The sequence below is a fragment of the Vipera ursinii genome, assembly GCF_947247035.1.
Source record: "Vipera ursinii genome assembly, chromosome: 3".
Classification (NCBI taxonomy): domain Eukaryota; kingdom Metazoa; phylum Chordata; class Lepidosauria; order Squamata; family Viperidae; genus Vipera; species Vipera ursinii.
In genome coordinates this window covers 117,135,171-117,191,217 of record NC_139516.1, presented here as the reverse complement: position 1 = coordinate 117,191,217, position 56,047 = coordinate 117,135,171, and the positions used below count along the sequence as shown (strand labels likewise).

General features: G+C 40.9%; 2 protein-coding genes across 2 annotated transcripts; both read right to left on the bottom strand.

The window, feature by feature from the left end:
• Positions 1–3,378: 3,378 nt before the first annotated feature.
• On the bottom strand, positions 3,379–24,791 carry ALDH9A1 (aldehyde dehydrogenase 9 family member A1). The gene is made up of 12 exons (XM_083357552.1): positions 24,635–24,791; positions 22,101–22,299; positions 19,640–19,785; positions 16,489–16,618; positions 14,947–15,081; positions 14,001–14,197; positions 12,963–13,103; positions 11,391–11,579; positions 7,298–7,385; positions 4,725–4,866; positions 4,302–4,414; positions 3,379–3,622 (listed from the first exon to the last, which is right to left on the bottom strand). The coding sequence occupies exons 2-12, from the start codon at positions 22,279–22,281 to the stop codon at positions 3,528–3,530; spliced, it is 1,557 nt and encodes a 518-aa protein (XP_083213678.1). The 5' UTR covers positions 22,282–22,299; positions 24,635–24,791; the 3' UTR covers positions 3,379–3,527.
• Positions 24,792–32,138: 7,347 nt separating this feature from the next.
• TMCO1 (transmembrane and coiled-coil domains 1) lies at positions 32,139–51,726 on the bottom strand. The gene is made up of 7 exons (XM_083357569.1): positions 51,571–51,726; positions 47,853–47,930; positions 45,214–45,273; positions 41,952–41,998; positions 38,581–38,648; positions 35,333–35,477; positions 32,139–32,332 (listed from the first exon to the last, which is right to left on the bottom strand). The coding sequence occupies exons 1-7, from the start codon at positions 51,638–51,640 to the stop codon at positions 32,234–32,236; spliced, it is 567 nt and encodes a 188-aa protein (XP_083213695.1). The 5' UTR covers positions 51,641–51,726; the 3' UTR covers positions 32,139–32,233.
• Between the last annotated feature and the right edge of the window lie 4,321 nt (positions 51,727–56,047).

Genomic DNA, 56,047 nt, shown 5'->3' with positions numbered 1-56,047 from the left:
CAATTCAAATATGCAGGGTAGGTGCATATCTCGCCTTGGCTCCACTCTTCAGTCAAACCCTGTTCTGCGCATGCGTGCATATACACATATTTTTTGCGGCTCCCAGTTTTTCCTTTTGTGAGGGAACCGGTTCCGAGTGGCTCTTTCACTGTTTCAGGTTGCTGACCCCTGGCCTAGGGAGACCTGGAGCAGGGGTGGGGAGGGAGGGAATAACCACGATGAATGTTGCAATGTCTGTGGTCATTCATAAGGGTGAACGACTGCTGTGGTGCAGCAACATTCATAATTTTGGGACTTGCTCATAAGCACTAGGGGAAGCTTATTGTGTAACTTCGGACGTTTGCAACTCAGGGATTACCTGTAATAATGATGATAATAAATGGAAGGGACCTTGGAGCACATCTAATCCAATCCCCTGCTCAGGCAGGAAACCCTATACCCGTGGTGGCGAACCTATGGCACACGTGCCACAGGTGGCACGCAGAGCCCTCTCTGTGGGTACATGTGCCGTTGCCCCAGTCCTAGGCCTTCAGCTAGGTTTTGTAAAACCTTTTTGCTTTAGGCCTCCGCTGCCGTGTGCAAAAAAAAAAGGTTCAATCAATTTCAACTTCTTGTGGAAAAAAAAGATCTCGTAAAGTTGGGATTGATTGAAATTTTTGGTCCCACCCAGTCTGCCGTTACCACTGCAGCCACGCCCACCCAATGGGCCACACCCACCCAATGAGCCACATCCACCCAATGGGCCACACCCACCTGGCACCCGACAATACATAAGTGGGTTTTGGGTTGCTGTTTGGGCACTCAGTCTCTGAAAGGTTTGCCATCACTGCCCTATACCATTTCAGACAAATGGCTGTCCAGTCTCTTCTTTAAAACTTCCAGTGTTGGAGCATTCACAGCTTCTAGAGGCAGGTTGTTCCACTGATTAATTGTTCTAACTGTCAGGAAATTTCTCCTTAGTTCTAGGTTGCTTCTCTCTTTGGTTAGTTTCCATCCGTTGCTTCTTGTCCTGCCTTCAGGTGCTTTGGAGAATAGCTTGACTCCCTCTTCGTGGCAGCCCCTGAGATATTGGAACTCTGCTATCATGTCACCCCTCGTCCTTTTCTTCATTAGACTAGATATTCCCAATTCCAGCAACTGTTCCTTATGTGTGTTAACCTTCAGTCCCCTGATCATCTTTGTTGCTCTTCTCTGTACTCTTTCTAAAGTCTCAACATCTTTTTTACATCTTGTTGACCAAAACTGGATGCGATATTCCAAATGTAGCCTTATCAAGGCATTGTAAAGTGGTATTAACACTTCACATGATTTTGATTCTATCCCTCTATTAATGCAGCCTAGCACTGTGTTGGCTTTTTTGGCAGCTGCAGCACACTGCTGGCTCATATTTAAGTGATTGTTCACTAAGACTCCAAGATCCGTCTCACAGTTGCTACTATTAAGCAAGGTACTATACCTGTGCATTTGGTTTTTCTTGCCTAAATGTAGAACCTTAATTTTTTCACCATTGAATTTCATTTTGTTAGATAGAGCCCAATGTTCAAGTCTGTCAAGATCCTTCTGCATCTTAAGCCTATCTTAAGCAAATGTGTTCTCAGAACCATTGAACCACATCTTTCAAAGATCCTGAAGCCCTGGAGAACTACCAGAGGACTGAAAAAGAACTGATGTGGTTCCCATCTTAAAAAAAAGGGGGGGGAAATAGATCCAGGAAACAATAGACCAATCAGTCTGCCATCAGAATCTGTGACGATTCTGGAAAAAAAATCAAACAATAGATCTGCGAACACCTAGAAGCAAGCAAACTTGTAACCAGAAGCTAACATGGGTTTGTCAAAAACAAATCATCCCAAACAAATCTTATTTCATTCTTTCACAACGTGACTAAATTAATGGACCAGCCAAATGCAGTGAATATAGTATACTTGGATTTCAGTAAGGCATTTGAGAAAGTTACTTCCACCAGAATCAAAAAGTAACTGGATTTTGACAAGAAACAGCCTGATCTTGGTCTGACTTCCTGATTCTTCTGAGTATGATGTCAAGGAAATGAATTCTCCAACTCTCCTTATGGTCCATGTAGCTGTTTGAAGCAAGAGATAACAGCACACAATGAAGCCAGGCGGTTGGAGATATATTTTTGACAGGTGGAGATATATATTTGACAAGTGGAAGTGAAGCATTCGTAATTATGAATATCTTTGGACTACCTAAATTTAAAAAATAGCTCTCTTCCCTATAGATAAGTTTAGTGCTATTCTTCCTCTCTTGCCATAGGGAAGTTAGCTCATGCATTATAATATAATGCTTCCTGTGTTGTGACTTTTTTAAGGCAGGCTGCCAAATTCAAGTGTGCAAAAAACATGCTTTCATTAGTTTCTATTTCCTACCGATTTTTTTTTTAAATGTTCAAAGTACATTTTTCTGAAAGCTACCCAGTTAATTTTACTGAGTTGAGTAGCAGCATTCAGGATAGATTACCAACCATTTACTGTTGTGATTTTGTATGTACTTATGGCAAAAAAAAGGAAAACGATTTTCATTTTGTTTTATGTGAACACTGCAAAATATTTTGACAAAATATTTCCAAAAGGGGCTACTCCATTTTAAATTTTGATTTTTTCCCCCCAGTTTGTGGCCTGCTCTCAACCGTTTGAGAATTAACATTTCACCCTAAATCCTGACCATCTCTTCCAATAGTTTTTTGTTGTTTTTTACAGCTTCACTCTGGATTGACACCATGTTTGGAATTGTGCCTTGCAGACTCTGAACTCTTCTTGCCCCCTGAGCAATTCTCTTCTTTGTGAATTTAAGTTTTGCTTGGTGGATTTAAGTTTGTCTAGTGGAGTTATTTTGTTTGAGCAACTTTCAAGTGCTTTGTGGACTATTGGGCCACTGCTTTGTCTAATCTTGGTCTGCTTGTGGCTAGACCTGATTGGGACAGTTCTGGGATTTTGGTGAGGGGAATTGCTGGGGAACATTAATAAACTTATTAAACCACAGTTACATATGTGTGTGAGCGGGGAACACAGTCTCATGTAATTTTATGCATTTAGTGCTCAGTACCACCAGCACCTTTATTTGCTCAAACTGCATTGTATAAAACACGTCTGCCTAGGAAAGGCAATAGGAATACAATCAACCTCCTTAAGTTATGGTTTCTGGATAACGACAACCAAGATCAATTGACTGGGAAATGTAAGTTATCTCAAGGTGTAGAGTCAGACAGTCTTATGCTCCTGAGATTTGGTGCTACAATGCTTAGCTCAGAAAAATTGGCAAGAGGTGTTAAGGAATTATTTGGGACTGGTTGCAAAAAAAATCTTATGGCCAGTGACTATTCTGTTTTCTCCATTATGTACTTTCAAGAGAAGAAAGGAAAAAGAAACAATGTAATTCAAAATAGTTGTAGGAAAAAAAACCAACGTAATCAAATGCATTGTATAAAACAGTCTGCCTAGGAAAGGCATTAGGATCACTGCCAGCTTCTGTACGTTAACCAGAAGAAATCAACTAGACTAGGGCCATTAGAACACTGATTCTACATTTCCCATTTCCACATAGACTGTCTTCAGCTGGGAATAGTACTCAATTGCTGCTTTGCCATTCTCTCGTCCAAATCCTGAAAAGAGAGATAAATTTATGATAAAATTGTAACCATATGCTCTAAAAATCTGCAAACGATGCATCAGAGAATGAGGAATCTGTCAAAACAAACTTAATAGTCTCATTCCAGAAGTTGGATTCCTAATGATAAAATGTAAATGACAACTTCTTCATGTATAAATCAAGTGTTTTCCCCCCCACCCACTCAGTGAGCAGTTATGAGTCAAACATACAGCTTACAAATCTAACATTGATTTAATACCAGTTTTTCTTCTTATCTCCATTTTAATTTAAAATGCAATGGATACATTTTTGTACTTAAGAAAAGTTTCTTTACAGCACGTATGTTTTATGTAGAAGTCATCCTTACTAAATGGAGCTTACTCATAAAACAGGTTTGTGTAAGTATGTAGGTCCTCTGTCTTATTTTAAATAAATCCAACTTCTTTTTGAAATAAGAGAGATTTCAGAAAGAAGAAGAAATTATCATGAGAGAGGAACAAATCTGGCTAATCTGGCTATCGCTGCTACTGTAAACTGGGTAATAAAGTTCTGCTGCTTTAACTCTGTATGTTGAAATTGTGAAATTTAGTTCATGATCCAATTTAGAATGATTTTTTCATGTTTTGTCAAGTATCATGTAAGCAGCTGCCAACAGCCAAAATATTATTACAGCAAGTTACTGAATGGAATACCTGACATCTTGTATCCTCCGAAGGGAAGCTCCACAGGACTGGCGTTGTAATTGTTGATGAAACACACACCAGCCTGGAGACCAGCTGCTACTCTGTGGGCACGCTGGATATCTCTGTAAAGCAGAAGGATAATTTAAATTCACTCTCATTTCCCTAGTATAAAGCCCATTATTTATTAACTCTTTCCTTGGGATACTGCTAGGGATGTCTGACATTTTAGTGAGGAATCGGAAAGTAAGGATAACATTCATTTTTTTTAATCAAATCAGAACCATGGAGCAAACAGCTTTTTGCCATGCTCCAAGTTGACTGCTTCCAGCCTCACAGCTGTCATAAATGCCTTATTCCTACATACGCAGCTCCACTTGCCACAGCCGTCTCCCCACTCAACCTCCTGAAATATGTTCTCTTTCTTGATTGTACCTGGTGAAGACACCTCCTGCCAGGCCAAAATGTGTATTGTTGGCTCTCTCTAAGACCTCTTCTTCTGTGTCAAAAGGTAGAATAGACATGACTGGTCCAAAAATCTCCTCTTTTACACATGTCATGGTGTCCTTACAGTTTCCTGGAAGCAACACAGGAATGATCATACAGTATTAAGAAAACAGTCAATCTGAATTTATATGAAATGAGAAGGGCTACTTCAGCCTCTAAGAACTAAGTAGAATTTCAGAACTACTTTCTAAAGATCTTTTTTGTAAGATTTAAGATAAACTTTTAAATTAAATAAATGGCCAGAGCACATCCTTAAATACTTAATTTTTAAGTCCCACTTTAGAGAGTTTCAGTTTTAATCATCCGATCATGAAGTTTTTAATGTCTACAACATATCGGGCACTACGTTCTTCAATGCAGTTGGCTTAACTAACCTCAGATCAATCCATAAGGCAATTTTTTCCAGTGTAACTGACACTGCCCCCAGGTCTACATCTATATAACCATGAAAATAGAATCAAAGGATGGAAGGAACCTTGGAGAATTTCTAATCCAAACCCCTGTTTAAGGCAAAACACCTTAGACTATCCCAGTCAAACGGTTGTCCATTTTTTTTCTTGAAGGCCTCCAACAACGGAGTACCCACAACTTCAGGAAATAAGCTGTTCCATTAACTGTTTCTCTTTAGTTCCAAATTGGATCTCTCTTTAACAAGCTTCACCCTTTGCTTCTTGTCCTGCCCTCAGGTGCTTTGGAGAATAATTTGACCCCCTTCTCCCTTTGACTGCCCCTCAAATACCAGAAGACAGCTAACAGGTCACTCCTAATCTTCCTCTTCCTTAGGCTAGATCAGAGGTAAGGAACCTTGGCTCTTTTATGACTTGTGGACTTCAATATCCAGATTTCCTGAACTAGTCAAGCTGACTCAGGAATTCTGGAAGTCCACAAGTCATAAAAGAGCCAAGGTTCCCTACCCCGGGGTAGTCATACCTAGTTCCCTTAATCATTTCTCATGCAGTTTAGCCTCCAGACCCCTTAATATCTTTGTTGCTCTTCTCTGCAATCTTTCTAGGGATTCAGCATCTTTTTTTGTAATGTGGTGACCAGAATTGGATTCAGCATTCCAAGTATGGACTCATTAATGCAGTATACAGCAGTATTATCACTTCTCGTGATCTTGATGCTATCCCTCTGTTAATGCAGCCCAAGACCTCATAGGCTTTTGGGGCAGCTGCAGCACACTGCTGGATCGTACTTAAGTGATGGTCCACTAAGACATCAAGATCCCTCTCACAGTTACTATTGTTGATACAGGTACCACCTATTCTATAGCTGTACATTTAGTTTTTCCTGCCCAAATGCAGGACCTTACTTTTCTCTCCACTGAACTGCGTCCTGTTGGCTAAGGCCCTATGCTCAGTTCTATTAAGATCCTTCTGAATCAAGAGTCTATCTTCCAAGATGTTGGTAATCCCCTCCCCCCCGCGCATTTGATGTTGTCTGGAAATTTGATCAGTTCTCCTTCTATCTCATCTAGATCATTTATGAAGAAATTGAAGAGCATTGGGCCCAAGACAGAACCTTGAGGTATGCCAATGCATACTTCACTCCATGTAGATGTAGTTTCATTGACTACACATTGAGTGTGGTTGGTCAGCCAGTTGTGAATCCATCTGGTGGATATAGGTTGTAGTCTACTTTGTCAAATGCCTTACTGAAGTCTAAGTTAACTATATCCACAGCATTTCCTCGATCCTCTAATTTAATCACTTTGTCAAAGTAGGCAATAAGAGTTCTCTGTCATGATCTGTTTTTAACAAACCAATGTTGATTTCTAGTAATATCAGTGCTCATTCCTCATTCTATTATCTTTCCCAGGATTTTCCTGGGTATTGATATCAGGCTAATTAGTCTGTTGTTTCCTGATCCATTCCCCCCCCTTTTTAAAAAAGATTGGAATCACATCAGCATTTTTCGACTCCAGCAGTAGTTCCCTGATGTTCCAGGAGCTTTAAAAAATTTGTTCAGTGGTTCCAAGATCATGTCTGCCAGCTCCTTCAGACCCATGGGGTGTAAACCATCTGGTTCTGGTAATCTGCACTTATCTAGACTCGATAGGTATTCTCTTACCATTTTCTTGCCTATTTTGATTTGTATTCCTATTCTGTCTTTTACAGCTTCTGATAGGTTGGACTATTTTTTTCCCTTTGCATAAAGGTGATAGCACTGTCTATCGCACAATGTTCAATCTTACCAAGAAGTACCAAGAGGAATTACCCTGTGGTAAATTGGGTGGCCAATAGATTTAATACGTAAGTAAATAAATAAATAAAGTAGGCTGTGGAATTTGTCAAATGCCTTACTGAAAACCAAGTAAACTATATCCACAGCATTTCCCTGATCCACTCATTTTGTCACTTTATCATTTTAATTTAATCACTTTTTAGCACCATGTTATTACCTTGTCTTCACCCTACCCCTTTAGTCTAGTTTAGTAAGAGCAAAGCTTTGACTATGGTTAAAAAGTAGTGCCAATTGCATTAATAATATAGTATCCATACCTAAGACACAAGGAGACATATAAAAGCCATTTTTCAGACTGGGATCATCTGGCACAAATGCATCCCCTCCACACAGGACTTTTACACCCTAAAAAAGTGTAACAGAAGACAATGGTAGAAAAAACCACAATACATTTTAGGTATAATTAGCAAAACGTTGCCAACCTGTACAGGAAGGTACCAAAGCTTAAGTGGATATAATAAAACACTAGACTGGACAGAAGGTTCTTTCTCTTGGTGCAATATCACTGTTGCCAATAGAAATGAATCTTCTCCAATCACATAATGTCATGTAAGTGTTTGAAACCCAAATGGTATGACATTTCACCATAACTGGACTTCAACTCCCAGAATTCCCTAGCCAGCATGCTGATTTGTACTGTGCCCAGAGCCTGCTGGCTGGGGAATTTTGGGAGTCCATCCATCTTAACGTTGCTAAACCTGAGAAGCACTGACTTGAAGTCTTAGTTAGCTCTTCCCTATAAATTCATTTTTAAAAGCAGCATATATGCTAAAGAGGTAGAAATAGACAAGGAACAAAGCAGGGGTTTCAAACTCAATTTCATTGAGGGCCGCATCAGCATTACGGTTGCCTTCAGGGGGCCGGGTGGGTATGGCCAGGGTAGGCGTGGCCTACTGGGTGGACGTGGCTAGAGTGCATATGGCCTACTGGGTGGGCATGGCCAGCTCTACACCATTCTCATCAAGGGTGCCTATGGGGGCCTGGGCAGGAGTGGGACAGATCTGAGGGTCTCTGGGCCAGGGCCAAGGCAGTGTGGGCCATTCCCTCACTGTTTCCAGGATGGCTTCGCAGGCCACATGAAACCACTTCGCGGGCTGGATCTGGCCCCCGGGCCTTGTGTTTGACATGTCTGGAACAAAGTATGTTTTTTCTGATTAAACTAACTCTTGTCTTTATGGATTTTTTTGTTGCAAACTATAGAATTAATTGTAGGGACTTAACACCATAAAACCTTGAAACTCTTAACTTAGCTCAGGTAAATATAGTACAATATAACATAATCAAGATACAAGGTCATTAAGTATAGATTGGTAAGCAATTTCCTTATATAATATCCTGATTAAATTATTCTTTTCTGTATTGTCCCATGGAAGAAACAAACAGTAAGAGATTGTTTTTAATCAGAAGTTTGTATTATTGCACATAACCAGCAGACTGTAAAAATTGCCACCAGTTAATTCAAGAATTTGCTCATTACCTCAGCTTTGTATTACATTAGAAGTGAAAAATGCACTCCCTTTTACTGCCAATGTTGTTTTTACTCGCTATACATTCCAGTTAATTTCATAAAGTGTCTGGCAAGGGGTGGTTATTACTAATGGAGTGTACCCTCCTGTCAGCTGGGAGCTGACAAGATAATTGCAATTGTTGCTTGCTCTTGTTTTCCTTATTGGCTATTGATAAGAGTGAACAGCACATGGACTCTGAAGGGAAGCAATGGCTGATAGGTGCAGTCATGGCCGAAATTGTTGGCACCCCAGAAATTTTTCCAGAAAATCAATTATTTCTCACAGAAAAGTATTGCAGGAACACATGTTTTGCTAGACACAGGTTTATTCCCTTTGTGTGTATTGGAACACAACAAAAAAAGGGAGGAAAAAAAGCAAATTGGACATAATGTCAAACAAAACTCCAAAAATGGGCCGGACAAAATTATTGGCACCCTTTCAAAATTGTGGGTAAACAAGATTGTTTCAAGCATGTGATGCTCCTTTAAACTCACCTGGGGCAAGTAACAGGTGTGGGCAATATAAAAATCACACCAGAAAGCAGATAAAAAGGAGAGAAGTTCACTTAGTCCTTGCATTGTGTGTCTGTGTGTGCCACACTAAGCATGGACAACAGAAAGAGGAGAAGAGAACTGTCTGAGGACTTGAGAACCAAAACTGTGGACAAATATCAACAATCTCAAGGTTACAAGTCCATCTCCAGAGATCTAGATTTGCCTTGTCCACAGTGCGCAACATTATCAAGAAGTTTGCAACCCATGGCACTGTAGCGAATCTCCCTGGTCGTGGACAGAAGAGAAAAATTGATGAAAGGTTGCAACGCAGGATAGTCCGGATGGTGGATAAGCAGCCCCAAACAAGTTCCAAAGGAATGCAAGCTGTCCTGCAGGCTCAGGGAGCATCAGTGTCAGCGCAAACTATCCATCGAAATTTAAATGAAATGAAACGCTATGGCAGGAGACCCAGGAGGACCCCACTGCTGACACAGAGACATAAAAAAGCAAGATTACAGTTTGCCAAAATGTACTTGAGTAAGCCAAAATCCTTCTGGGAAAACATCTTGTGGACAGATGTGACCAAGATAGCTTTTTGGTAAAGCACATCATTCTACTGTTTACCAAAAATGAAATGAGGCCTACAAAGAAAAGAACACAGTACCTACAGTGAAATATGGTGGAGGTTCAATGATGTTTTGGGGTTGTTTTGCTGCCTCTGGCACTGGGTGCCTTGAATGTGTGCAAGGCATCATGAAATCTGAGGATTACCAAAGGATTTTGGGTCGCACTGTAGAGCCCAGTGTCAGAAAGCTGGGTTTGCATCCGAGATCTTGGGTCTTCCAGCAGGACAATGACCCCAAACATACGTCAAAAAGCACCCATAAATGGATGGCAAGAAAGCACTGGAGAGTTCTGAAGTGGCCAGCAATGAGTCCAGATCTGAATCCCATTGAACACCTGTGGAGAGATCTTAAAATTGCTGTTGGGAAAAGGTGCCCTTCCAATAAGAGAGACCTGGAGCAGTTTGCAAAGGAAGAGTGGTCCAAAATTCCGGGTGAGAGGTGTAAGAAGCTTGTTGATGGTTATAGGAAGCGACTGATTTCAGTTATTTTTTCCAAAGGGTGTGCAACCAAATATTAAGTTAAGGGTGCCAATAATTTTGTCCGGCCCATTTTTGGAGTTTTGTTTGACATTATGTCCAATTTGCTTTTTTTCCTCCCTTTTTTTTGTTGTGTTCCAATACACACAAAGGGAATAAACCTGTGTCTAGCAAAACATGTGTTCCTGCAATACTTTTCTCTGAGAAATACTTGATTTTCTGAAAAAATTTCTGGGGTGCCAACAATTTCGGCCATGACTGTAAGTTGCATTCCTTACAGACTTAGAAAGGGAAATAGCAATAGAAATTGGGTTATATATGAAGATGGAATGGGAATGAACATTAAAATGAAAACAGGACTAATAAATGTTCCCTTGCATATTTATTAGCACAGAAGTAAGATCCCTAGCTAGTCTTGGTCATTTGTATCTCTCTGAGGACCCAATAAATGAGTACAAACTTCCTAGGGTTTTTTATGATTGTAAACTGCCCAGAGTTACCCTGAGGTAAGATGGGCAGCCAATAAATTTTATAAACAAATAAAGAAGCAAAACTAATAGACCAGACCCCTTTCCCCATTGAGTTTAGGTACACACACACATTCACATATTATACCTATTTATTTCTTTTCTATTTATTTATACTATAGAGATGAGGCATTTATTTATTTTGCATTAGTGAATGGGCATAAAAAGCGTTGAGGCATATTTTCCCCTTTAAAATCATCCAAAAAGGGCTCCACTGCTCACTAAGATGATACCATAACTTTACCAGCCACATGAGTTGCAGCCCTTACAGTCAAAACAGGTTAAACAAACCTGCATGTTTATTTAACATTACTGTCTTAAATTAGCTGAATATAGGTCGATGGGAGCCACACCACGTGACCATAAAAAGAATTCTCTATGGTAAACACAGCTCAAATCTGAGTTCTCCCACAATAAGAGGTAGACACTAATATAAAATCTACCACCAAGCATGCCAAATTTTATTCCAGATGTGGTTTGTACTCATTGTTTTTAGTAACCCAATTATAGTTGGTTAAACAGATGTGCCTAGATCAGATAGCTTTTCCCTGGATGGCCATAAACTGTACAGACACAGAAAAGCACTTTTATTCTATCTTCAATACTCAGTTTTGCACATAATATATAATACAATGTTCTAGCACCTCCTGTGGCAGAAGAGTGAAGTGTTTTCAGTAGCCCAATCCCTCAGGATAAACCTCAGTAAAGATAATGCTCACCTGCTCCTTTGCTTGTTTAACAAAACTCAAGACCTTCTCCAGGTGTGCCTTGTTGATAAGTGCCCCCATCCTTGTAGTTTGCAGCAGGGGGTCACCAATTTTGATGTTCTGAGTCTGTTTCACAACTTCTCTGGTGAAGGCATCCAGGATTGCTCGTTGTACAAACACACGAGTACCATTGCAGCACACCTGAAGCACAGGAACAGGCTTAAAAAAGGACCCATTTCCTGAATTGACAGGCTTAGAACTAACCAACCTGTAACTATCAACTCAAAGGTAGATCTCCACTTACGACTACCCTTGGGCCCAGAATTTCAGTCAGTGAGTAAAGTAGTTGTTAAGTCAGAAGCCATGTAATCACTTTGCTCAAGGACCCCAAGTCTGGCTCTCCAAGTTGCAGCTGTTAAGTGACCCACACAGGTTGTTAAGTGGAGTGGCAGGGAGAAGGCCTGGGCCTCTCGGGTGTAGCAGAGTAGGGAGCGGGCACAGGTCTTCCACCATACACATTTGCTGGCGTTTTCACTAGATTTGAGGTCTGTTTCTCCAGTGGGCTGAGAGATTTCACCTCTGGAGGGGAAATCCTTCAGCATGTTAGATCTCAAATCTGGTGAAAACCCTAGCAAATACCATTGTTCTGAAAGGCACAGAATGCTGATGTTCACTAGTGTTTTCACCTTTGAAGTGTGTGGGGGGGGGGAAATGCTGGCATTCACTAGCATTTCCATCAGATTTGAGATCTGGTGGGTTTCCTCTCACTGCACAGAGGGGAGGAGAAGTCCTTTAGCATGCTGGAGGAACAGATCTCAAATTCTACATTCCCTCCATTTGCAATCTTCCCTGACAGCTTCCTCCAGTGATTTTCTGGGGAAGCTGCCAGAGAAGATTTCAAATGGTGATCATAGGACTCTTGGCAACTGGTCATAAATGTGAACAAATTGCCAAGCACTTGAAATATGGTCATTTGATGGCAGTGGGTGTGATGCAAAATTTATAATGGTCAAAAGTGGTTTATGGGCAGTAAAGCACCCATTCAAACTCTGTCATGCCTGCAAAGAGTCATTAAATAAGTTGAGGACTACCTGTACTGACATTTCTGCACTGATTTAATATCTCTTTGGAATTGCAATCAGTAACAAATATCAGTAAGTCAAATCAAATCTAATAATTACACATAAGGTCTATGAGGAGTGAATAGAGGAACAGAGCTGCTTCTTGAACAACAAACATTACAAGTTAATACGAGTCCTAAAAAGCAATGAACATTGGAAAAAAAATGGATCTTACAACACAGTGCCAATGATAAAGCACAATTTTTTTCTTAGAGATTCTGATAACCATTTCTGTATTGCCATATTTTACGAGATACAGCAAATTTCTTCTCCAGCTATGGAATTTAAATAGACTTTTTAAATGATTTATTTATTTATTTATTATTTGGATTTATATATCGCCCCTCTCCCGAAGGACTCGGGGCGGTGTACAGGGCAATTAAAACACTATATACAACACATAATATACAAAAAATTAGTCATATCCACAGCTTCCTCTCTGTTAGATAAAAACATTACATACCTCACCCTGGGTAAGAAAATTAGCCATGAGGGCTCCTTTCACAGCATTATCCAAAACACAGTCAGAGAAGATAATGAGGGGCGACTTTCCTCCTAACTCTAAAGTAACAGGTTTGATCCCTTTGGCTGCCGCTTCCATAATCTATTGGGGGGGGGGGAGAAACAGAACAAGATGTAGCAGCTAACACAGGCAATTATAATTCTATTTTCTTGGTAAATGCAAAGAGTCTCCGCTAGAATTTGTTGAATAAGAATCCATCTCACATACAAAATTATTGCTCTCTTTTAGTGAATTAGTCAGGACACAGCTGAACATTTCCAAGCAGATATCTCACATAAATGTGCTAATTTTTGATATAAACATCTAACACCCAAAGTTATACTATTAAAGTAGCAATGGGCCTTTATTCAGTCATTTTTGATATGAATATTAAGAAAGTTTTTTCTTCTTCTATTCTTAAGGAACATGTTTTATTTGAACTGTTGTTAATTATGTATGTTACTGTTATTTTCACTATGAAATGTCAGTTACTTCAGCATATAAAAAATAACTTATAAATACACTGAGTAAGGATTACTGGATAATTTTTTACCAACATGCAATTCAGAAGTAGAATCTGGATTAAGAAGTGATCTCCACATTTTCAAAGAAGGGCCATCCAAGCATTGAATACAAGAGCAATGACGACACCCGCATAGGCCTGGTCTTTGTGCATCGTATTCAAATGCACATCTTTAAAAAACCTGCAGACCTTGAGATTGCAATGGAATATCTGTAGATTTGGCAACTGGCAAATATGTAAATTGGACAACAAACAGGTCTACCAGCCTCTCAAACTGGCAGTTCTGATAAGTAGCAAAACAACTCTTCTAACTGATGTTAGCGTAGTTGCATGTGTGTGAATAAATTGTCAAGTCATTGGAGAAGGGACAAATTGCATTAGGACTGCTTCAGAAATCAAACCTTTTTAAACTTTATCATTCAATAGCGACAGTACTGAATACACACACACGCATGCACACACACACGTATATATACCTTAACACCTGTGGGAACACTCCCAGTGAATGAGACTTTGGCCACATCTGGGTGCTGGCACAGGAATTGGCCTGTGGCAGCTCCACCTTGCACCACATTGAAAAGTCCCTTAGGAACACCAGCCTTATTGTAGATTTCTGCCAGCAGCACAACAGAGATGGGGGTGAAGGGAGAAGGCTTGAAGACCATGGCATTACCTAGGTAGCCCAATTCACAAGAATAAAAAGAATGGATACTCACTTTCTGTCTAGAAATAGCTTCAATTGCAATCAAATGAAAGAGTGATATTGAAGAAGAAAAAATGTTTCAGTCCAACTAAGACAAATTAATATAGACATCCAGATTATTGTATCCACCCCACTTAATTTTTGAAGCTAAATCAATGCCAGTGTCCATAAAGTGGTCTCTTCTACTATTAAGGTAAAGGTAAAGGTTCCCCCGCACATGCGTGCTAGTCGTTTCCGACTCTAGGGGCCGGTGCTCATCTCCGTTTCAAAACCGAAAAGCCAGCGCTTGTCCGAGGACGTCTCCGTGGTCATGTGGCCAGCATGACTAGACGCCAAAGGCGCACAGAACGCTGTTACCTTCCCACCGTAGTGGTCCCTAATTTTCTACTTGCATTTTTTTATGTGCTTTCGAACTGCTAGGTTGGCAGAAGCTGGGACGAGTAACAGGCGCTCACTCTGTTACGCGGCACTCGGGATTCGACCCGCCAAACTGCCCACCTTCTGATCGACAGGCTCAGCATCCTAACCCACTGAGCCACCGCGTCCCTCTTCTACTATTACTGTAGTGTTATTATTCAGTTCTAACAACTCCACTGGCTCTTTCTTCCCCGTTTTCACATCTCAAATGGTAATGACGAACACCAAGAAAGGCAATCCTCGACTACTAGTTTCTGTGAATGAAATTCATTCATTTGCGTCAAAAAGTTAATTTATTTTACCACAGGCCAAAGCAGGGGCTGATTTCGAGCAGGCAATCTGAAAAGGGTAGTTCCAAGCCCCTATCCCGACACAGACTCCAAGAGGTTCTCTTCTGGTATAAGCGAAGGATCCCTCAGGAAGCTGGACATGTTCACCTAAGTAGAAAAGACAAGAGAGATCCAGTCGTAAGAAATACAAACCAATTCTCAAAAATGAGAAGCAGAGTAATTAATTAAAAAGGTTTTATGTTCTGTTCTGTTCTACATATTACCTTCCTCAATGACTATGGAAGCCTACTGATCTTCTATTCTAATTGTTGAAGAACAGACTTTTCCCCTCATACGGTTAATACAAAAACTGGATGCTCCAGAAAAAAATGTGGATAGTCCAATCGGGCCCTTCTTTCTAATTCACTAACCTGCGTGGAATCCCAGCAAATCATCAAATTAAATAATCAAAGTGGACAGAAGCAGAGTTATTTTTACTTCTTTCAACAAAACAGTCATTTCTTGCAGGTTCTCCTGCTTGAGCTGGGGACTGGACTAGAAGACCTCCAAGGTCCCTTCCGGCTCTGTTCTGTTCTGTTCTGTTCTACATATTACCTTCCTCAATGACTATGGAACAGCAAAAATCTGGATTCTGCCCAGCACGGACAAGGATAGTAATTTCCAAATTTTATTCACTGTCATCACATATACCTTCCATCAGAATTCTACCAAACACCTTCCCAATATTGCACAGTTTTTCTAAAAGCTCTTGAAAAACATTTGACCTATCATTCATAAGCAATTACTCCTACTGTTCTTTCATATGTATTGACAATTACCTGGATGATACAATCTCATACCTCTATTATGTATGTTAGCCCTTTTAGCCTTTCATTCATAAACTACATCTTCACTTTCATGCCTGTATGCATCAACTTCACTGCATAAGATCACATTTTCAACTCTATTAATCATGGTCTTCTGTTAAATCATAATCATCTCTTTATATTAGTTCACAAGCAATACATTTCTTCATTTCATTCATTAATTCATGCTTTTTACCATATACCCCTCCTACATTTAAGAACATAGTTTTTCCATATTGCAGAAGTCAAGAGATAGGATTGAGGTTTTCATATAATAAAAAAGAAACTATTTCACCAACTTTAATCATACCCATGGCACTTGCAGCATTGCCTGCTAATGATTAGGACATAACATTCCACAACTTTTGTCAAATTTTGGAAAGTGTAACACAAGATTCATTTTGAGCAATTTCAAATTATTCTATGCAAATTAAGATGAATGATCTAAAATTTACCTTGCTAGTCTCCCATGCCCTGTTAATCTGGAAGTAAGTACTAAAACATTCAAGAACAATTCTGCTATTCTACATCAACTAGAGCTCAAATAAAGTAACCTTTGCTCTAAGACTTTTCCCTTGGAAGTACCTGATATTAATTCTTAATATTAAGTACTTATATAAAATTGTATTAATTAGTTTTATTTAAGGAGACAGTAGACCAAGGAATTAAGAAAGGGACAGAATTAACAAGCAGAACATGTAACAGCTACCTGCTAAGGAGCCAGCTAGACCAGCATAATACTGCAGGCATTGCCAAGATATATCAATGTCTGCGAGAGCTTCAAAGATGGATTTCCCATTGTTGATCGTTTCCATGGTGGCAATTTCTTCTCTTCTTTCCTGGAATCCAATACACAGCACAGAACATGCTAAGCAGTAGCAAGACATTTTCTATTTTTTAAGGATCTATTAAAATATTTAAACCGTTTAATAACTGAAGCTCTCTGGACAGTTTACAATAAAGCACACTAAAAAGGTACAATTTGAATAAAAACATATATAATAAAATTACAAATAAAAAGAACAAATCCTGAACAGCCTTTGTACATATTGCACTTCAAAAGAAAATTCTAAAAAAAAAAAAAAGCTGAACAATAGAATATACGGCATGTGATTTACAACTGCATGCATTTTTACAAGTGAAGCAGAATACAAATACGATACATTTGGTCAAATTTGAAAACTATGATCTGCTTGATCAACCAGCAAGGTGAATAATTCTTTTTCAATGAGACTAGATCTTGAAACATGAAAATAGCAGGTAATCGGAGCACTGGCAAAATTTCAGAAAAGCCTATGCATGTGCAGTTAAATATGTTAGGGTGCTATAATCACATATCAGGAGTAGACCAGATGAGACATTTCACGAGACATTTCCCTAGCACTGCTTAAGTCTGCTGAAATTTAATGGAACAGTTTTCAGTCAGCATGGCAAAATAAGGACAGGAACAGGAGACCTCTGGAGATCTTTTTCCTATACAAATCTCTCAAACCCAACAAAATTTTCATTAATGACACCCAGACATTGGAAAACTTCCTATAGTTTGGAATCTGGTCAAGAGACAGTTATAATCCCTGTCTCAAAATTTGCCCATCCTTATAGTACACCATGAAGTACACTGTGCATTCCAAATAGACCAGGTTTCTACCATCTTGTCCAAAAAAGAACACACTGATTATAGGAACAGGAATTAGTAATTGTTGTATTAATTTGGTATTTTAACTTTGCAGTTTATTTAAGAATGAAAAGGAGTCTTTCTCAGATAGTCAAAAGACTTGTCAATGTCTTTTTTCTTTGTAGCTAATTAAACGTCTAATGTCTAATTAAATATGCCTGATATTTAGAGGTCTGGTGTCTCTGATCCTGGAGATAGCATGTACTCATGGACTATTAACCAATGATACATAGCCACATCTTCTGGTAATGAATTCTGATCCTTATGTGAAGTATTTTATCTATCCAACACTTTCCATTATTAAAGGTAAATGGATACTCCAAGTTCTTTTATTGTGAGAAAGAAAAAATGCTTATTATTAATATTCTTTTCACAACATTCATAATTCTATAAACCTTTATCATGAGTTGTCTTTCTTGCTTTTTTTCTAAATTAAAGGTAAAGGTTCACCTGCACATGCGTGCTAGTCATTTCCGACACTAGGGGCCGGTGCTCATCTCCGTTTCAAAGCCGGAGAGCCAGCGCTTGTCCGAGGACGTCTCCATGGTCATGTGGCCGGCATGACTAGACGCCAAAGGCGCACGGAACGCTGTTACCTTCCCACCGTAGTGGTCCCTATTTTTCTACTTGCATTTTTACGTGCTTTCGAACTGCTAGGTTAGCAGAAGCTGGGACGAGTAACAGGCACTCACTCTGCTACACGGCACTCGGGATTCGACCCGCCAAACTGCCGACCTTCTGATCGACAAGCTCAGCGTCATAATCCATTGCTCCAAATGCTGGAACTCCCCCACACTAAATCTGTTTGTCCTTTCCTGCATCTCTTCAAGAAATACCTTGCGTATAGAATAGAATAGGACTTGAAGGGACCTTGGAGACCCTATATCATTTCAAACAAATGGCTTTTCAGTCTTTTTAAAAAACCTCCAGTGACGAAGCACCCACAACTTCTGAAGGCAAGCTGGGAGCCATATCCACAGACAGGCATAAAAGCCTTAAATGCTTATACAGTAATGCTCAAAGCTTGGGGAACAAGCAAGGTGAACTAGAAGCAATAGTACATGAGGATAGGTATAACATAGTTGGCATTACAGAAACCTGGTGGGATGAAACCCATGACTAGAATGGACTGATGGGTGGAAACAAATTGTTCAAAAGACAGAACTAGAAAAAGAGGAAAATACTACATATCTACAGAAATGCACATGATCAAAGATAAAAGCCCTCTAGGATCAATATGGGTTAATATAAAAGGGGGAAAAGTGACATTGCCATAAGGGTATACTACAGGCCACCCAAGCAATCAGAAGAAATAGATGGAACTCTTTGCCAAGCAGTTAACAAATGTACTGTATGCAGGAAGCATACCACAGTACTAATGGGAGACTTCAACTATCCAGATATCAATTGGGAGACAAACTTTGCAGCAAGTGGGAGATCAAACAGATTCCTAACCAACCCAGCCGACAACTTTGTCATCCAAAAGGTAGAGGAGGAAACTAAAAGTAAAGCTATACTGGACCTAATTCTTACTAATAGAGAAGATAGAGGGAGTTGAAGTTGCCAGACCTTGGGGGGGGGGGGGAAAGTTTGTTAAAAACAGATCGTGCCAAAGCAATCTTATTTCATTCTTTGATAAAGTGACCAAATTAGTTGACTAGTGAAACACTGTGGACATAGTATACTAAGATTTCAGTAAGGCATTCAACAAAGTAGACCGCAATCTACTGCTTGATAAGTTCGAAAAAGGTAGAATAGACAACATCACCATCAGATGGATTTGTAGCTGGCTGACAAACTGTACTCAATGAGTAGTCCTCAACGGTACTACATCCACATGGAGAGAAGTTCTATTTGAACTCTTCATTTCTTACACTGTACAGCTGCTTGGGGAAAACTAGAGTAGTGAAATTAACAGATAATATTAATGTGGAGATAGGATCTGACCTGTTTCTTTAAATCACTTCAAATCAATTTATGATCTGTACACAATCTGAGGCTTACATATTTTTCTTCCTTGTCAAAAGTGACAACACAGCAATCATAACCAGAATTATCCTGATTCCTGGGAATCAATGTGTATCCTATCCACCTGATCCTAGCCAGGTTCCATAAAAGTCGGTGTACCCCCAATACTAATAAACTTGCCAACACAACCTTACAATATGGCTTTTATATCACATACCCGGATAATTCGGGCTGCCTCCAGCAGAATGCTGCTCCGTTCCATTCCCGATTTCTGCCTCCATATTTTGAAAGCAGCATGTGCACTCTTTACAGCCAGATCTACCTCCTTTTCACCAGAGAAGGATAAGTTCCCAATAATTCTGCCTGAAGAAGAAAAAAGGCAGTTCAGTTAGCCAAAATAGATCAGCAATGCTTACTTGGCAATGCTTATTAACACTATCCATAAAGCTACATGCTAAGAAGTGAAAATGACTTAAGTAACAATTCAATATTACAGCACCCTTCTGTCACAGTTTCAATACATCCACAAAGGAGGTTCCACTACTTCTTAAGGACTTTGTTCCCTTTTCTGAAAAGACTTTAGTGTTATGATTTTTTTTCTTTTTAACATCCAATTGAAATCTACTTCATAAATTAAATATCCCGTCTTGGAGGAATAATGCTGAACAATTTCACCTCATCTTCCACATTGGAATATTCTTTATTGGCCAAGTATGATTAGACACGTGAGGAATTTGTCTCCAGTGCATAAGCACTCAGTGTACATACTAACAACAAGGTGATAAGTCATAAGATAATACATTGTAAAATACCATCATAAATCATAAGATACAAACAAGTGATAAATCATAAGATACCAATAGTAGTAGGTTGTAGGAAAGATGATGATGAGAAAAATAATAGCAATACAGCCCTATTACATGGGTAAATATCTTTAGGCATAAGACAATGCTGTGGGAATTAGGTGTTTGACAGAGTGATGGCATGGAGGAAAAAAACTAGCTTTGTATCTAATTGTTTTGGCATGCAATGTCCTATAGTGGCATCCTGATGGGAGAAGTTGAAACAATTTATGTCCAGCATGTGAGGGGGTCTGTAAATATTTTCTCAGCCCTCTTTCTGCTTGTGCAATATACAGGTCCTCAATGGAAAGAAGGCTGGTTGCAATTGCTTTTTTCTGCACTCCTACCTGTTGAAGTCTGTACCTTTCCTGTATGGTTGCTGTGCCAAACCAGACAGTTACAGAGGTACAGTGATAGATTCAGTATTTCCTCTGTAGAACTGTATCAACAGATCTTTGGGCAATCTGAGCTTTCTGAGTTGATGCAGGAAAAAACATCCTTTGTTGTCCCTTTTTAATGATGATTTACTATTAGTACACAACAGAAGCTATCTATCATTATTTATTTATTTTTTAAAAAAGACCTATATTATCCAGGTGCAGATTTTGTATATTAATTAAGTCAGGACTAATGTTGGCATTTGAGTAGCATACCAGAGGTCACACTCAGTATAGGCTTTTTTGGGAAAACAAAGAAAAGACCTGAGGAAAAATATTAATTTTATTTTATTTGCATTTCAGTATACGTATAATTAAATATACTGTATTACTCTTTAAATGTATATTTACTACTTTTCCTTTGATTACAGGCTGGAAACTTTGTGGTTAAGCAACACGGTCATAAGTAAAAAAAATTGGTACCACACAGCTTAGCAACAGTAGTTCTAGCAGTCCCACTTGCTGAGGGCTGCACAGGTCGTTAAGCAAGGACCTCATGCAACTTTCCACTACCCCCCCATTGATTGTGAGAAGCTGAAAGGGAACTTTTGGGAAATCTGATCATGGGACCTTAGCACACTACAGCATCCTATCATGAGATGGTCACCAAATACCCAGATTACATGACCATGGGGATGCTGCAATGGCCTTAAATAGAAGGACTAGTCATAACTACCACTCAGTCAATGCTGTCTTAAGTTAGAAATGAAATAAAAACATTTTAAGAATTTGGCAAGTGATTCATATTTGGGGTCATTATTACACTCCATATTAACATGAGACTGAAGGAAAGCCTTTTCCGTTTCATTGACAGCATGCTGAGTGATGGAAAAAAGTGCAAAGAGCACCGATTTCATTGTGCAATAGTACTTTCTAAAATGAAAAATCGCAACCACTTTGTAATCCAAAGCTAATTTCAAAATATATGCCTAAATATTCCTGTATTATTTGTACTGGCATCAGCACTGATATATGCTAAGGCATGTACAGCAGAAGGCCCAGTTATTTTTTTCTGCTTCCACAGTGAAAAAAACCTTTTTGATACAGAAATTTTTCTAAAAACAATCATCATGATCTAAAAGTATATTCCTAGATAAATATAAATTTTGTATAAATTACTTTACTTATACATCTTGCATAAGAATCCTCAAAATTTTCTTCTACCAGTATCAGAAGATTAATAAATTGTGCCATAAAAAGCGTCAGTAAATATATTTGAAAAAGAATATCTTTTTTCTCTTGTATTAGTTATTTATCTAATTATCTAATAGGATGTAAATGTCAGTTATATAACTTCTAAGTTAGCTATTCCTGTGGGTGTGAAAAGAGGTCAACATTATATAGCTGTAGAACATTAACTCCCTAAAAATTCAATATCACAATTACAACAAATGATTACCAGTTGCTGGTTCATAGATCTCCTCACTATGATCCCCATCCACAGGCTGGTGACGGTCACCTTCTCGGTAGTTGAGAGGTTGCTGCAGTTGAAATGTACCAGTAATGGTGCTCATTGTAGTAGAATGGAGTAAACGAGGAAAGCCACGGAGAAGAAATAATAAACTGGAACTAAGAAGCATTCGAAGTCTGATGCAAAGCTGCAGAGGATGTAATATATGCATACTCTGTGACAAGGTATCTTATGTAAAGTACAGATTCTTTAGAATCAATATGGCCATTAGTTTTCTTGCAAAAATAGAAGAGTTTTACCGCTGCCTTTTAATATTATTAGTTTTATGTCGCATCTTTATTTTCTACAACTCAAGTTGGTGTACATAATGTTCCCACCTTCTTTTCCACACAACAACCCTATGAGGCAAGTTGGCTGAGAGAGGGACTGGCCCAAAGCTAAGTTTCATGCCCAACTTGTCAGCTCCCCGTTTCTTGTTCAGCACCTTAACTATTATGCCAAACTGGCCCCCTAGGATTCCCAGTGTAGCCTGGGGTTGTCTCCCATACAAGCATAGCCTTGCATAATTTTTTCCAAGATCAGCCATTTGTGTTATATTTAGTTCAACTATTAAATTGGGCACTTGGGAATGGCCTAGTGCATGGGTAGGCAACCTCGGCTCTTTTATGACTCATGGAGTTCAACTCCCAGAATTCCCGAGTCAGCATAGCTGGCTCAGGAATTCTGGGAGTTGAAGTCCATGAGTCATAAAAGAGCAGAGGTTGCCTACCCCTGACCTAGAAGCTTCCAAGCTCCCTTCCAATTCTATAAATTGGTATTATCTTTCAGAAAACCTTCCACAATAGTTTAGGGGGGGAAAGGCAAAATATTTTTATTATCAAATTCAATACTTGTGGGCACTCATTTCTGTACCAGAGAAGCTGTATAAAGTATTATAGGTTGTATAATCCATTCTCGAGCATAATTACATTATTAGATGGAGCCTTGGTGGAGCAATGGGCTAATGCCTCCTTAAGTAACATCAGCTGCCTGCAATTAGTGCAGGTTCGCGTCCCACCAGGCTCAAGGTTGACTCAGCCTTCCATCCTCCCGAGGTAGGTAAAATGAGGACCCAGATTGTTGGGGGCAATTAAGCTGACTTTGTAATAATGCCGCTTGGGGGTGTGTGTGTGTGAAAGCCCTAATAAGCAGGCATATACATAGAATGAAGGCTACTGCTAAGCTTGTAAGCCGCCCTGAGTCTTCGGAGAAAGGCGGGATATAAATGGAATTAAAATAAAAAATAAAAAAATAATAAAATGCCTCCTTAAGTAACACCAGCTGCCTGCAATTAGTGCAGGTTCGCGTCCCACCAGGCTCAAGGTTGACTCAGCCTTCCATCCTCCCGAGGTAGGTAAAATGAGGACCCAGATTGTTGGGGGCAATTAAGCTGACTTTGTAATAATGCCGCTGGGGGGGGCTGAAAGCCCTAATAAGCAGGCATATACATAGAATGAAGGCTATTGCTAAGCACTTTGATTTATGCTTAGATTGTAAACCGCCCTGAGTCTTCGGAGAAGGATGGGATTAAAATAAATAAAAATAAATAAAAAAAAATATTTAAATTTATAGTTGATTTATGCATCCAATTCGACACACCCACTCGATACACAAAAATGCATTTTGTGATACATTCTACTCCGTGCGTGCGCGCGTGTAGCTAATGGATTAACACTTAAGAACCACGGTCCGGTCAGTAACTTGTACCTACGGCTAGGATATGGAGAACACAAGGATAACGTAAGATTATCGCGGCTCAGAAAGCAGCTGGGGGAAAAAAAACACAGAGGGAGAAGATGAAACAGGACCCGCCTTCGTTTTATAAACCTCAGGCCTAAAACCCATTTTGGGAAATGGAAATACCTCTTGACAATTGGAAAAAAAGTGTCGTATTGCAGGCAAGATAAGAGCACCCGCTCCGAAAAGAACAACCCGAAAAACAAGGCGCGTCCCTTCCGTATCTACTTTTCCCAGCAAGGGAGCGAGAAAGTCGCTCTTCTAATCGGAGCAGGAACGTCTTCCTGCGCGCGGAGCGTTTCAAATGGGAGAAGAAGAAAAAAATTGGACCGAATGATCCATTAAGGGAGACCCTAGATCAGGCGTCTTCAAACCTGGCCCTTTTAGGACTTGTGGACTTCAACTCCCAGAATTCCTCAGCCAGGCACGCTGTCTAAGGAATTCTGGGAGTTGAAGTCCACAAGTCCTAAAAGGGCCAGGTTTGAAGACCTCTGCCCTAGATTGCTCTGCAGCAGAGTATGCGCGGGTGCAATCATAATCGGTAGGAACAATCTATTGCAAAAAGCAAAGAAAAACCAACCCACTCCCGATTGTCCCTTCACTTCGACTATGACAGCGCCCTGTCCGCGATGAACGAGAAAGCAAGAGGGTTCGGATCCCGAGGCAGACTTTTGAGTGGAACTATTTCTCGCTCGCTGATCCGTAAGCCGCCTCCGCGCCTCTTTTTAGTCGTCGCTCATACTCACGTTTCAGCGCCTGCACCTGCGCGGCCGAGAACCAGCCTTCGACGTGGAGGAGCTTTTTGCCTCCTTTCTACAGCTCCGCCCCCTCCTCTTGTAGGAAAGCCCCACCCTCGAATGAGGCGAAAAGGGGCGAGCGAGTTCAGAAATTGGCTCGCGTTTGGGATTGCGCATCGAATCCGCCTCCTGCGCTATTGGCTGGTTGTGCGAAAGCCTCGGAGGAGTTGCCCGGGGGCCTCGCTCGTCGTCCAGGGTTATGTTTGCTGAGGAAACAAGTATGCGCTGCCCATAGAAGAGAGTTTTAAGAATGCCTTCCCCGAGAGCGGCGTTTCCCCCGAGGGCCTCGGGCAGGGGAAGGCAACCTCGGCTCTTTTAGGACTCATGGACTTCAACTCCCAGAATTCCTGAGCCCAGGAATTCTGGGAGTTGAAGTCCATGAGTCATAAAAGAGCCGAGGTTGCCTACCCTCGGGCAAGGGAGAGAATAGGGCGGAGAATTCGGGTTAAAGTAGTCAAAACAATTTGCCCTGTCGTTGTCAACACCCTCATAATTCTCTATGACTTCTCTCGCTCTGCAAGATCATTAATTCATAATTTTATATATTATAATTTAATAAATAACTGTAATCCCCAGGACATAGGTTTTTAAGAAGAGACTGGACAGCCATTTGCCTGAAATGGTATAGGGCAGGGGTCGGCAACCTCGGCTCTTTTATGACTCGTGGACTTCAACTCCCAGAATTCCTGAGCCAGCTATGCTGGCTCAGGAATTCTGGGAGTTGAAGTCCACGAGTCATAAAAGAGCCGAGGTTGCCGACCCCTGGTATAGGGTTTCCTGCCTGAGCAGGGGGTCGGACTAGATGACCTCCAAGGTCCCTTCCAACTTTATATTATTATTATTATAGGGTAGCAAGGCAAGAGGAAAACTGTCAAAAGGTATTTTTTGAGGGGGAAAAAATGTCCCGATACTCGATCCCAGTACTTTGCTCGGTTTTAATTTGCCCTGTAAACCGCCCTGAGTCCCTCGGGGGAAAAGGGCGGTATATAAATCGAAATAAATAAATATTTTGCCGTGTACTATTTTTCCGAGCCCTAACTGAGAACAGGAAAGCAGGACGCTTCCCCTCCAAACTTGTTTTTTCCTCTCCAAAATGCTTATATATTCCAAGTATTGCAGATCCAGAAATATCAGCACAGCTATTGAATGGAGCTAAGTACTGTGGAATTACAAATGTCTCACATTATTTTTGAACAGTGTGAGGTACGCAAGAAACGTACATGTTGTAATTTTCCATTTCTGCTAAAGGAATAGGCATATAGAGGCACTTAGCTAAGGTACTTTTAGGAAAGGATGTAAACGAGGAATAGAAACTACACTGACTTGAAAGTATACTTTTAGAATAGTGCACGCTATTGTAGAATAGTATATAGCTTATAAATAACATAATCCATTTATATAAGGTTTATTCTTTATAAAAAACTGTCTAGAGTTAGTATTTTAAAGTGTAACTATGAAGCAAAGTGCAGCCATATTTAACCGAAGCATGAACTCTGTTACACACATAGCTTCTAGATGCAAAGCAAGCATTCTTATAGATAAATAAGGGAAGACATAAATCTTTTATAATTGCAATTATCCAGTTTGTGTAACAGTTCACCTTGTAGATAAGACTGTACCCTTAGGATGTTACAAATCATGTCACAGAAAAGGGAGTGAAGATAACAGACAGGAACAAAAGGGGCATTGATCTAATAATTGGAGGGTCTGGTAATTGTAATGATTGCTAGGTGGTCAGAAAGCATGTGACCAGGTGGGCCTATCAAGTGGGCTCACTTTGGAAGGATCTGGCGTGATGCACAGACAGGGTATAAAAACCTATGCAAAAATTGATTCAAGTGTGGACTCTGGGAATTGCCATTACCAAGAGTTCCACCGCTTTTGCAAAAGCTTTAATAAAACTTGGGAGTTGAATTTTTATTCCTCACAACAGCTAGCAGTAGTGGCATTTCAGTGTGGAACACATTCAATTTCCATCCTAATGAGGCAGATTATATTCCAAGTTGTCTTTGCCCAGAATATTAATTTAGAAGAACCTTCTGACATTTGGAACTGGCCTTTCATTTATGATAAGGTCAACATTTTTACTGAATCATTTATTTGATTTCTGCAATATATCAATAAATTACTCATTCCTGTGTTAGACTTCAGACTCAGTACAAATTGCAGACCAAGCAGTTTGGTCTGTGGTAATAAAAAGTCTGAGACAATATAGTGGGGGAAAAACCAGGGCAGGGATACATTTTTTAAAAGTATTTCTTCTGTCTACTTTGTAGGCTTAAAAAACTGAAACACAAAAATCACAGTATACCAAGGCATCCTTCCCCCCTCTCTCCCCCCCTTTACATTTTCTTCTTGTTAAGCAGCTGAAATAGCTTTACAATGAAGTGATGGGCTCTTGGCAAGTAACTAAGAGGTTAATCATTTGCTCTGTGGAATGTCTAGCATTAACATAATTGAAAAGAAAAAATACAGGAACAAAGCTTGTGCAACACTAGAGCTAGTTGAGAAGGCATGCTCCAGGCCCCCTCCATTAAGCAATGTAATCGAGCACAAAATCATGCCTTCTCAGTGGCATATGCCCTATGGAACAGCATCCCCTTGATAGTTTAATCCTGCTAGTGTTTCACAAGGCATTGGAAACTAGCTGTTCTCCCAGCCAAATGGGTCGGGGGTCCTGGTGGTAGTAAATGGACACTGCGGTTTCCTTGGTCTTTGCCCAGAATATTAATTTAGAAGAACCTTCTGACATTTGGAACTGGCCTTTCATTTATGATAAGGTCAACATTTTTACTGAATCATTTATTTGATTTCTGCAATATATCAATAAATTACTCATTCCTGTGTTAGACTTCAGACTCAGTACAAATTGCAGACCAAGCAGTTTGGTCTGTGGTAATAAAAAGTCTGAGACAATATAGTGGGGGAAAAACCAGGGCAGGGATACATTTTTTAAAAGTATTTCTTCTGTCTACTTTGTAGGCTTAAAAAACTGAAACACAAAAATCACAGTATACCAAGGCATCCTTCCCCCCCCTCTCCCCCCCCTTTACATTTTCTTCTTGTTAAGCAGCTGAAATAGCTTTACAATGAAGTGATGGGCTCTTGGCAAGTAACTAAGAGGCTAATCATTTGCTCTGTGCAATGTCTAGCATTAGCATAATTGAAAAGAAAAAATACAGGAACAAAGCTTGTGCAACACTAGAGCTAGTTGAGAAGGCATGCTCCAGGCCCCCTCCATTAAGCAATGTAATCGAGCACAAAATCATGCCTTCTCAGTGGCATATGCCCTATGGAACAGCATCCCCTTTATAGTCTAATCCTGCTAGTGTTTCACAAGGCATTGGAAACTAGCTGTTCTCCCAGCCAAATGGGTCGGGGGTCCTGGTGGTAGTAAATGGACACTGCGGTTTCCTTGGCCCTGTAGTTATTTGTTGGAGTTGTTTTAATTAGGTAAGCCAGAGTGATTTGTGTGTGATAGGCAGCTATATAAATAAGAATAAAAGAAAATATGGCCAGAGGGAAGAACCCTGATTAGTAGACTTATGCTTAAGGTAAAGGTAAAGGTTCCCCCGCACATGCGAGTTAGTCGTTTCCAACTCTAGGAGCCGGTGCTCATCTCCGTTTCACAGCCGAAGAGCCAGCGCTTGTCCGAAGACATCTCCGTGGTCATGTGGCCGGCATGACTAGACACCAAAGACGCACGGAACGCTGTTACCTTCCCACCATAGTGGTTTCTATTTTTATGTGCTTTCGAACTGCTAGGTTAGCAGAAGCTGGGACGAGTAACAGGCGCTCACTCTGTTACGCGGCACTCGGGATTCAACCCGCCAAACTGCCAACCTGCTGATTGACAAGCTCAGCGTCCTAACCCACTGAGCCACCGTGTCCCTACAGACTTATGCTTAGATAACAGTTATATTATGAGGAAGATATACAGAACAGGATAAACAACTCAAGAATTTTTGGACATCCTGGGAGCTGCAAGGAAACATCACCAATATGTCAATAGAGTGATTTAAGGGCAACCTATAAGACAAATAGGCAATTTGTAGCCTCTATGGCATCTCCTAACATATGTAATACGAAAGGTATTAGGAAAGATGGTCAAGTAGCCAATCTGCAAGCAACTAGAATGCTACTATTACTAGAGCAGGTGTCCCCAACCCCCGGTCTGTGGACTGGTACCGGGCCGCAGCATGCCAGCAACCAATCTGCACAAACAAGCAAAGCCCCATCCGCAGGATGCAGGCAGCACACAAAAGCACACATCCTCTGGTCTTCAGAAAAACCTCTCTCCACAGAATCAGTCCCTGGTGCCCAAAAGGTTGGGAACCTCTGTACTAGAGTCAACACTGATCAAAAAGTAGCAGCATTAGATTAACCATATCATTTAAAAACCGAAATCAAATGTAGATGCATTTGATTATAGTAAAATGTTGGATAATTTGGTATTTTTGTCACAAGGTGATTAAATATGGGCCAGAGAGAACTGCAATCTAATGCAGGGCTTTTCAACCTGTGGTACATTGGCACCTGGCAGGTGGTACGTGACCATCCTAGAAGTGGTAGTGGGGGAGGGGAATGAGTTGAACCGATGGCAGCACTGCACAAGCCTGAGTGAGAGATGGCTGGAGCTGCAGGGCTGTCAGGGCTCAACAGAAGCACCAGGATCAGTGCCAGATTCCAGCTCTTTCCTTTGCGGGGAAGGGGGCAGGGATGAGGCTTCCACATTCCTCAAATCTGGGGCAAAGCAACAGGAACCGGAAGTTTCAATCGCCTGGACGACAGTAGCAGGCTCGGCTGTGCTGCGCTGGAAGTGCAAGGTAGCGGTGCCCATGAAAACTGATCGGAGGGAAAGTGGAGCAGAAGGGAAATCTGAAAAAAAAACCCATCTCTGGACACCATTTTCCCCTTTCTGAATGCGAGGATTTGATCCTGAGAAACCACTGCTACCTGGCCATCCGCTGAAGGAGCTTGGAAGGAGCAGAGCCCTGGGATCTTCGCCACCCTGGGCTGCCTGGATTCGGGAATGGCTCATGCAGCGCAGAGAACTCTTCCCCAAGGCTTGCAGTGGCTCTTCCTGGCCACCCTGATGGTCCTGTGACAGGCAAGGGGGCAGCAAGAGGAGGGGGTGCCACCTGCTATGGGGGCTTTGACCTGTACTTCATTTTGGATAAGTGGCCTGGCGTCACGGCGGCTGTGCCGGATGAGGCTGGGCTGCATGGGGCACTTCGTTTCAGGATTTTCCTCCAGAAAATCTGTGAATTTATTGCCAAGTAACTTTCTTTGATGGATGTAAACCATCTCTTTTAAACATTTTTTCATTGGACCAGCTACAGACATTGTGACTAATATAACCAAAGCCTTCCCCTTTACACCACTGCTTTAGCCACATACATTGAATTCTGCTATATGCTGGCCTTTTCCATTTTGCTCCTTATACACTGGTAAAACCTCTGAAAAAGTAAGTCTACAGCCTATCCTGCCCCAAGCTCTGGAAATCATTCTGCACAGAGAGTACATCTTTTGGGGACAGTTTGTTAGTGCCAAGATGTACAATAGCCTCTGCATCACAGTTCTTGCTGGCATTCTTATTTCAAAAATATGCTTCTTGTGCCTACTGCAGTAGCACTTGGAAGACATCTGACTTCTTTTGAAACCTCTCTGTCCTTTCCTAAATTTACATCCCTTATAATTGAATCACCAACCAGAAGGTGGCTTCTCTTTTTGGATGCCTTTCTCTTCTTGCATGACTAATGTGTTTCTTCCCCGCACTGATCCTGGCACTTCTGCTGAGCCCTGACAGTCCTACGGAAGGGAGGGAGGGAGATGTGACTGAGAAGGAGGGAGGGGAAAAGGAAGGAACCCCCCCCCCCAGTAACCACAATGCTAATGCGGCCCTCAATGAAATTGAGTTTGACACCCCTGATATAAAAGGTTAAGTGAATCTGGTTTCACCATTGACTTTGCTTGTCAGAAGGTTGCAAAAGAGGATCACATGATCCTGGGACACTGACCGTCATAAATATGAATCAGTTGCCAAGCATCTGAATGTAAATAATGTGACCTGGAGATGGTGAAACGGTCATAAGTGTAAAAAATGGTCATAAGTCACTTTTTTCAGTGCCATTTAACTTCGAACTATCATTAAGCCAACTGTTGTAAGTTGAGGACTACCTGTACTTTTATCACTTTTTTCCTTTTTTTTTATCCAAGTTTTTGACACCTTGCTAGGCGACTGTTGTTACTCGGATATTGCCATATCCTAAAAGTGATACAATGGGTGAAAAGGTTGAAAAGCCCTGATCTAATGGATTTGCAACTGGATAAACAATTTTACCCCAAAGATGCACATGAATAGCTCCACACTATCCTGGAGAGAAATAATGAAAGGGATTTTCAGGGTCCAATACTCTTCAATATCTTTATAAATGAGCCTAGAATAGCTTTGGACATCCACAACATTTGCAGATGACATTCACCTAAGCAGATTAGCTACAACTGTAAAGATTCACCTTTCTAGTGAACAACCAGATAAACAAGAATAAATAGTGTGATGCAGCTAGTGGAGGGATAAGCTGTATTAGCAGAGGCACTGTATCCAGATCAAAACAGGTAGTACGGTACTTGTATTATATTCAGCACTGAATGGACCACAATTAAGATTATTGAGTCCAGTCCTAGATATCATGCTATAAAACAGACATTGGAGAAGTTGGAACGGTCTCAGAAGAGATACTAAGGTGATAATATTTCTGGAAACCAAGCTCAGTGAGGAATGGCTGACAGAGATGGGCATCTTTAGCTTTCAAAAGGGAAAATAAAGGAGATACAATAAGCATCTAGAAATATCAAAAAGGTCGCCAATTGACAAGTGAAGCATACTTATTGAAATATATCACAAAATTTCCATTTATGACCCTGCTCCACTTCTTCCTCCTTGCCACTTTCACACAGACACAGTGGAACAAAAACAAATCAACAAAAAATACTATGCTCTGAGGAAAAAATTATTTCTATAAAATTACAATAATTAATGGATATTAAGTATCTCATGCCAAATCTTCTGTCATAATTTAATAAAGCCTCCATTATCCATTAATATCAAATATTGAATGACAATGTATGATCTTTCTTGTAAATTCCTAGAGAAATCCAGTTAATGTTAGACTAAATTAACATTTGAAAAATGGCAGGGAAGACAAATTAAATAGTTTGGGATAATGGAAATTCTTCTTTGTTTATCAATAAGAGTGGAATCACGTCTTTAAAAAACTCCGACTTTATATGAATCCGCGTCCCATCTTTAAGTTCAATATGTATTCTTACAAAGTTTTCCAGATTTTAAAATCTTCATGAAAGTACCTTCGCTCCATCCTGGAACTTGAGAGCTAACCAAAGATATCTATTCAATATGGTTCAATTCATAAAACAGATGTTACTAGATATCTTGGGTACCAAAATATATTTAGAAACATTTCCATAAAATCTGAATATTTTTTAAATATTTTCATTGGCAAGAGAGATAAAGTTATTTCTCTTATTTCAGGAGAACTTCCCAGCTTGAGGTGGGGGGCCAAGGAATCCTCCAGCTTGCTTGGTGGCAGCTCGGGAAGGAGCCAGACCCAACAGCTTCTGAATATTCTGATAAAAGAGCAAAAAAGACATAAGAACTCAGTAGTGTATTTGAAATACAGCAAGTTTTCCCTTAATAAATAGTCAAAACTATATGCAAACATTCTTAATCAACCTCAAATAATTGATAGCTTCATTTACACTTACACATTTATGAACTGAAAAAGTAGGTGTGCTTAATCTGTACCATTCTGATTATCAAGAAATAAAAATGCAATTATTAAGTACAATTAAGTATAATTTCAGTACTTATATTCTCCTGTAAGAAATAAAGGAGATTAAAAGATTTAAATTCCAGTATACAAGTAAGCTGTTTGATTTAATACAGGGAGTGCAGAATTATTAGGCAAATGAGTATTTTGACCACATCATCCTCTTTATGCATGTTGTCTTACTCCAAGCTGTATAGGCTCGAAAGCCTACTACCAATTAAGCATATTAGGTGATGTGCATCTCTGTAATGAGAAGGGGTGTGGTCTAATGACATCAACACCCTGTATCAGGTGTGCATAATTATTAGGCAACTTCCTTTCCTTTGGCAAAATGGGTCAAAAGAAGGACTTGACAGGCTCAGAAAAGTCAAAAATAGTGAGATATCTTGCAGAGGGATGCAGCACTCTTAAAATTGCAAAGCTTCTGAAGCGTGATCATTGAACAATCAAGCGTTTCATTCAAAATAGTCAACAGGGTCGCAAGAAGCGTGTGGAGAAACCAAGGCGCAAAATAACTGCCCATGAACTGAGAAAAGTCAAGCGTGCAGCTGCCAAGATGCCACTTGCCACCAGTTTGGCCATATTTCAGAGCTGCAACATCACTGGAGTGCCCAAAAGCACAAGGTGTGCAATACTCAGAGACATGGCCAAGGTAAGAAAGGCTGAAAGACGACCACCACTGAACAAGACACACAAGCTGAAACGTCAAGACTGGGCCAAGAAATATCTCAAGACTGATTTTTCTAAGGTTTTATGGACTGATGAAATGAGAGTGAGTCTTGATGGGCCAGATGGATGGGCCCGTGGCTGGATTGGTAAAGGGCAGAGAGCTCCAGTCCGACTCAGACGCCAGCAAGGTGGAGGTGGAGTACTGGTTTGGGCTGGTATCATCAAAGATGAGCTTGTGGGGCCTTTTCGGGTTGAGGATGGAGTCAAGCTCAACTCCCAGTCCTACTGCCAGTTTCTGGAAGACACCTTCTTCAAGCAGTGGTACAGGAAGACGTCTGCATCCTTCAAGAAAAACATGATTTTCATGCAGGACAATGCTCCATCACACGCGTCCAAGTACTCCACAGCGTGGCTGGCAAGAAAGGGTATAAAAGAAGGAAATCTAATGACATGGCCTCCTTGTTCACCTGATCTGAACCCCATTGAGAACCTGTGGTCCATCATCAAATGTGAGATTTACAAGGAGGGAAAACACTACACCTCTCTGAACAGTGTCTGGGAGGCTGTGGTTGCTGCTGCACGCAATGTTGATGGTGAACAGATCAAAACACTGACAGAATCCATGGATGGCAGGCTTTTGAGTGTCCTTGCAAAGAAAGGTGGCTATATTGGTCACTGATTTGTTTTTGTTATGTTTTTGAATGTCAGAAATGTATATTTGTGAATGTTGAGATGTTATATTGGTTTCACTGGTAAAAATAAATAATTGAAATGGGTATATATTTGTTTTTTGTTAAGTTGCCTAATAATTATGCACAGTAATAGTCACCTGCACACACAGATATCCCCCTAAAATAGCTATAACTAAAAACAAACTAAAAACTACTTCCAAAAATATTCAGCTTTGATATTAATGAGTTTTTTGGGTTCATTGAGAACATGGTTGTTGTTCAATAATAAAATTAATCCTCAAAAATACAACTTGCCTAATAATTCTGCACTCCCTGTAATTTCAATTCCTGGCTATTGCATCTATTCAATTTTCTTTATAGTGTTAGAGAAATGATTTGCTACTGCATTCTCCTGTTTTCCCAATTTTTCAATTTAGGAAGCACCTCAATTTAGCAATTCCTAGCTAAGTGTTACCACCTTCTAAGTCACCATTCAATTATCAAATATCTATTATATAGTATAGCGTGGTATATAGTATATCATATAATATTTATTTTTATATCTGTACTTTATATTTTGTATTTTGAAATTTTTGTTTGCTCTGATTCACTTAATACCGTTAATTACCTTGACTATTCAATTTTTCTCTGAAACACATACAAATCGAATTAGAACTTGGATTTTGCCAACTTTTGTTATCCAAGTTAGTCTGGGTAAAATGTATTTTCAAGCAACACCCTGTGTAAGTATAAAATATAGTATCCTCAATATTTCAGAAAATAGGCTTTGCTTTTAGTAAACAATTTAACAAAACCTATTTCTGAACATATTTCTAATTATCCCTAGCTTTTAAGAATTAGTATTGGAATCCTAATGTATTATAATGGAGTTTCCTTAAGATACCAAACAAGAAAGGCAGTTACTAAAAATATAACATACAGTAGCAAAGGCACAACAAACATTCTAGGATTACATTTGATTCCTGATGGTGGTGATGATGATGATCATAACTATCCTCCTCCTCCCAAATCAATACACCGGATGATGATGGTTTGGAATGATAATTTGAAGGTAATGGATTATAATCTACCACTCACAGACACATTGTATAAAGAGTCTAGAATCCAGAGACAATGACTGGTCCAAAGTCACCCAGCCAGCTTCTGACTTGAATCTAGGTTTCCCTATTCCTATTCCAGCACATACATACATACATACATACATCGCACATTCCGAATCCAGCACATACATACATACATAAAATGCACAAACTCACAGGCATAGACACCAAAAAATGAGAAAAATATAGACAAGTGTTCCATTTTGTTGAAATTTTAAAATGTTTACACAACATATTCATCGGTAGCAAATTACACCAGTCATTGCTTCTAATTCTCCAGTTATATACAAGTTATGGTTATTCATCTGCAAAAGTAAAACCCAAAGCAGTCCTTACCTGCCGAATAGACATAGTGCAGAGAATATAGAGAAAGATGAAGGAACAATCTGTGCAATCTTCACCCAGAAGATTACGATGAGACAAACCCTGAATGTAGGAAAGTGGTATGAATGGGAGTTTTGCAACCACTCTTCCATCAAATCTGCAAAAAGCGAAAAGGATTTGGTTATAGGGCAGTTTAAATTATTTGCAGAGTAATTTCAACACAGATAAAAATATTTTGTTTCTAGGCAATATTTTGCTGCACATTAATCAAAGAACGGAGGGACGCAGTGGCTCAGTGGGTTAGGACGCTGAGCTTGTAGATCAGAAGGTGGGCAGTTTGGCAGGTCGAATCCCAAGTGTCGTGTAACAGAGTGAGCGCCTGTTACTCGTCCCAGCTTCTGCCAACCTAGCAGTTCTAAAGCACGTAAAAATGCAAGTAGAAAAATAGGGACCACTACGGTGGGAAGGTAACAGCGTTCCGTGCGCCTTTGGCGTCTAGTCATGCCGGCCACATGACCACGGAGATGTCCTCAGACAAGCACTGGCTCTTCGGCTTTGAAACGGAGATGAGCACCAGCCCCTAGAGTCGGAAACGACTAGCACGCATGTGCGGGGGAACCTTTACCTTTACCTTTAATCAAAGAACATCACATTTAGGGCAAAACATAAAATTACAAGGACAGAATAAAGAGTAACATTTCCACCTCCATAACCTTAATTTATAAATGGATATTTTAATAAATTAAACAGGAAAATAATCCTTGAAATGAGATTTGGTAGCTGTTCTTTTACTTTGCCACATGATCACCACCACTTACTACAAACCTCTGCCAACCAGGGCCAAGATTCTTAAAGCTGTTGTGAAATAATTCTACAAATCCTTCTTTTCAACAAGATCCTGACAATCCTTCCTACTCTTTTGAGTCAAGTTTCCCATAAGATATCATTTCATGGTCACATGGTGCCATTTCTGAACTGTATGGTAGATGGAGTAAATTAGTGAGATCCAACTTTGCAATACTTTGAGTGCCTTGTGTGATATGAGGCCTAGCAAAACTTCCTTCTTGTGCTTTTGACCTCTGCTTAATCATTTTTAAAAATGCATTTTTTAACAATTCTAGGCAAAATAAATAGAAAGAAAAGATATAGAAATGTGAAGGAACAGAATCAGGTGGATGAACAAGAGATTTACAAATTTGTTAAAATTATAATTTTAGACAATAAACAGAAAAATGGGATTAGACAGCATCACTACCAGATGGATTCATAATTGGCTGACAAGGGCACTCAATGTGTAAGTCCTTAATGGAGGAAAGTATGCAGTAGGGTATCCGAAGGCTACAACACACATGGCCAGTTATTCACAAGGCACTGGAATACGCGAGAGAATCTCATAAGGTACGCCGACAAAAGGAGACCATCCCAGAGAGAATTCAAAGTTGGAGACGAAGTGTTCCTCTCCACCAGGTACCTGCAATCCAGACAACCCTTGAAGAAATTGGGACCAAAATATGTTGGTCCTTTCCCCACCATCAGAGTCATCAATCTGGTGACAGTTGAATTAAAGTTGGCCAAAAACTTCAAGCACATCCATCATGTTTTCCACTGCAGCCTTCTAAAACCTGCAGTTGTTTCTCCCTTGTGCCCTGCAATGAAGCCGCCACTGGCCCCAATCCTAAACTTATGAGGTGAAGGAATACTTGACTTGTGAATCCACCAGGGCTGGCTCCAGTACCTGATCCTCTGGAAAGATTTTCCGCCCTTTGAGTCAGAGTGGGTCAATGCCCAACGTGTGATCCCCACACCTACTTCGCAAATTCTACAACCAATAACCTGATAAAACTCATTGAATCTCTAATACTCTTTTTTCTCTTTTCTTCCCTTAGGACTAGCCCTTTTTCAAGGGGGGTGTGTGAATGTCAGAACTGCCATCTTTCTCTCTAGACCTGTTTCACTAGATGCCAGCCTGCCATAAACTACAGGGGGGGGGGACGGACCAGGAAACCAAAACTAAGCTTAGTACCATCCCGAGATGTTGGTTTATCATTCCAGGGTCACGTGCTTGGGAAATGGAATGTAACACTCAAGATCTAGCCCGCCTTTGCAGGGGCAGTTACCAAAGCAACTTCTTTGAATGTGACTGGACAAATGGGAAATAGCAGGGGGGTGAAAAAAGAAAGGGAAAGTTAACTGGGAAGCTTTCATGTACAAAACCTCAGTTCTGGATTTGATCTACTGTAACCACTTGGCTTTTAGTAAAATACATTTTATTATGAAATATATTTGCCACTCATCTCATATCCAACAACTCTGGGCAGCTTACAACAACAATTGCAAAAAAACTATTCAGTTTTTAATGTTTTATTCTATTGATTGTACACTGCCCAGAGACTTTCTGTGAGGGAGATGGGTGATTAAAGTTTGATAAATAAATAATAATAAATAAAATGGGTATCCATGCAACTTCATCAAAAAATGCCTGACCACTCAACCCAATATAGCACAACCAACATGCTGTAAAAAGGATAAGACTGCTGTACATTAAAAACATCTCAAAAACCATCAACAGACTAGTAAACCAATAGGCTGAGCAGTCACAGAAGAAAAAAAACCAGGAGTCATCTACAGACTAAGTATAAAGACCACAACAGCCACTACGTAGGACAAACAGGCAGAAGACACCAACTAGCAGTCAGAAGACATAATGAAAACTCTTAATTTCACAACACATGGGCACACTTAATATAGTTTTAACTGGGAAATTATGGCCATCATAGACCAAGCGAAGTGCAAAAAGGCTAGAGAATTTCTGGAAGCCTGGAACTCTGACAAATTGGCCATCAACAGACACATAAACATTAACAACATGTATATATTGTGCAACAGAGATAACCAAGAAGCCAAAAGGGGAACAAAGAGCTCAAAATACCTCCCCACCAGCATTCAACACCCAGATGAGCACAGATTAAAAGCAAGATTACCATCAAGCTAACAGTCAAGAAGTAAACAATATCCCAATCAAGAAACTGCTCAATTGTTAACAGTAAACAGCCCAACCAAAAAAACCCCAAGGCCACCCCCACCAATACCGACAGGGCAAGCCACTAGAATATAAACTGAGAGTAAATCCCGTTTCTTATTAGCACTGATGATGTTACCTAATGAAATGTCTGCAAGAAAACAACCACGCTCAGAAAGCACCAAGAACGCCCCCACTGTTAAAGTAATTTAAAGTCAAAACAGCATTAGTGATCACTTACATGGAATTAAACATTCCCATCAGAGCAGTGAAACAAAAACCAATGGCAAACATGGACTTCATGCGAACCTGCAATTAAAAAAAAAAGGTGAAAACGTTACTGTTTGATAAATAAGAATCCAAAGCGGGAAAGAGAGGCTGAGGGAAGAAAGGGATTTACAAAGCAGCCTGGCAGGCCCATCCTCTTAGCCTTCTGGAAGACCATTAAAAAACCTGGCTTGTCACTAGGCAATGGGATAGAAGTGAGGGGAGTCTGCAGAGAACTGTTGGGGCACCCTGGGAAGTTGATTGAGGAGTTGGTTTTTTCAAGAGGGGGGGCGTTTTATGGTTTTTACAGTTTTATTGTTGTGAGCCACCCAGAGTTTTTAAGATGAGCAGCCATACAAATTGTAAGGACCTGCCGCCTGCCAAGAAAGCAGAACTCTTGAAACCTGCATCATTTTGAAAGCAACTTTTATTGGCAGGTACAGACAGCAGAAAGCTAGGCAGGATCTGAGGGCTTCCTACCCGAATCAGTAGGTAAAACCTGCAAAATAATAACCCCACCCTCAACTGCCCATCCGGTCGGTTCAAACAGGCCAATCCATAGGTGACATCGAACTGTGGAAACGAACCGATAAGGCGTCTCTCTCAAGGTTCTTAGGTCTTCGCTGTTTTCTCCCTCCGCACTGAGGTAAGGCAGATAGCCCCGAGGCATTCCTTTCACACCACATAGAGCAAACATGTCAAACTTGCGACGTCATCTGACGTCGTGCAACGTATTGGGAGAGTTTTGCCATTGCCGGCAATGGCGTGGGCGCGGCTTCTGGATGGCAGTTTGACACCCCTGCCGTACAGGATACATCAAAGCAGATAGAGGAAGCATTTTATGTGCACTACAAAGCCCCCTGGCCTCTCCCCTCCCTCCATAGGAGAATGGCAGAACCCGAAGAATTAAAACAGAAAATATGAGGGATTAATAGTTGGGGGTTCTGACACAAATATTTTAAAATAAAAATAAATGCTATGGTTAATGTTAAAATTATCTGGCACCAAAGAATATATCATAGAAATCAAGTATTTACATTTCATGATCATTCAGGTAGTCAAATCATTTATGGCTTTAAAAGTCAATTGCACTGCATTAAATCAGATTGTGAAACAATCTACCATCATATAATCATATCATCCAATCCCGGATAACAGTCTTGTTGCCCTATTTTGTCTAATTAAAGTTTCTCTTCAGTTTAGTAAGTAATAATCTAAAGAAGGATTATACTGTCTAGATAGCATTGAGGGTTGGTTATTTATCAATTAATACTATTATAATGACCTATCTGGGATACTTTACTGAATTAAGCACAGGGTTGTTTCCAGTCCTGGCCTAGGAACTGGCAATATCAAAGGCATTTGTGAATCTCAAATGTTTACTGGCTCCCGTTTTTGTTTTTTTGTTTTTTTAAAAAATAGATTAAAAGGCAGAAAACTAAGAATAGCTAAATCTCATTAGGAACATGTTTCCAAATAAAATCTGATTATTCTACCTGGAGAGATCTGGATATTTGAATTAAGCTGAACTACGATAGCAGAAAGCCCAATGTCACAGATTTGGAGTGGCTACTGTATTTAGCACATCAACCCCAATGTCTTGTTCAGTGTAGGATCCAAAGTAAAGCACTCCAGAGATAGTTGCCTCTACTTGAGGGTATCTAGTGGAGTCCACCAGCACTCTTAACTGCCCAACTCTTCTGTTAAGAAGGTCGGTTTTCTAACATTCATTCCAAATCTGACTTTTTGTAACTTAAATCTCTTTTGCCACTTTTGTGTCCTTTGGAATGAGACAGAACAAATCCTGACCTCCTTTTAACAGTTTGATCAATGGACCAATTACCCAAGGAGGTGCAGGTTCTCTTCACCAGATAAGAACAGACAGCACAGGTGACTTGGAATTCTAATTCAGAACCTTGGCTTCCTATGCTCAACAGATTGTGGTATTCCATGATCTCATTGGCCCTTTTTAACTCTGATTCTAAAATGATGCCTAATTTTTTCAGTGGACTGCTTTATTCCCTTGATCATTCATGGATTTTCTCTCTTCCATTCCCAAAACTATATCCAGTCTTCATATCTTCACTGTAGATTGTGTATACTTCTAATATCTGCTCCTCCGACTTAGTAAGTCAATTATTATTCATTACTGAATCCTGTTGGGTATTCTAAGACCATACAAATAAGATTGAAACACAAAGAAATAGCTTAATCTGGCTACTTCTCACTTGTAATAAATGCAGCTGTTATTTTTATTCAAAAACTGCTCAATTTGAAAATCAACTTGTCTTTAGGATTTGAAGATTAGATTGAATTTGAGTAAAGAAATATTGAAGAATGTATTAAGAATATTGGTTTTTTAGAATGCTGATCTCAATTTTGTAAAGTTATAGTTATAGGTTGTTAAAAAGGTGCACTGGAAAAACCTGAAAGTATGCATGCTCAATATTCTATCAAGATATGAGATGTTTCTACATTAGTTATGAAGACCCAAAAGTCTTGTCATTGTTTTTGACAAATTTCTGGTACTCCCTATGGTCCAAGAATGATCACAAAGAACATCTTGACCAGATGGACAAGCACCAGATTTTGCTGAATGATTATATGATCTATAATATAACCCAGCAATCAAGCTAATTAAACTAAGGTAACCCAGCAATCAAGCTGAAGTAATCTGGGATTACTTACACAAGAGAGAAGACTGAACCCACATCTTGTACAGGTAGTCCTTGACTTACAAGCACAACTGAGCCCAAAATTTATGTTCTTAAGTGAAATATTTTTAAGTGAGTTTTGCCCCATTTTACTACTTTTCTTCCTACAGTTGTTAAGTGAATCACTGCAATTGTTAAGTTAGTAACATGACTGTTAAGTGAATCTGGCTACCCCATTGACTTTGTTTGTCAGAAGGTCACAAATGGGGATCACATGACCCCGGGATATTGCAACCATCATAAATATGAGTCAGTTGACAAGCATCTAAATTTTGATCATGTGACCATGGGGATGTTGCAATAGTCCTAAGTGTGAAAAATGGTCACAAGTCCATTTTTCCAGTGCCATTGTAACTTTGAATGGTCACTAAATGAACTGTTGTAAGTCGAGGACTACCTGTAGGTTCATCTGAAAGAAGCTCTCAAGAGGATTTCCCATGCCTATTTGGCACCTGGCTAATACAAAAATGGGGTCTGGTATATATGAGATGTGAAATGCTTATGTTGCTAAATTAAAGCTCTCAAAATCTACCAATGGTCTTCTGGTGTGGTGCTCACTAAGTCTGGTGCGGTGTTAGGTAAATAATTCATAATTCTATAGAAGAGGACCAGCCTCTTTTGTAACACTCACCATTGACAGATCTCTATTGTTGTTCTTCAGCTTCTCTTCTTGCCTCTCTGAAAAACATTAAAAAGGTTAGACCAGTTTACAAAATCAGAAACCTACCTCCAATAAGCCAAGTATCATTTTCTAAAACATTTTATGGTAAAACGAAGAGGTATATTGGTAAGTCTGAAGATTCAGATCAACCACCCATGTCCTAAAAGCATACATAATACAATGGAGCCCCCTTTTCTTCATAGGCACTGATAAACACTGTGTTGTGAGGAAACTTCCAACTGGAAATGGAAGGTCACAACTATTTATGTACAAACTGAACTTCATGACTGCATTTCCAGAATTAAGAACCGTGTCACTGCTTGCTCAGTTTTAAAACAGGGAAAAACATAAACAAAAAATATGGATAGGCAGCTCATGGTCTGTATGCGTCTCCTGGTAGCCTCTGCTACTGTCCTATTTAGATACACTTACTGCCCACTCCTGATATCCTGCCAATTGGTAGTTTGGCAAGCTGTAATCAGCCAAATAATCACAACCAGCGTGCCTTCCACTGAGGATCTGTATACTGCACAAACTAGAAAGAAGGCTGAGAAAATATGCACAGACCCCTCACATCCTGGACATAAACTGTTTCAACTTCTCCCCTCAGGATGCTGCTATAGAGCATTGCATGCCAAAACAATTAGACATAGTCGTGTGTCCCCACCCCATTGCCATCACTCTGCTTAACACTTAGTTCCCACAGCACTGTCTCATTTCTCATCTTTTTTCCTCTTCTCATTTTTCATACTACCGTATATACTTGAGTATAAGCCGACTCGAGTATAAGCCGAGACCCCCCAATTTCACCCCCAAAAACTGGAAAAAGTTATTGACTCGAGTATAAGCCGATCCGCCGTTCTGCAAGCCTCTGCCGCCAGCAGAGGCTCGATCCGCCATTTTGCAAGCCTGAATACACAGGAATACCCTGTGTGGCCGCGGCTCTCGGGGAAGCCCTGGCTGTCCTCTTCCTCGCTCCACGCTGCCATTCGGGGCCCGCACGTTCCCCGGGCAAATCGCGGCGCCCATCAGGTGAGGAAACACGCCCGCTCCAGTAGCCCCCCCTTCCCTCAGGAGACGGGAAGCAAGTGACCGCCCGGAGCTTACCGAGGACTTGCGCGCGGCCGAGGCTTCGGTGCTTCCAGGATCGCGCGCACCTCTCCCAAGCCGCCGCCGTCCGGAGACCTGCCGAAGTTTGGGGAGGTTTGGGGAGGTGCGCGCGCACCTCCCCAAACCTCCCCAAACGTCGGCAGGTCTCTGTTCCTCCGCGTAGACCTGCCGACGTTTGGGGAGGTTTGGGCGCCTCCCCAAACCTCCCCAAACGTCGGCAGGTCTCCGTTCCTCCGCGCAGACGTGCCGACGTTTGGGGAGGTTTGGGGAGGCGCCCAAACCTCCCCAAACGTCGGCAGGAGGAACGGAGACCTGCCGACGTTTGGGGAGGTTTGGGGAGGCGCCCAAACCTCCCCAAACGTCGGCAGGAGGAATGGAGACCTGCCGACGTTTGGGGAGGTTTGGGCGCCTCCCCAAACCTCCCCAAACGTCGGCAGGTCTGCGCGGAGGAACGGAGACCTGCCGACGTTTGGGGAGGTTTGGGGAGGTGCCCAAACCTCCCCAAACGTCGGCAGGAGGAACGGAGACCTGCCGACGTTTGGGGAGGTTTGGGGAGGCGCCCAAACCTCCCCAAACATCGGCAGGAGGAACGGAGACCTGCCGACGTTTGGGGAGGCGCCCAAACCTCCCCAAACGTGGGCAGGTCTGCGCGGAGGAACGGAGACCTGCCGACGTTTGGGGAGGCGCCCAAACCTCCCCAAACATCGGCAGGAGGAACGGAGACCTGCCGACGTTTGGGGAGGCGCCCAAACCTCCCCAAACGTCGGCAGGTCTGCGCGGAGGAACGGAGACCTGCCGACGTTTGGGGAGGTTTGGGGAGGCGCCCAAACCTCCCCAAACGTCGGCAGGTCTGCGCAGAGGAACGGAGACCTGCCGACGTTTGGGGAGGTTTGGGGAGGCGCCCAAACCTCCCCAAACGTCGGCAGGAGGAACGGACACCTGCCGACGTTTGGGGAGGTTTGGGGAGGCGCCCAAACCTCCCCAAACGTCGGCAGGTCTGCGCGGAGGAACGGAGACCTGCCGATGTTTGGGGAGGTTTGGGGAGGCGCCCAAACCTCCCCAAACATCGGCAGGAGGAACGGAGACCTGCCGACGTTTGGGAAGGTTTGGGGAGGCGCCCAAACCTCCCCAAACGTCGGCAGGTCTGCGCGGAGGAACGGAGACCTGCCGACGTTTGGGGAGGTTTGGGGAGGCGCCCAAACCTCCCCAAACGTCGGCAGGAGGAACGGAGACCTGCCGACGTTTGGGGAGGTTTGGGGAGGCGCCCAAACCTCCCCAAACGTCGGCAGGTCTGCGCGGAGGAACGGAGACCTGCCGATGTTTGGGGAGGTTTGGGGAGGCGCCCAAACTTCCCCAAACGTCGGCAGGAGGAACGGAGACCTGCCGACGTTTGGGGAGGTTTGGGGAGGCGCCCAAACCTCCCCAAATGTCGGCAGGTCTGCGCGGAGGAACGGAGACCTGCCGACGTTTGGGGAGGTTTGGGGAGGTGCCCAAACCTCCCCAAACGTCGGCAGGAGGAACGGAGACCTGCCGACGTTTGGGGAGGTTTGGGGAGGCGCCCAAACCTCCCCAAACGTTGGCAGGTCTCCGTTCCTCCGCGCCCTGCCTGCCTGCTTCTTTCCGCTGCGGAAAGAAGCAGGCAGGCAGGGCGCGGAGGTCCGGAGACCTGCCGACGTTTGGGGAGGTGCGCGCGCACCTCCCCAAACCTCCCCAAACTTCGGTAGGTCTCCGGATGGCAGTGGCTTGGGAGAGGTGCGCGCGATCCCGGAAGCACCAAAGCCTCGGCCGCGCACAAGTCCTCGGTAAGTTTTTTTGTTGACTGGAGTATAAGCCGAAGTGGAATTTTTCAGCCCAAAAAGTGGGCTGAAAAATTCGGCTTATACTCAAGTATATACGGTATCTTCTATTGGCTTCTTATGATTTATCAATTGTTGTTTGTAACTTATGGCTAATGATTGCAACTATGTTACTGACCTATGACTTCATATGTACATATGTTCATAGGTACAGTGAGCTTATGCACCCGAGACAAATTCCTTGTGTGTCCGATCACACTTGGTCAATAAAGAATTCTCCTCTCCTCTCTTCTGTAGCACTCACAAGCTTCACCACTTGACATTACCTATTTTCTTTTTCTGCTGTCGGCCAGCTGATTCTGTTATTGTTTCCTTCTTTTTTTCCACTATAGGGATTAGACAACACAGTCAGTTATTTTCATAAACAATTCCTCCTTAGAAAGCCACCTTTCTTCTCATTGCTTTGCACCCACACCAAAAATCTAAAGAAAGTATGAGTAGTTTATGGGAGTGTATAAGTGGAAATCTGTGAATAAATGTGCGCCTCATCTACCTGTGCAATTCATAGAGGGTAACAGGAAGACCAATTTCCCCCACCCAGAAAAGCTTTCCAGTCTTCTAATTATAGCAGAAAATGAAAGACTGAAAAAAATAACATGCTAAGGGAATGCTTGCTTTGCCAAAATCAGTTTATCTTGCAACAAATTATATTTTGCAAGCACAACTGGTCTTGCTGAGGGAAGGAGATGAAACTTGCTCAGAATATTCTCTTCTATTGGACGTTTGCTCATTTTTAGGGAAATAAATGTGCAGGTTCAGAATCAGGCTTCCTGTGTATTTTATGGGATTTATAAAAACATCCCTTTAAAAAAAAAAGAATTGCATTGTAAGGTCCTGCCTCAGCTGTCTACTCAGGAAAGCATGACTCTTGAAACAAGCGTTATTTCAAAAGGATCTTTTACTGAACGAAAATGTTTGCAGAGAAGCCAGGCAGAATCTGCAGTTTCTGCACAAATTTCCCATTGTTCAAACCCCACCCCAAAACCCCAGTCCATCAGGAGATGGCATGATGGTGTTATGGGAACTCCAAGACGAGAAGACAAGTTATCTTCTTGGCGCCTGACCTTGGTAACAAGCTGAAACTGGCCGGAAAGGAGTCCATCCAGAGGGCCCTGATGGCCCTATTTCCCATATCGACCGAAAGCAACAAATTCTTCAAACCTCAAATAGCCATCCCCCTCTCCTCTGAATGGCAGCATTCCGACAGGGACCTGATATACATATTTGCATTTACAGTTGCCATTTCTGTGTGGATTAAGCCTGTTCAATTTCATATCACAGAAAATTGTGAGAAAGAAGAATCTTTACTGATTTGGGAGAAAATTAACTAATCTTCCAATTGTTTTTAATATGACTGCAGGTTTCATATATATATATATATATATATATATATATATATATATATATATATATATATATATATATATATATATATATATATATATATATATACACATATATATATAATTACAGATGGACAGGTCTTGGGAGTTACCATTCATATTGAGTTAAGGGATGGGTTGGGGGAAGAGAAAATTATTCCCGAGAGCTCAAAATACATCCAAACTGTCATTCTAATGTTCACCTTGCTTATAGAAGTTTCTTTTCTACTTCATTTTGGATTAAAGAGTGCCAGTTAACTTGCAAATTTTTGCATAAACTCATTTGTAAGATGTACAAATCCAGAATATACATAAAATTGCAGAGTTTATATGCCAGCTAGCTAGCTTTGGTAGCTATTATTTTATTTACCATTCCTTTGCAAAATATATCTCACTTGGGGAGCACTGCCTGCTGGGGTTATTGTAAATAGATCACAAACCAACCACAAAGATCATTTTTGTATAATTGAATCATCCCCCAAAAGTGGATTTAGAATTCTTAGTCTTTTATTATCATCTATGTCAGGGGTGTCAAACTGCCGGCCCACGGGCTGGTTTCATCATACCAAAGCCATGCCCACCCCATTGCAGGCAATGCAAAAATAGTTGCGATATGTCGTGACACGTCACGTGACGTGGCAAGTTTGACACCCGTGATCTATGTAATCAATCCTGTGATGTATTATTTTTAACTGGAAACATCCATTCTACTTTGCACTATACATTCTCAATTAATTATAACTCTTCTTCATATTACTTAATATTACCAGTGGCAGTTGAGGATGAAAAGGATTCCAGGGTTGCCAAACTTAAATTGTAAATTATACCAACAATACCTTCAGTATTTATTGGAGTGAATTTATAATGCCATAAATTGGTTTTACCTCGTTCTATAGGATAAAATATTTCATGCTGCTATTGATTTATTCTGTTATTAAATTTTTAAATTATATCTATTATTCTCTTGAGCTAAAAAAAATACAGTAGTCGCTAGACTGATTTACTATATAAAATATAGCTACTATATGCACTGAAGTGAGATACAGCTCATAAAAGCTTAAGCCTTTGAATAAAAATTGCTAGTCAGAAAAGGTGCTGCTAAGCTCCTTCAGAGTCACATTCCTCCTACAATGTCTCCATTCACAGAGGCATTCTGCTTTAATACATAACTCACAAATCAAGATCCTTTTCAAGAAACACTTATTAGTCCCACATGAAACTATTACAGTATAATTACTATAATACTATAGTATTGTACAGTGCTTTTTTTGTAAAATAAAAAGGTGGTGGAACTCACACACGTCATACAACCCGCCTTGCCTACCCTACAAGGTTCCATCCAAAAAAGGTGCCAGAACTCCGTTCTGAGCGTTCTATGAGAAAAAAAGCCCTGGTATTGTAGTATTACAATAAAGATCATAAAAATTGATTTGATTTGAACTAATATAGGAAGCATATCTCAAATTCTTAGTATTTGAGTTATGATAAGACCAAATTTAGCATTTATGTGTAAACATACTCACATTTTTTACTCTGTTTCTCCACTTCCGCTTTCAGTCTTTTATACTTATCTGTTCTATACACCAGAACCCATGTTATGCCTGAAATAAACATAAGACAGAATAAGATGTACAACAACTGGGCAGGAACACAAAAATCTTCAGACCAGTGGGTTCTATCACTGGGGCAGAATATCTAAGGCTTTTTTTTGCATTTTGATTAATTGGGGTTTGCCCATTTCACCACTTAAAAAATTCAAAGTCTGCTCTCATGATTTTAAATTCAACTGCGTGCCTCTTTTACTATTGCACAGCAGCTAGCATTCTGCAATGCAAAGCCTGATGTGGCCCTTGAACCAACGTTAGTTATTCATATTTGGCATAACAAGTAATAAGAACCTTAATTATATAGTGAGAAGAAAATCTTACTGATTAATGTTTTATGGTTAATGTCAAGGTTCCGACTGACAAACCCAACCAAGCGAACACCTTCCAGACATTCTGATCTCCTATGGCTGCTGTGGGTCCCATTCTCTGTTGGGGCTGAGGTAAAGTCTTTGAAACAGCTGCTGCGGGCTGGTTGGATCCACCTCTGGGAAGCAGTTCTAGTCTCCTTGCTGGCTCTCTCCCTTGCAGTTCCAGGCTGACGAACCTCTCCCTCAGCTGCTGAACTGATGGGTTGCAGCAGGCCATCAGAAACCTCCACTGCACCGAGTCTTCCCACTCAGTGGCTCACTTCTCTTTCCACCTCGGGACTTGGGTGGGCTCCACCCCAGGGGAGAGTAGTGGGAACTTGGCTTCAGCCACCTTTGGCATCATAACCTTCCATATCTCCTCTCCCGTCTAGCATTGGCTCCCTGTCACCGCAACCCCATCTCGCATTGCCAGTGGCTCCTTTTGGCAGGTCACCATCACATGAGCTCCATTTGGCCCGTGGCTTGGCTGTTCTTCGCCGGACCCATCCTGGCCATCTTCCCCCAAGTCTTCACAGCTCTTCCAGAAGCTACCAGACAGGCTTGCAGGGACTCAGGACCCCTTGAAGAAATTCTTCTTAAAGGAGAGCTGGTTTAATGTCAAACCCAACCAAGCAAACACTTGTGAGACATTCCGATCTCTTAATATAAAACTTTATTGCGTACATTACTTTGGCACTAATGAAAGCAAAACCAGCTCTGGCAAGACTCCTCCCAAACCCATATAGTAAAAGCATTGAATCCTCCCTCTGGATGAAGTCACGTTGCCCAATCAAGTGGAAAAATATTGTTATGAGAAAGCATCTCTAGGTTTGGCCAGACACATGGGGTAATGTCCTTGAGTCTCACAATCTGGCTTTGTAATCTTTGAAGTCTGCATTCCAAACCTCCCCCCTCCCCCTAAGTTTGTTAGCAAGCTGAGAAGCAATATTTGACGCATGCTTTGAAACTTGACAGTTCCATGAAATTAATTTTCCTACCGGTATTATTATAACACAATAATTTTCAATTGACAATACAAGAAAATGAAGAAGAAGCAAATGCAGCTTCTCTGGTGATGCTCAAGTAGGTAGTTTTTATCTATATTAGAATATTTGCAGTCCATCTCACTACTTCAAAGCAGATCCTGAATATTCAAGATAGCATTTGGAATGGTTTATGGAAGCATCTGTTGATTCTCTGCCCTGACTTTAAAAATAAAGATATTATTTTGGTGCTACTTTGAACCTGTGTAAGATAAACAACTTTTCTAGTGCATTCTTAAGATTATAAAAAAATAAAGGAAGCACTGATAGATCAGACCATTATTTCACACAGTAGCCGGCAAAGCTTTCCAAGATGGTCCACTAGCTATTAAAGTGAGGCCATCAATAAAAGGATGCCATCACTCTGGTTGAGATTATCTAGTTACCACTCTGGTTGAGATTATCTAGTTACCATGAGAAACAACCAAGCACTTTTCTGTGCCTAACTACAGTTTTAGGTAGAAGCCTATTACCCCTACCATTAAGCAGAATTGCTGAATGGAGAAGAAAAGGTTTGATTCACTTCATAAGTATGAAGTTAATTATTTGTTGCAATCTTGATTTAGCTTTCCCCTACAAATTAATACTGAACCATAAATTAATAATAATGTCTCTTCCAGAATATTCAATTCCATTCTATCTCTCATTCATCTTGACAGAGATGTGCTTGGAGATGTGCTGGGGAATTCAGGGAAAAATACTGGGTTATTGTTGCTATCCAACAATGGGTGCATAATACAGCTGTTTCTCATTATTCATGGATTTGCCTATCAGCTACAATGTATTTGTAACTACAAAATCAATACTCATGGTTCTTTACAGTCTGTCTGTCTCTGTCTTCCCCCCCCTCCCCCCCATGGCAGCATTCACACCCCAACTCCGCTACAAACACAACACGTTTAAATATGGTGTGAAGCCATGCAGAAATAAGTATTTTAGACTCATCTGGGACGACTCTTCTGATTTTCTGCAAAATCCACAATGCTGACTTATTTCTTACAATATCAGCTATTGGTGTAATTGGCATGCCAAGCTTAATAGTGTGTTGGTGTAAAGATTTGGGCTGGATGTGATTCAATGATTTTGACTACTGAGCACAAAATTAAGACGTGCATTTTAAAGTTTTACAAAATTTACAAAAATACATTTAATTCTGCACTTTTAATTGCCGTATGCGCATAAATGTGGATACTTCCATTGTGACAGTTTTGACTGAACAGAATTATATTTCTAGCTTTTTTTTTTTTAGTTCCAAGCAATGGATCAAGGAATTCAAATGTGACTATTTTTATCATCCCTGGCAAAATAAGCCAGCCAAGGTCTGAGGTGGATGGAAGAGGGATTTCTTAGGATCTTTCTTAGGATCTTGCGGAAGAACAGGGTAGAACAACAGCTAATGACCCTCTTTTACCGGTCTACCATAGAGAGCGTCCTCTTGTATGGTATTGTGGTTTGGTATGCTGGTCTGACAGCCGCGGATAGGATAGTATTACAGAGGGTAGTGAGCACAGCACAAGACATTGTGGGCTGTTCCCTGACACCACTGGATGACATCGCCAGAGCTCGTTGCCTTGGAAGAGTGAGGAAGATTCTCAGGGATGACTCACACCCTGGACGGTATCTCTTTACTCTCCTACCATCCGGTAGGAGATATAGGAATATAGCCAGCCGTACCAACAGGCTGAAAAACAGCTTTTATCCGTGGGCTGTTAGGCTTTTAAATGGGACATAATCTTATGCAGAATTGACTTGGGAGGCCGGTGTGTGGTGTAGTTGGTTCACATAGTGTGGTGGGATGGAGGGTTTGTTGTCACTGTGTATTGGGGGGAGAGAGCACAGGGGGAGGCTCAGCTAATCTCAATGTACACATGTTGTACTTTGACAATAAAGGTTTATTTATTATTTCAGGTGGGCACCTCTTTCTGAATCACCTGAGAAGTCATCCAGCACCTTCCCGATTCCCTCCCCTCTTCCGCTGCCCTTTCGGCTGCAATGCAAGCATCCACTTCCACTCTCTCGACGTAAAAGAACTCGGAGCCCCTACACTTATCCCGCCAGCTTCTGGTCAGAAGTCCAAAATCCACTCTGGCATGATCATGGAATGTCAGCGCCAATACCGCTTGAATTTGTACGAAGTTGCACCAAATGCAATTAAAGCTGGCTAAAGGAAGAAGACCCCGAACTGTTCTCCTGTTCTCCGCCCTTCTCCCTCAGCGAATTCTACCCTCCCTTTCCCCCACTCACCCTCCGCTAACAAAGCGGTGCAGACCGAAATGAAGACAATAAGGATAGTATCCGCGAACATAGTACTCATCTCGCAGACTTAGCAGCAACCGTTCCTTTCCAGAAACTAGGCCCAAACGGAAACGAGAGAATGTCGATATTTACGTTCTAGAGTGCGTAACTTCCGAGTTCAGCGGAACTCCCTTGCAGGACCGTACGCACGTCTACCTATTTGAGTTGCATCGGCACGGCGGGCGCGGTAGATTCGGGGTTCGGCTGCTCCCGGGAGCAACAAGAGAAGGAGCTGTTTACAAAAGCGGGGGTAGGGGAGGTGTGTGCAAGCGTGGAGGCTGGGCATCAGCGTACCAAGAGCGGAAAGGTTGAGGAGCCTATTCTATGAAGGGGATGGGTGTTGGAGGTTGCAAGCCGCACGTTATACTGCACTAGTGAAGCCACACTTGAAATACCGGGTCCAGTTCTGGTTACCATGACACAAAGAAGGTGCCCCTAGAAAATGCAGAAAGGGTCTAGAAGCTAAACTTTATCACGAATGATTAAGGGAGATATGTCAGGGGTAGGCAACCTTGGCTCTTTTATGACCCGTGGACTTCAACTCCCAGAATTCCTGAGTCAGCCATGCTGAGGGGAAAGGGAGAGGTTTCCATGCTGAGACGTGCTGGCTCAGGAATTCTGGGAGTTGAAGTCTACGAGTCATAAAAGAGTCAGCCATGCTGAGAGGAAAGGGAGAGGTTTCCATGCTGAGACTTGCTGGCTCAGGAATTCTGGGAGTTGAAGTCCACGAGTCATAAAAGAGCCAAGGTTGCCTACCCCTGGCTCTAACCTATCAAAGAGAAGGATTAGGACAGGGGTCTTCAAACCTGGCCCTTTTATGACTTGTGGACTTCAACTCCCAGAATTCCTCAGCCAGGCATGCTGGCTGAGGAATTCTGGGAGTTGAAGTCCACAAGTCATAAAAGGGCCAAGTTTGAAGATCCCTGGATTAGGAAGTGACATGATAGCTCTCTTCCAGTACTTGAGGGGTTATCATAGAGGAGAGGGGACTAATTTATTCTCCAAAGCACCAAAAGGCAAGATAAGTAATAAGTGGAAGCTTGTTAAAGATCCAGCCTAGAACCAAGGAGGAATTTCCTGACAGAACATTTAATTTTGCCTTTCGAAGTTGGTGCTCCACCCGTGGAGGTTTTCAAGAATATGCTGGACAATCCATGGGGATCAAACTGGGTTTATTAGTGGTAGGCAAATGAAAAATAACGTGAGGCATATAGTTGATGTGTTGGAATTTTTGGAAAGGAACAACCAGATCCCTGCGGCGCTAATTTTTTTAGATGCTGAAAAAGCTTTTTATCAATTGAATTGGCAATTTTTGATGAAAGTTTTAGATAAAATGAATTTTGGGGATAAATTTTTGCAACCAATTAGGGCATTATATCAAAAACAAACAGCTCGAATAATAGTTAACAATAGCTTGTCAGAAGTATGCAATATTGAGAAGGGTACAAGGCAAGGGTGCCCGCTATCGCCTTTGTTATTTGTGTTAACGTTGGAGATACTATTGGTAAAAATACGAAATTCGGAAAGAATTAAGGGTATACAGATTAGAGATCAGGATTATAGATTGAGAGCGTTTGCAGACGATCTGGTTGTTACAGTGACCCAGCCGGAGAGCTCTGTTGTGGACCTGATGGAGATAATAATGCAATATGGGAAGATTTCTGGATTTAAAGTTAATGTACAAAAAACTAAAATTTTGGCCAAAAACATGACAGCATCGCAAAAGGCCCTCTTAGAAGGGTTAACTGGATTTGAGATTGTCAAAAGGGTCAAATATTTGGGGGTGTTTTTGTCGCCCTCTAACACAAAATTATATAAAAATAATTATGAAAAATTATGGGGAAAAATCCAAAAAGAAATGGAGAGTTGGGAAAAATTGCAATTTTCTTTGTTGGGGCGAATCGCGGCAGTAAAAATGAATGTCCTGCCTAAATTCTTATTTTTATTTCAAATGATACCGGTTCTTAAGAAAGATTCTAATTTGGAGGAATGGCAGAGAGGTATCAATAAATTTGTTTGGGCAGGGAAAAGGCCACGAGTTAAACTTAAGATTATGCAGGATACACGTGAAAGAGGTGGTCTTAAAATGCCTAATTTTAAATTATATTATGAAGCTGCTGCGTTAGCAGGTATAAGTGATTGGATTAATTTGACACAAGAGAGATTATTAAATCTTGAGGGCCACGACTTGTTGTTTGGCTGGCATGCATATTTGTTGTATGATAAGAAGGTAGATAATGTGTTTAGAGTGCATATTTTAAGACAGGCATTGCTGAGAGTTTGGAAGAAGTACAGACATAAGCTAGATTGTAAGATACCATTGTGGGCAATTCCAAAACACGCAATAGAAAATATACATGCTGGTTTCAAACATGATGTGACTACGTACAAGGAGATTCTAAGCTTGGAAAGAAATGTCTGGTGTTTGAAGCCATATAGTCTCTTGCGAGACGAGAAGATTGTTCAGAATTGGTTTCAATATACTCAGCTACGGGCCAGGTGGAAAGAAGATCAGAAAAATGGTTTCACAATGACTGATGAAAATCTGATAAAGCAAATTAGAAATCAGGGACCAGCACATATTAAACGGATATATCTTGCATTGATAGAGATTGACTCAGAAACAGAACTTGTTAAGGATTGTATGATAAAATGGGCCCAAAACATCCAAGAAGTTATTACAATGGATACGTGGGAAAAGATTTGGGTGAGGAACGTAAAATTTACACAAGCTCAAAATTTAAGAGAGAACTTTTATAAAATGTTTTATAGATGGCATCTAGATCCTAAAAAGCTTGCAAGTATGTATCCGAATTATCAGCCAAAATGCTGGAGGTGTGGTGATGAAGATGCAACATATTTTCATGTATGGTGGACTTGTAAAAAGGTCAAGGTTTTCTGGATAAAAATTTGGTGGAATATGCAGAAGATTTTTAAGCAAAGGATAAAGTTTTGTCCGCAACTCTTCTTGTTGGGAATAATCACAGATGCTACGGTTGTGGACACTAAGTTGATGTTAAATTTAATTACGGCAGCAAGACTTTTGATAGGTCAGTATTGGAAGAAAGAGGAACTGCCGACCATAGAAGAATGGACTTTAAAGGTTTCCGACCTGGCAGAGATGGCAAAGATTTTGGCTTACTTGAAAGATCACTCGCAAGAACGTTATATTATGGAATGGAGAAAATGGATTGAGTATATCCAGAACAAATATAGGGTTAAGAAGTTTCATGTAGCATTTGAATAAGTCTTCTTTCTTTTTTTCTTTTTTTTTTCTCTTTTTTTCTTTCTTCTCTATATATATTTAATATTACTAAGATTTGTATTATCCTATATAAGCTAGAGAGTGATGGATTTTAGAGTTTATGGTTGTTAGTATATGGTTGTTTACGATTGTTTTTTTTTATACCTTGTATTTAGCTCTGGGAAGTGGGGGGGGAGGGAGAGGGGAGGGGGAGGGGGGACTGTTAAAGATAAACTGTATGTTAAAACTTTTCAATAAAAAAAAAGAATATGCTGGACAATCATTTGAGTGGAATGGTATAAGGTCTCCTGCCTTGAGCAGCGGCTTGGATTAAAAGTCCTCTGGTTGTATATTTTGTGTTCTGTGACTTCCAGGCAGCATGATGCAAGCAGATCCATCCTCACATTTTACAACAGTGGAGCTTGGCAATAAGGTAGTGATGTGAGGTCCCTTCCAACCCTATAATTTTACAATTCTATTGTGTTCTATAAACCCCCTCTAGTTTTGCAAAAGGGTCCTTTGGACAGGAGGTGGAAAGGGGAGACAGAAGGCAAGAGAGAAGCTGAATTTAGAGAATGAGATACATGAAACAAATATTTTGCAATTTCAGAAAATTAAAGAAAAAACTGATTGTCTTTCTTTGATGTAATCCTAACAACTGGTTGAAGAGATATAAACAATTGTTTTTTTTTGCAGGAAGTGACCATGTAATCTAGGGTTTTAAGATGCTGCTGAAAAGTAACTTGGAGCATAGTCATATACTGAATATCAGGACAGCCAATTTCAAAAGCCGTAGAGAAATATACATAGAACTACTTGACTTTCAGGACAAAGGGAACTCAGGAGAGTTGGGAACTTCTGAAAATGAAGATACTAGAAGTATGTTTATCCCCCATTCCAATGAGACAGGACAGTTTGCAAAGCCAATATATATGCAGTTTTAACTGTTAAAAGAGTTAAACGACCAGAATAAAAGATCTGTAATCACTAAAGAGTTGTATTATAGAGCAGCTGTCTGCAGGAAAACAATATTGTATGGTCAAAATAAATTTAGATTTTAAAAAGAAAAGTCAATAGAAAAAGAGGTGGGTTCATTACTAGCAGAAGATAAAAGATAGTAATAAATGAAGGTCATAGGAGTAATGACCCAAGGAGATAGTTTGGGGAACACCTGACTTGTGA

Excerpts from the sequence above, each read along its gene's own strand:
- TMCO1 (XM_083357569.1), bottom strand. The coding sequence starts at position 51,640 with ATGAGTACTATGTTCGCGGATACTATCCTTATTGTCTTCATTTCGGTC. Across the intron at positions 47,931-51,570 it reads CACCGCTTTGTTAGCGGAGG|GCATAACATGGGTTCTGGTG; the intron begins GTGAGTGGGGGA and ends TGTTTATTTCAG. Across the intron at positions 41,999-45,213 it reads ACAGCAGAAAAAGAAAATAG|AGAGGCAAGAAGAGAAGCTG; the intron begins GTAATGTCAAGT and ends AATGTTTTTCAG.
- ALDH9A1 (XM_083357552.1), bottom strand. The coding sequence starts at position 22,281 with ATGCTTCTTAGTTCCAGTTTATTATTTCTTCTCCGTGGCTTTCCTCGT. Across the intron at positions 13,104-14,000 it reads GTGTTCCCACAGGTGTTAAG|ATTATGGAAGCGGCAGCCAA; the intron begins GTATATATACGT and ends CCCCCCCAATAG. Across the intron at positions 11,580-12,962 it reads ATTTTCTTACCCAGGGTGAG|GTGTGCTGCAATGGTACTCG; the intron begins GTATGTAATGTT and ends CCTGTGCTTCAG.